This window comes from Mytilus trossulus, chromosome 7, assembly GCF_036588685.1.
Source record: "Mytilus trossulus isolate FHL-02 chromosome 7, PNRI_Mtr1.1.1.hap1, whole genome shotgun sequence".
Taxonomy (NCBI): Eukaryota; Metazoa; Mollusca; class Bivalvia; order Mytilida; family Mytilidae; genus Mytilus; species Mytilus trossulus.
In genome coordinates, this window is record NC_086379.1 from 17510553 (window position 1) to 17582641 (window position 72089).

Here is a 72089-nt window from a genome sequence, read left to right on the forward strand (position 1 = left end):
TCCTTATCAAAATAATTAAAATGAGAAGATAAATACCTTAATTATAGTTTCCGTTACCGTCGATGCTAAAATGTTTAATGTTATAAAATAATTTTAGCGTCTTTGACCTACTTTACCTTTTTATTCGGAGACTTGTGGTTATCTTCTGTTATGTTCAACGGGAACATTAGAATGATCTAGAATAGAACCCAGATGGAACCAAGAAGTTGGGTTGCCTTAACCAAACAACCCGGATGTTGAACCAGTTACCATGGTTTCGAACCAAAGAACCAAGGTTCAGAACCAGAAAACCCAGATGGAACCAAGGTTTAGAACAAGAGTGCCCGGATATAACCTAATTGCATTCGGAATTCTCATGACTTTTTATACCTTCAATGTATTTTCCAAATCATTTATTTATTTAGTATATTTATATATAATTGAACCATACAATTAATTTTTGACTCTTCACATTGAATTATCCTCGAAACGGATTATGTAAAATGCGAAGAGTCAAAAATTAATTTTATGGGTCAATAAATTCAAAATAAATTATTGCCATTCATTATGAATAAATTTCTATCAAAACCAAGGCTCAAAGAACTTTTTAAATTATTTATATTAACAATAACAACGTACATACACACATGTTGGCGTATGAATACACAACGTCAGAGTAGGCGGGTTGCCATACTGACAAATTGACAACATTGAAAATAAAACCAATACTTTTAACCAATCAGAAGACAGTAAATAAACCAAATTTATTTATAAGTCAATATTTGCCCCGTTTCGAAGCTTTGATTTTCAAGCTGTAATCAAATGACTTTATTCTCTTTCAGGATACATTATTGTTGCTTTCTTAAACTAGACGACGCTCACAGAGGGGCAATGGAGCAACACAGTGACCATCTGCATTTCATGCAAAATCTTAATTAATCATCCTAGTATGGAAGGCATCGTATTTATAGATGTGCCAGTTGTTTCATATTTGTCAGTTTTAAAGAAAACGTATGTACATAAACAATGTACCATTCTTGAGAAATTATTCCAGCACTTAAACTCCTTATGTTGTGAATTTTCCAGCTCTTGACGACACATATAGCGTTGTCATTTGTCTGGCTATTATAACATAACATATGCTAGTAAAAGAAATTTGACGTTGCCAGTGATGTATTACTTTAGTCCTAGTTATAAATAAACAATGCTCGCTCGATCAGATTTTTTTACATACACATTCTTTAAAAACATTAGAAGCCTGTGCCAGTTACTTGACAAACTATTTGCTAATTGTTGTTTGAATTGTCTCAGCTTGTAAAGTCAAGGGATGTTCCCGTCACTGTCAAACAGAACATGTTAGAATTCTCAGCAAACTTTTCTTGGATGAAAAAATTGAAAATGGAAATAGGGAATGTGTCAAAGAGAAAACCCGACCACGGAATATTTAACAGCCCATCGTCACCAATGGGCCTTCAACACAGCGAGAAAATACCGCACTCGGAGGCAGGATTCAGCTGGTCCTGAAATACAAATGTGTGCTTATTCAGTGGAAATAAATATCATACTTAACTCCGAAAAAAAAATCTAATATAAAAAAAATACAAGACTAACAGAGCCAAGCGACTCTTGACTTGGGACAGTCACAAAATGCGGTGGGGTTAAACATGTTTAGTAAGATCTCCACCCTCTCCCTAAAGCTTTAGCCAAAATGAATCAAACAAACATACAACACTATAAAGCTCGGTTTAAAAGAGGTCTGAGCGAGATGTCAGAAAAGGTAACAGAAGGAACTAAACAACCTGACAATGACACATAGATGAACTAAGGATTTTAAGCATTTTATCACATATCAGTTCCAGACGTCAATTAAACTGGTTGAAAGGTTTTGTCTTCAATATATGAAAACCAGGTTTTTTATCTCAAGTATTCATGGTAATGGGTTTTGTATAATACCACCATAAATAAAGGCAACAGTAGTTAACTGCTGTTAAATAGTCATAAATCGATAAAAAGAGAACAAATCTAGGTCGCAAAACAACCCGTATTATGCAAACAACTGGATTTAGAATAAATGTGTTTATTACCGATGCAAAGGCCCTCATTCAAAAATATGCCATCTTTAATGATTTCACAATAATTCCGTTAATATATCCCTTCTTATATTCCCTTACCGTGCTCGCTATCCTTTTCCTGAAGCTCATACAAATACAATTTACATATTTCCGACCAATAACATATATTGTATATTGTTATGATATTGTAATTATCATATTTATTTATGTTAGTCTAATTTGTGTTGTATGACCTGATAGTTGTTTACAAAAAAATCTTAAACTGTGCAAATTGGAAACTACTGGAACAATCACAGAATAATTGGAACTTTCCATTTGACTTACATAATGATTCCGGAATGATCCTAATCTAAAAAAGATGCGTTATATTAACTTCTACATTTTACTAGAAACTTCCGTTGTAACTTTCTAGGACGTTCCATTCTAGAGTGATTTTGAATTTTCCATGACAACTATATATACAGACACTAAAGTTAAGGACTCAGACTTAGACATTGATAGACATTAGCATTCACAGCATTTGGATTGACACTTTAATTCTCAAATAACGTCATACTGGATTGTGACCTTAGTAGTGAAAGTAATATTCAGATTGGATTCCGAGAAGATTTCCGGATACAGATAAAGATAAAGATTGGACTCATATTTTGACAGTTAAGTTGACAGTAATATTTGTGTAATACTTTTTGTAAACTTTTGTGTAGTAAATCTTCTTAAATTCAATTATTGATTTGTGCCTTTTGTTGGCTACAATTTAAAGGCGATTTCTGGTCGTAACAGAATGTAACTTGGATATACCTTGGAAATCATCTTTGTTCCATATATTTTTTAGTATATTATTTAACATCCGGTATTTATCGAACGCAAAGACAAATTGTCTATGAATCTGTATGCATTATTGTTTTTTCTTATTTCTGAAACACTACTTCCATTCCAACTCAATTTAACACTTGCTTTCTGAAAACTCAAATACAAAACAAAATCTGGATAAATGTTTTAAAGATTATTTAGAACATGTCATAGTGAAAATACGATTCATAGGTTTTGGTGAAGTTTCTGTTGCCTAGTTTTGAGTTGTCTATGTTGTGTTTTGTGTACTATTATTTATCTGTTTGCCTTTTTTTTTGCCATGGCTTTGTCAATTAATTTTCGATTAATGAGTTTTAATATACCTCTTGTTTCTTGCGTCCCGTCTTTAACTGTTTGTATTATTCCATTTCATAAAAAAATGTATAAAAAGATACTTCAAGGCAATTTTAAAAAGAGGTAGTCCATAACTAACAAAAGCAAATGTCGCCAAGCAAAGGAACAAGTCAAAAGCAACTACCAGTTCAGCGACTTCATATAAGCATTTTCCGACTTAAATGGTGGGTAACACCTGGTTTTATAGCTAGCTAATTTAAAATTCCCTCTTGTATGAACGTTGTTAATATGGAAAAATTGGGTTAGCAACCCAAACAGACATAGAAGGTCAACTTTATCTTATACTTTTGCCGGTGAATAATTGGGTACAACACGGGAACACGAAAACAAAGCCATAACAAATACAAATACATTTTCATTGCAAAAAAAATAAATAACCGTCAGTTCAATAAGCTTCTGTCTCAGTATTTATAATGAACTTAAAAACTTGAGGATGAATTATTGATATAAATTATAAACGAAAATGAGTAATTGATAGATTAAAGCCAATACGCTTTGCTTTTGCACCAATTGCCATTTCATTTGCGCCAAAAAATCATTCATTTGCGCCACAAACAATATTTCATTTGCGTTATTTTAAAATGAAACATTTCAATTGCGCCAATATTACAGGTAAATACAGGTAAAAAGTATAAAACATATTTAAAAAAAAAACTTTTGATAATAAAAGTTTTTGTTTTCAAAATTAAATATATTCCTTAGAAATCAGTCGACATTAAACCACACAAGTAAGGTTAAAACCGTAATGAAACACAGTTTTGTTGTAAATAAATGTGATTATACAACCCATGCAATATGAAACATGAAAGAAAACAGTTTACACAGGAATTAAGCAGGATACACTATTGTTAAGTTATACGTCTACGCTGGCACCAAACTTTTAGTCGACGGCCCTAATGTATTGATGTCTGGAAAATTCCTCATCTCAAGCATATCAAGTGCATACCATATTGAAAAAGAAAAAAGGCCGTTTTATCATGAACTGCGGTCCATTTCAGTTGTTATACTTGCCTTGCAGGGTTTTATTTATTTGGGGTACTAATAAACGACTTGGTCTCTATTTTTCAAAACGTATAATCTGCTAATAAACTAAAAGTGTGGTAATCAAATATTACTCACTCAATTCCCCTGTTTTATGTCTAAATTGAAAATGTCCATCTTGACACCTCGAACATATGAACACTTTATTATATATTTATAAACCTTAGTGACTCTCAGCTTCAGAAATGAGTGTGGCAACAGGAGTCTACACATCACAACATAGAAAACTAACGAGTGAGCAAAATCAAAAACCAGCGGTGACCTCAGATGTTCCAAATGTGACATATGTCGTGTGGCAGTACAAACCCAGTGACAAAGTTAGCTCGGTAGGTCACAATCAAGAAAATCGACAAACACATGTTACAAATGATGTGTACTTTGCAATATATACTTTTATCAACATATCTTCATCAATGATATCAGTGTATTTATTTATTTGTGTCAGGATCAAAGCGTCGTTTTAGTTTAATAAAAGTGATCGAGTCTAAAAACATTCTTTAGTAAATAAATGAAAGAGAAAACAGAAATATATGTCTTATTGTTTCAGTTTTTACATGCTATATGTATACCATTACACAACATTATTCATATCTGTCAATTTTTGTGATTCTCTTATTCCTTCTTGGTCCGTTATATTTGGTATTAAATCATTTACACTAGACCTGTTCGGCGTCATCTCTTCTGAGGAAAAATTTGATAAAATTGTATCCTGTGGCACAACAGTCAATGTATTTTGAATTACAACATTTTCATCAACTGGTATTAGTTCAAGGGGACTCGTTAACGGCATCTCGTCAAAAGGTTCCAAAGATTGGAGCATTTGTTTTTTGCCTGAAATATAGCAAGATAGATATACCCTCCATGTAAAAAATACTATTTCAACTCGTACTCGATAAAAGTTCTTAAGGCATTTAGCTTTTCTCTTTTATAATATATAAAAAAGGAGATATGGTATGATTGCCAATGGGACAACTGTCCACAAGAGACCAACATGACACAGACATTAACTACTATATGTCACCTTACGGCCTTCAACAATAAGCAAAGCCCATTACGCATAGTCAGCTATAAAAGGCCCCGATAAGACAATGTAAAACAATTCAAACGAGAAAACTAACAGCCTTATTTATATAAAAAAAATGAAAGAAAGACAAATATGTAACACATAAACAAACGACAACCACTGAATTACAGGCTCCTGACTTGGGACAGGCACATACGTAAATAATGTTGCGAGGTTAGACATGTTAGCAGGATCTCAACCATCCCCCTAACCTAGGACAGTGGTAAAAACAGTACATTTGCTGTTTTATTGAAATATGTTAAAATCGTCATGATCACTAATTTTGTATTCGTAGGTACACGAAGTGAAACTATGATTAAGGTTGTAATACATCAGGTTTCTATAGTTGACTTTTACAACTGATGTAAGTGCTGGTTCTGTATCTTTATTTATAAAAAGTAAAAATTTAAAAATTATAATTCAAGAATATAAAAAATGTTAAGGCTTCCTCGGAACCCGGTGTTTCGCCTTATTTTGAAGTTTATCGCAGGCTAAGCAAAAACAGGCAAAATGATTAATATAAATATTCCTATGATACCACCTTTTGATTGTATGAAGCTTCTGTCCAAGTTTGGTAAAAATCTAAAATAGTTTATGAATCTAATAAATGTGTTAAAAACTTTAACTGCAGACTGTATGTAACGATGTCCACTATAAAGTAAAATATAAAAAAAAAAACAGGAACGTAGTTTTCACAAAATTTACTTCTGAATACTATCTTATGATAACAAACAAGCTTCTGGCTCAAGCGAGAAAATCATATCGTTGAGATGATCAACGATAATCTATAATTATCGTCCTTAACGACAGACAAAAGACAGTTGATTTTAACGATACACCATCAAAGTGCCACTATACATTATGAACGAACTATGTAACAACCTTATGTAAGGAAGACTATTTGTGACTTTGTAGAAGAAATACGAATCTCAAAATGCTTCTCATATGACAATCGTCAACGTAAAAGTACTGAAGGGGGATTGCGGGTCTAAATCATAAAATTCATGAACTTTTTCTTATACTTAATAAAAAAATGAAATAAAAAAAATGGGGTCACAGTTTATTTACGCCAATAATCTGCCTTCGAAAGAAGCATACAATTTTGTACAGGTACTTTTTTCTGTTGATTTAAAAGGAGAAATAGAGATAAAATCGAAATAAGAAAAGAACGTAATTACAGAAATTGATAAAATTTTACAAAAGTTTATTTAAGTACACCTTAATTGAAAATTATAATAAGAAATATGGGTCACCGATGAGTCAAAAAAGTAATTTCAATTTAAATGCCAAAAAATGTCATTTTTGCACCGCAGGGAAATAATTTGGAGCAATTTCAATGATATCTACATTTTTAAAGTCATTTGAGGCCGACACTAATGGATTGTTTTAATGATTTTTGAACCATATGAAAAAGTAACAACTACTTAAGGATGTACACCTCTGAGAAGCCAAAAATTTCCAGAATTAAACTTTTTTTCTAAACCTGATTTTTGGGTTTATAAGAATGAAACAAAATAATTGGTGAAGGAAAAATCATATGGTGGTGCACTTCTTTTTTTGCTACGGCCCTTTGAAAATTTTGATGATTGTCTCATTTTACATCGATTTTTACCTATTTTGGGGCTATTATCATGAAAAAAATCCCAGTTCCACAATTAAACTTTTTTCCATAGTTTCTATAAAGATGAAGTGGACCAATCTGAATAAATTTTATTTAAAAAAGCTATAGGTAGGTGTTGATATAAGAAAGTTTTATCATATTTTGACGCTTTTTTGTGTCAAATTTACCATGTTGTCAATTATCTATTTTTATGATTTTTCTCAGTTTTAGGGACAATATGCATAATATTTCAACTTTTTTGTTTTAAATGATTGACAAAATACATATCCAAGAAATTTGAAAAGACCAAAAAGTTTTATAATGTACATGATTCTTGTAAATCATTTTTTTTGTATCATTCACCCATTTTCTTAAAATTTTGGCTTAAAATATGTACTTGATTGGTCGCAAAATTAGAAAACTCGATTACTCAGAAACCGTTCATTGTAAATACACAATTTTTTCACAGAGTTATGTTTGATTATGATATTTTTAAAATTCATTGATATTTTCCACTTGTATCACATGTTTTGGAAATAATTCGAGAACGAGATTTCAACGAGACTAAACGAGACTCAAAAGTCAGAAGAATACATCCTTAAGATAATAAATCAAATTTGAAGAGAAAAATAAAAATAAAAATTTGATCTAAAAATTTTATACCCTCGAGCCTCTTTAACGTTGTGGAAGTCATTCCATTTTCCAAGCTTATTATATATCTTTTTATGTTTCGGAATCTGGAAGAGATTTTCAAATCTAGCACCTATATTTTAAGTCAGATGTCAGTTACACATGATTAATACTAACTCGTCCTATCGTACATTTTAATGAAATATTAATAAACAAGCTTTTGGAGAAAGAAATTATGTTTTTATATGTTTTTTTACAAACTATGTATGTTTTCAAATGCTAAGCTATTTTCAGGTCTATTGAGTAGATGAGTTATTAAAACTCCAACAGGAAATCGGTTTAAAACATATTTCAAATGCAGATAAAATGCAAAACAATAGTTCGTAATAAATCAAACTGAGCTGCCTGTTTTTCTAGCCTGAATATACATGTATTTCAAGACTGACGGCAAAAAATAAAAATGAAAAAAAGGTTTCTTAACTACAGTTTTATATATGTAAATGCTTTTGGTTTAATCGAGTGAAGAACTGAAATGAAGAACGAAACCTGGACGAGATGTTCATTTAATACATTAGGATGAATATAATAACATTAACTGTATAAATTGTTTCATTAACTTTTACAATACAATATGCGTAATGTGATATGAGAGACGTCGTTTGAGAGACGTCCGAGGAAAAGACAGAACTTATATGTTTGACATACATGCAATGAGTATTTGACATATTATACCGTTTTTAAGGACGATTAACTTTTTTCACATCTTATTCTACGTGGTGCCAAGAAAAAATAAATCTATAGATAATTATGTTCTCATTTAAACTAAAATTTAGATATTATCCAGACGACAACCACACATACATAATATGTATGTTTGATAGGTCCAATACTAAAGTAAAGCATTAGTTATGTCGCTTGTATGGAGATCTTTTAAGGAGAAAAACATATCTCAAATAATTTTACTTGAGGAAAACATGTGCTTTACATGGTTTTGTACAAACATGACGTGTATTAAAGAGTTTTTCTCTCGCTAACCTTAATTACATACGCCTTTTCATGTTCATTTTTGATATCAAAATAAAAAGGGTTAATTTTTTAGGTTTACGTTTTATCAGCACAGGTTTACGTTCTTGATAAAGTTTATGCAAAGAGAATATTTCGGATTGAAAAATCAAATGTATGTTGCAATAAAATGTCTAGATGATCCTATTAATGATGATATACATGAAAGTGAATTTCATTAAGGATTATCTACAATATAAAAGAAAAGATATATGATTGTTCAGTGATGCGTGTCAATACAAAGATAAACATGTGTCCTTTTAATGTTTCCCATGCCCGATGCGATTATTGTTCTTCATGTTTCCTATTATTTTGTGATTATAAATATGTGCTTTTTCTATATGTTGCTCTGTATTGCCTGTCAGTTTTTATAACATTTCATTTATTCAATTGTTCGAGTTCAAAAGAGTGAGTCCTTGGAACTTTTATAATTAGAATAAAATGGCATGAAGATTTTTGGTCTGGCATGAACATATGAATATTTTTTTTTATTTTAAGCTGTTTTGATAAAATATTTCTAAATGAATCCAGATTGAGAAATGTATAGACATGCCTCTGTGGCCGGTTTCGGTTTTATAATTAGCTCGTTTTAGGTTTATCAGCTTTTAAACGTTTGTAATAGACTTTAGACTCCGAAATCACCAAAGAGACATTAATGTTGAAATGCGCATGTGATTCAGTAAACTCATGAACTGTTTATGTTACTTATATCGTCACATTTCATATGATTGTCCTTAACCAAGAACCGCGTCAAATGCACGGTTTCATATGGTACTGAATGTGACCTACTTAATAAGACTTTTCACCAAATCTATATATAAATGAGCAATCCGATGGGGGTCAAATGTGTAACATTATTTGCTTACCCTTCCGGAGCTCATGCGATCATTCTCGGTTTATATGTGATTCGTGCTGTTAAGTCTATAGTTCTCTGTAGTATGTTTTGTAGCTATAGACTGTTGATTGTTTTTATCATTTAGTAATTGTTTTTTGTTTGTTTTTTACTATGCAATTGCCATTTTTTTGTGTTTTGTCTTTTAGTGTAACGTTTTTTTTCCCATTGCGTTGTTAGTTAATCATCGTCTTATGAGTTTTAACATGCCTATGGCATTCTCCTCCTCTGAATGCATTCAGTTTTTTCTGGGTTGCAGATCACTAATGATCTAAATTAAATATAATGTTAAGCTCGAGGTTATATTGAGCTTGACATATTGCTAAAAATTTAGATATTTTTAATAATTGTGTTGAATTCTAAGCGTCAATTTTTTGTATTTAAGTGGCGTTTGTTTCTTTTAACAATTAATCATTAAACATGTTTAATTACCTCCTAAATTGCGTATTCTTATCAAAATGTGGCACATAAGTCCAAGCACTATTCCGTCAGCAATAAAAATCTTTGAAGCTGAAAATTTGCAAATCAAATGCATTAAACTGTCGTTGTATAAATGATTTTGTGGTAAAATAAAATGATGAGTGTAGGTATTTAACCTATACTGTAAAATACACAGATTATTGAAATCGTGTTTAAAGATTTGTCATATATGTTTGACTTTTATTTATCAATGTTTTACAATTATGAGCTTTGACATCTTTTTTTATATTTAGTCATTAAAACATTGTGAAGGCATTTGTAATTCTGTTATGTTATCATAATTAGCTTGGTTTCAATTGTTTAACTTTTATCCTTGACTCAGTAATCCTAAAATAGTTAAATTAACTTTATAAAGAATAGTTCACGTGCTTTCCATTTCAGACTCAACATATTAGTTTTGAAGGCAAGGAACAGACACAATTATCGCGGGAAATTCAAGCTGTGACCACTAAGTATTGTATTTGAACAAACTTCCTGTTTTTGTCTCTAAAGTTGGTAATTACATAAATAAATGGAATTTGAAAGATGATTTCAGTAGTGACAATTTTAGTGGTCACGTCATATTTGGATATTTATTTTTATATATGCTTTTTTTTTTTATATTTCATAGAATAAGATTTACATAAAAGTCAATACAATTATTGTAAACCAATTGCTATGAAAATAATAAAAGTCAGATAATAAGAAATAATAAGATGAAATGTGTTAAAGTCATATGAAACCTCAAATTAAAAAAAATGATGCATATGATTTTATAACAAAATTGATAGTTGTCTTTATTAAACTTATGTACATTTACTTTTTTTTCGAAGACAATTCATTAATTATTCCACATTTAGAAGAAGTTAACTTTTATTGATTGATTGCTTCCGGGAAGCAATTCGCCGACATATTTTCCGTATTCAAAGTAACCTTAGCGTGCCCCTCTCGTAAAAACCGGTGATCGCAATACAAATGAATCTGTCACTGAAACATATTATTATCTGATTGTAAATGTAATACACGTACTCAATATCCATGCTTCTTTGTTTATTGTTTACTATAAGGTGACAATTGGTAAACTACGACTTCAAATCACGACAATTAATGAGCTGCCATATTTTCACTATAAAACAGACAGAGAAAAAAGAAATGACGATTATACTATATCATTTGCGTAAAAAAACTTGAAATTGTTGGCATTAAATTTATGTCAAGCGTTCATCAATAATTTCTTCGCCTGTGGAAACCTTTCAGATTTTCCCTTAATACCGTGTTGTTTTTATAAACCCACTACTTACCGTGAATTGAAATAAGTCCTGCTAACTAACCTAATATGGAATATGCACGGTCTCCAAGTGGTTTCAAATGTATGTTCTATTTTCGATTGTGTAAGGTAATTGTATATATGCATCGAGAATGTCATATATAGAATTTGCATACATATAATGACACATGATCATAATTGTAAATATTATAATTTGTTGTAGAGCATTTATTTCTTGACGCAAAATCTGTTAAAAGGAAAATGATTTTCAATATACTACTAAATATATAGTTGATATGAATGAACCCGATGAATTGTCTTACATTTCTTATAATACATAATGTAGAAGATACACGAATTTTCTTAAAAAAAAAACCCAAAACAAAACTGTACTTACAAATCGAAACGGCTGTATCTTTGAGTGTTATGTATATAGGTAATGCAGCCAGATATCCAATAATAAAAATGCATAAAGACATCTGCAGAGCTAAAAAAAAATCACGTTTAATTTCATGTTAATTATGATTTATAGGACTAAACACATTTGTACTACATTTTGGAAACTATTCCAATTTACTAACAATCTGAATAAAGTCCGACGGTACTTCTACTCTGTCAGTTCGTACTCGACTCGTCGACTTATTTTGATCTTATTAATTATTCCTTTGGTATCTTTCGCATCTCTATTTGATTTGTTCTAGACTCTGGATAACATATTTTACTGGCATTAATATTGTCAGTTTATTTTCGATTTATGCGTTGAACTGTCACTCTGGTATCTTTCGCCCCTCTTTTAGATTAACAAATTTTAAAACAGACATAGCACTATGAAAATAGAACCACAACGAGAAAACAATTTTAACAGTTACAAAGCACTCCACATAAAATTATAGATTTTTCAATAAAAACACCACCAAATTACTCGGGTATGAACGAACTAGTGTGAAATTCGTTATAAAATATGATTTTTGGATAAAGTATCATTGTTTATAAAATTTAGTTGTATACTAAAACCTGACAAAAGTTAAAATATGAAAATGAAAGTCTACTTGACGTACCTTTGACTTTTCCTGTTGTCTGTCCCTTCAAATAGCTAGAACATGTTGTAAAATCTGAGGAAAAAATAATCTTTGTTTACAATTTCAAATGATGTGGTGTTAATCATTTTGTAAAATATGCATTTCGGTTTTGGTAAAATGATCGAATGAATAAGAGAGAGAAGATATCAAGGCGAGAAATTGAAACCCATTAAGAATCAAAGAAGTTCAGTCATTTCCGATATCTATTTGCACACGACTTGTAGCTCAACATTAAAATAAAAGTCTGGTTTTGAGTTTATCATCACAACTATTGGTTAAAAAAGAGTTTGAATGATCTTTTTCGAATAAAAGTGTGTTCTATTCCGATAAATGTATGGAAAGAACATTAAGTAGATTGTAACTCACCATTTATATGGCAACAGCTTGACATTATCGTAAAAATGTGTACTATTAAGAAGGTAGAGAAATAACCTATCAAGGTCCATAATGAGAACGTTTGCAGGCAGGTCATAACTAAAAATAAATGTGTTCAAATTAGGCAAATACAAAGATAATAAGTAATCAGTACAAATTGTAAGAAGCATACGCTATGTAATACAAGGTCAACTCGCATATAATGCAAAAGAACTCGCAAGCCAAGTCAAACAAAACTAGCACAATACATTTTTTTCCACGCCTTAAATAAAGGCAACAATAGTATACCGCTGTTCAAAACTCATAAATCCGTGGACAAAAAAACAAAATCGGGTAACAAACCAAAACCGAGGTAAACGCATTAAATATAAGAGGATAACAACTACACAACACCGAAACGCAACACACACAGAAACGGACCAAGCATCAGACAAAACATCACGAGAATAACAAATATAACATGAAAACCAAATACATGAATTTGGGAGAGACAAGTACCGTGCCATGTCTTATCTCGATATCTCAAAAATAAGAGAAAACACAAACGACTCAACGTTAAAATGCAACACACACAGAAACGAACAATAATATAACAATGGCCATCTTCCTGACTTGGTACAGGACACTTTTAAAGGGGAATAAAAGTGGTGGGCTGAACCTGGTTGCCTGGACGACAATACAAATAAATAGAAGAACATATTATACAAAGAAAAACATGATTAATAGATAACAAAAAGCATCAGGTTAAAAATTCAATACGCCAAAAATGGGCCTTGTCCACACAAGATTCACCAGTGACGCCCAGATATAAAAGATCGAAAGTGAAAAAAGTACAAAATTGTACAGCACTGAAGATCAAAAGTTGAAAAGTTTTCGCCAAATACGGCATTGTTTTTTTGCCCGGGATTAGACTTGCTACAATTCCCTTTCTATTGTTTTTCTCTTACTAATTTATATGTTTACTGATAAGTGCCAGCCTACTGATTGCCCTTCCTCCTGCAGATGTCAGTATAATTGTAATCGCCTAGTTATAGCAGTAAAACTTTTAAAGGGGCAAAAATTGAAAAAAGAAGAAAAAACATAATTAGGAAGAGACATGTAGCAAGTCTAGCCCGGGATAAGAACACTCTTATTATATAGAACAATTCATGCTATTGCAAACAGTAAATTTTATCAAATGAATATGAAAGAAATATACATAAAGAAACTGAAGTATTAACTAATTACAGAAAACTAAACCCGAATACAAAACGCCCAGTATTAAAAGATCGAAGGTGAAAAAGGTACAAAGTTGTACAGCACTGAAGATCAAAAGTTGAAAAGGTTTTGCCAAATACGGCATTGTTTTTATGCACGGGATAAGAACATCCTTATTATATATAACTCCAACTAATTGCAACACAAGCTTTTTTTTAGTGAAAATTATAATATAGCCTTGTACTAACAACATACTAAAACTATACATTGATATTATTTGCGGAAAAGGTTATTTTGGGTGAAATATGTGGTTTTTAGAGAAAAAATGCTGAAAACTGGAAAATTCGAAAAAATATTATATATTGTTGCATTTTTAGACCTAAAGCTTGTGGAAGACAGGAAACCTTATCTTAATAGACTATTAAGTAGTCCATTAGCAATTATTATTCATATTGAAGTAATTTTGAGGTGAAATGAGGGATTTTTAGTGAAAAAACGTCGAAAACTGGAAACGCAGAAAATCTCCGTTGTTAATGGTTAATATTTTTGAAATTGATCTATATAAAAAAAAGAACATACTATTTTATGTTTATTTTGTGAAGTCCTTTAGTTATCAGTACTAATATTTGGGTAATTTAGTTGAATATTAGATTTGAGACAGAAAAACTAATAACTGGAATTGAAAAAAAAATCTTGGTTATTGGTGGTTGAAACTTTCGAATTGGGATATAAATAGTAAATACTTTCTGATGTTTATCTTAAGAAGTCCTATAGAAATTAGTATTAAAAAAAGTAATTCTTGTGTAAAATATGATGTGTACATTAAAATTGTGAAAATGGAAATAAAAAGCTCGGTTATTCATGGTTATTCATGGTCAAAACTTTTAACATAGGATCTTTATAGACAGACTTTATCATCTTATGATTACAAGCATATGTATTCCTCCTGTTATCGATATCAATAATGACCAATTTGTTGTGTAAAATATTTTGTTTTACAAACTAATTACAAAATAAGAATGTGTCCATTGTACATGGATGCCCCACCACACTATCATTTTCTTTGTCCAGTGGACCGTGAAATTGGGGTAAAAACTGTTATTTGGCAAAATTAGAAGGATTATATCACAGGGAGTATGTGCACTTAAAGTTTCAAGTTGAATTAACTGTTGATTGGACTTCAACTTCATCAAAAACTACCTTGACCAAAAACTTTAATAGAAGCAGGGCAGACAGACGAACGAATGAACGGACGCTCAGACGGAAAAAACATAGTACCCTATGTGTCAGAGTGGCATAACAAATGAAAATTTTAAAATCTTGGTTTATACTTCCAGCTTGATTTTTAAAAACGAAAAGTTGAGAATGGAAACAGGAAGCTCTATCAATGTCCAGGTTTAATTTATATAACAGATATGTAAGCTTTTTAATTTTTTGGAACATACACTAGTTCACTGAATTCGCATGAAATGTAGAAATTGTTTTAGGTAAATTCAAGAGAAGCTTTGTCAATATGATTATAATTTTACCTCAAGAGCTTAAATTCAAATAGAAATTGTACCAAAGTTGTCAAATTTTAGATGTTGAAAATGAGATAAGCCGACTGTTGCATGAATTGGTGGGATCACTTCCTGGAGTGTTTATAATAGTAACAGTGCATTGGCGTATCCAGGGGTTCCAGGGGTTGGAACCCCCCTTCAAGTTTTTTGGCCGATCAATGCATTTAAATGGGGATAAATAGTTGGACCCCGCCCCTAAGGTAATATTAGTTACTTCCCCTTATTTGCCAAATTTGAAAAAAAATAATTTATCCAAAAAATGTTCATTATTTTTTAAAACAGTTCAAGTAATACAATACAATGCATAAATATCTCAATTCAAAAGAATAATATTACAAGTGGATCTCTTTCCTGTCACAAAATTTGTACATCTAAATAAAGATATAGACCGAGATAGTGTTCTGCTATTTTACAATTCGAAGATCTAATTCCCCACAATAGTGATGGTATGTAACCTATAACAGAAGACTATTCTGAGTTTAGATTAACCAACATAGTCTCAATCTTACTAGGTTTTTGTAAGAAATTTACCCCTGTGTTTAAGTGAATTTTGATTGGGGGAGGTGTTCCTGAAACACATGTGTTCTGCCATTAAAAATTGATTTTTTTTGCAAGACTTATTTTTTGAAATTCAAAGTTTTTAATTTATTTTTTTTCCACAACTTTTAGATGTTTTAAAAGAAAACATTTTTTTTCAAATCTCTTCTCAACAAACACGTAAAGATTTAGAATCGAACAAGGTTTTTCAGAAGAAAAAAAATAATGAGTGTTAAATGATTGCATGTTAGAATGAAAATTCCAGGCTCCTGAAGCAAACAATAAACTACTCATGTAATTAGCGACGATCTCAATACTTACACACCATATGAATAGAGCTTTGGTTGTAACACTAAACCAACAAGGGCGCAAGTTGCATACCAGGAAAGTCGCCTCCCAAAACATCAATATAATATATAATTATAACACTGAACCCACTTTTCCCTGGTTTCTAATCGGATGTGTACTGATTTATATTTTAGTCGGTGCCAAGAGTATTTATTCATCAACTGTAATGAGCTTTGAAATAGCTATTGGAATTCGGCTTCATTTTGTTAATTGGTTTAGTATATACTCTGTGCTGACCTTTTTGAGTTGAGACCTTTCCAACTGTTGAGTTTTACAATTTGCACTTATGTTGTTTGCTATTTCACGACTGTTCCTTATTATGGGAGGGCTGAGTGCATGCTTGCAAACATGGTTGACCCTGCACACTATAATTATGATTATCACAAGTAAGTGGCCCTTGAGTACATGGTGGTCATTGTTTGCTGTCTCTCATATTTATTTTTCTATTCATTGTCTCAACAGTTTTATATTTTAACAATGAGCTATTTTAGTTGTTAACATCCACACCCTCATCATTGTTATCTTTTGTGGACATTTTTGTCATTGCCAATCATACAACATCTTGTGTTTTTAAAATGGGGAGATTTTACAATAAATCATGGTTTCAAACATACTACCAAGAAATTACTGACAAAGTTAAGTGGACCTTAAAAGCTAAACATTTCTATTCTTAAGGCATTAGGTGTAATTTATTTAAAACTTTTTTTAGTTTTGTTCAAATGATTAATATAGTACAACTATGAACATGATGAATAAAGAGAGATTTGAGGTTTTTAAAGTCAATAAGAAAGCAACCTTAAACAACTAACAAAAATTTCAGAATAGACAGGACTATCTTTGGCCATAAGTCGCCCACATGTTTACAGTTCTTATGCTACAGCTGATTTCCTTTTATTAAATTAATTCAATGAGATATCTTAAAGAAGGAACTAAGTAATGCTTTTCTGTATATACATATATATCTTTGGCCATAGACAGTAAATTATTTCAAACAGCAGACAATCCATGTTAGTTCTTTGTCATTATCCTTTGATTAATGTTTCAGACCACCACATACAGGTTTACAGGGTACACACAAAGGGCGCTGCAGGAGCGATCCAGTCATTAAAAAAAGGGGGTTTCCAACCCAGGACAAAAGGGGCGGGGTCCAACTATTTATCCCCATTTAAATGCATTGATCGGCCAAAAAACTTGAAGGGGGGTTCCAACCCCTGGAACCCCTGGATACGCCAATGCACTGTTACTATTATAAACACTCCAGGAAGTGATCCCACCAATTCATGCAACAGTCGGCTTATCTCATTTTCAACATCTAAAATTTGACAACTTTGGTACAATTTCTATTTGAATTTAAGCTCTTGAGGTAAAATTATAATCATATTGACAAAGCTTCTCTTGAATTTACCTAAAACAATTTCAACATTTCATGCGAATTCAGTGAACTAGTGTATGTTCCAAAAAATTAAAAAGCTTACATATCTGTTATATAAATTAAACCTGGACATTGATAGAGCTTCCTGTTTCCATTCTCAACTTTTCGTTTTTAAAAATCAAGCTGGAAGTATAAACCAAGATTTGAAAATTTTCATTTGTTATGCCACTCTGACACATAGGGGTACTATGTTTTTTCCGTCTGAGCGTCCGTTCATTCGTTCGTCTGTCTGCCCTGCTTCTATTAAAGTTTTTGGTCAAGGTAGTTTTTGATGAAGTTGAAGTCCAATCAACAGTTAATTCAACTTGAAACTTTAAGTGCACATACTCCCTGTGATATAATCCTTCTAATTTTGCCAAATAACAGTTTTTACCCCAATTTCACGGTCCACTGGACAAAGAAAATGATAGTGTGGTGGGGCATCCATGTACAATGGACACATTCTTATTTTGTAATTAGTTTGTAAAACAAAATATTTTACACAACAAATTGGTCATTATTGATATCGATAACAGGAGGAATACATATGCTTGTAATCATAAGATGATAAAGTCTGTCTATAAAGATCCTATGTTAAAAGTTTTGACCATGAATAACCATGAATAACCGAGCTTTTTATTTCCATTTTCACAATTTTAATGTACACATCATATTTAACACAAGAATTACTTTTTTTAATACTAATTTCTATAGGACTTCTTAAGATAAACATCAGAAAGTATTTACTATTTATATCCCAATTCGAAAGTTTCAACCACCAATAACCAAGATTTTTTTTTCAATTCCAGTTATTAGTTTTTCTGTCTCAAATCTAATATTCAACTAAATTACCCAAATATTAGTACTGATAACTAAAGGACTTCACAAAATAAACATAAAATAGTATGTTCTTTTTTTTATATAGATCAATTTCAAAAATATTAACCATTAACAACGGAGATTTTCTGCGTTTCCAGTTTTCGACGTTTTTTCACTAAAAATCCCTCATTTCACCTCAAAATTACTTCAATATGAATAATAATTGCTAATGGACTACTTAATAGTCTATTAAGATAAGGTTTCCTGTCTTCCACAAGCTTTAGGTCTAAAAATGCAACAATATATAATATTTTTTCGAATTTTCCAGTTTTCAGCATTTTTTCTCTAAAAACCACATATTTCACCCAAAATAACCTTTTCCGCAAATAATATCAATGTATAGTTTTAGTATGTTGTTAGTACAAGGCTATATTATAATTTTCACTAAAAAAGCTTGTGTTGCAATTAGTTGGAGGTTGAGTGATTTTAGAGCTAGATTGACTAGGCTAATTCACTAGATTTGAACATCAGAAAACTATTCAGAGGTCGAAATTAGCGCTGGTCCGGTGGTCTTAAAACAGTAGAATTTTGCGTCGGACCAGTAGATGTTGTCATCTGGTAGTCCTGCGGACCAGTAGACATTTATCCATAAAAATCCCTGATTGCATTGCAATCTCGGTTTGTTTACAACAAATTACCTGCGAAATCAACTACACGGCACTAGGAAATATTACAATTGATCAAGTTAATCAATATCTCGGGTGAGCGTCCTTCACAACAACGCAAAATGTATAATACTTTGGAAGGAGTTAAACCGCCGGACAAAAGTATTGAAAAAAGTGACATTCAATAAGAAGGTTGGAATAAGGTTAATAAAATTGACAAAAGGAAACGTAAATAAACAAATAAATAGTCGATCATAATGTAATAAATTGTATAACATGTGAAAAATTTGCAGTGACGGACCTAGAAAAGAAACGTATTTTTGTAACGGCATTTTCAAACTTTAAGTTAGGTACTGTACTTGCTCATGTACGATCAGAACAGTTACAAAAAATATACGGCAAAAAGGTGCGGAAAACACCAGAGGGATCAAAGGCAGGGAAAATCATTCAAACTTTAAATCAAAACATTTTCAGAAGGTTGGTGAACATATTAAGAAATGTACATGCTGATGTTAAGAACAGACGCCCATTCACAGATTTTCTTTTTGGTACTGACGAGATTAAAGGTGTATTGGACAGTCATAACTACTATCGTCTTAGTTTTGATTTTAAAATTTCAAATGAATGGTTCAAAGGAACACGAAAGTTTAGTGCTGAAAGGTAGAGAAGTACACAACAACCTTCATGTATTAGAAGTTTTACTGCGTCACTCAAGTGGACGCGAATGAAAATTAATACGATGCTCTATATTAGGTAGGCAAACAGTTATACGTTTTTTTATGTAATGCAAATTGACTTTGACTTTTTATTGACGAGTACTCAAATAATAATAATAATAATAATTAATTCTTTATTTATAGAGGGTGAACTCAGTTAGTTACAATAATCTAATCTTCCCTGAGGCCCAAATAGACTGTAACCGTTTGTCCATTGTACCAGCAAACAACATATGATTATGTGTTAAACAACACTCCATATGATACACCGGAACAGGAGTGGTACATTTGATCAATGGCATAAAAAGGAATGGACACTCAATGCACATGGACAAATGTTTAAACTGCTAAAACACCAGGTAAAAAAAAGCTGTGTAAGTAATAAATGAAAATTGGTGTAGATTACCATATGTATTTCGAAAAGATACTGCGATTTCAAATAACAATGTCAAACACTATGAATTCAAAGCGGGATTGCAAGCTTAAGAAAAAAGTAGGATTTTCAAATCTTTGCAATAAAGATGACTTAACTTTTCAACTATTAACATGATGTGAAAAAAACCCAATTTTTATAACAAAATAATGTACATGCATAAGCAATTTTGTGTTTGTCAAAATGTTACTAATAAATAAACAGGATACGATTTAAAAAAAGAAGAAGATGTGGTATGATTGTCAATGAGACAACTTTCCACAAAAGACAAAAATGACTCAGACATTAACAACTATAGGTCACCGTACGGCTTTCAACAACGAGGTTGACTTTTTATGCAAAAATGCCAATTACGATATCAAATTGATGTCATCAACATGTCAAAATTGACGTATACACACATTATTTATTGTAGTATTCTATATGAACATACTTTTGTTGGTTTTCTCAAAATCATTTTAACTTATTAACATTGTACCATACTTAAATCAACTAAAGATAATAGAAAAACCTAAACAAATGATTGAACACAAAACCGAAATTGTAATGCACAAAAAAGAAGATGTCAAAACATTAACTATAAAAGTTTGTTTTTGCCTAAATGTGTATGAATTTCATCATAAAACTATTAAACGTATGACTTCTGTTTGACTTTGTGTCAGCACATTTGTAATATTCTGAATTCTTATTTACGAAATCTTTACATTTTAAATCTGTTTCTATAGATTCCAAACGTTGTGAATTTGTCTTAAAACTCAGAAATTGTCGTACCATAATCTTAATATTTATTTGTCTAGATATGTCTAAAAATGTGTTATAGACGTTTTCTGATTATAGAATGTATCTTTTATTACTGTTTTTTGGCATCTTTCAACATGTAATGAAACCATGAGTGTATTGAAAATGAATAATGATGAATTTCTTCGACCATTTATCTTATTATTTGTCGTCTTTCGTTTTGGACATCTTTTTTCCTATAAAGTACTGGGTGAAATGTGCTTTTAACTCAACACTAAAATTCTATTCTGATCTATTATTTTTCGTTAGAAACACATTGTTTCACTCTCAATATTTTTTAAAGGACACAATGTATTAAATCTTTCTAGATCTTCTATATCATCTAATTGAGAGAAAAAAATTATTTATGTTAAAATATTTAAGATACTTTTACCAAAACATGCGTTTGATGGTCATGTTCATTTGGAATAAGATTAGATTATACTCATGATGTTAACATTGAAAGGGTTAAATCGGAGTGTACATTATAAGTAATAAACTAAGATTATTATGTCATACACTTAGGTGAAATAATAAACAAAAGACAGAGTTTGAATTATAAATTGTACAAAAATGTAGAGAGAACGGTTTATTTCTTCGAGGATTAGAAAAAAATTAAGATAAATTAATTCATTGAATTAAGCAAGTTAAGGTTGCTGGGGTGTCCTCGTCAATCTTGGATTTTGAAATAGCTGATAGCAATCGGTTTATATCTTCAAATGAAATGTGCAAGTTTTAAGAGTAGTAGGTAATTTAAGTATAACACTTGTCATGTTCATATATAAAATTATGTATTTTTTTTCATATTTCATAAAAAAAAACCAGAATCTGACAATTTTGCACAGACTGCAGTGCAAAAAATAGCGCGACCAATCTAACCTTTTAAAATGTATTACATTTTTGAAACAAAACATTACATTAACTACATTTTAACAAATTATAAAATGAATTTTTTTTTTTTGAGACAGTTAATACCTTTCACATTGTTTCTGGAAAATATATGCCTGTGATTAAACTGTTTGAAAAGCTACTAACGGAAAGGGGCTTCGATGGTAAAGTAGTCTAAGTAGTTGCTACTGTAATCACTACCCATCCAACACTGATGCTATGAGTTCGTAACCTGATCGGGCGGGTGCAATCGACTCAATTCTTAATTGACTATGTTACTCAATTTTCATATGGAAGGTCGGTGGTTTTCTCACAAAAAAACTGGCCGCCACGAAATAACATAAATGCGATGCGTAAATATTAAAGTAGAGTTAAAACACCAAAATTTAAAAAAACCAATCAAACTAATGTGTTGAGAGAAAATCAGACAGTTTTGTAAAGTATTAAAAAGTAAAATCACAAAGATACTGACCTCTAAGGAAAATTCAATCGGAAAGTCCCTAATCACATGGCAATTTCAAATGACAAAACACATCAAACGAATGAATTACAACTATCACAATCCTGACTTGATACAGTCATCTTCAAAATGTAGAAAATGGTTGATTGAACCTCGTGTTATAGCGCTAACCCTCTCACTTGTACGACAGTCTCACCAAATTCTGTTATATTTACAGTGATGCGTGAACAAAATAGACATAATAAATAACTAAGTCAAAACATTGGTACAGCTGAACTGTCTTGAGATGAATAATGTTTAGCCTGTTAAAAATGTGTCGAGACAAAAAGACAGTGTGCAGATTTTTAAGACAAAAAGAACAGAAAGATCAGAATAATTTAATATAAATTTTAAGTCAGTGTTGAGAAAAAATATCGAACACATAAAATTAACACAATGTTGATACAAATTCAGACAATAAATTTGTAATTGAAGAATCTAGTGTGTCAACTGTGAATAACATTTAATGCCATGTAATTGCTAAAAAAGTAGTATACGGCGTTTCAAAAGTCATAAATCCATTGAGAGAAAACAATCCGGGTTATAAACTTAAACTGAGGGTAACACATCAAGGATAAGAGGAAAACAACGAAACAACAGAAACTAAGAAGTGCAACAAAACAATCGACACTGTAACACACACATAAACGAACTATAAGATAACAGTAATTTTCCTGACTTGATACAGAACATTTGACATTTTAAGAAAACAACGGTGGGTTTTTGTTGAAAGCCATAACTCGCGTTTTAATGGCAATGTTAAATGCAACACTAAAATGTCAATTATACATGACAGGAATATAGTACAAATAAATGCAAAAACATTCCGGACAAAGAAATACACAAAAATACAATAAAATAGTACACTTCGACATAATAACAACAGGATCAAAACGAACACGAAAAACAACCTAGAACTGTACACAAAACGGCATAACAGAAACCCGAACTGTCCGTCATACGAATGGATCAACGTCACAAAAATGACGTCATAGGTAAATTTTAAAAGATGAATATTAATCAAGATTAGGTTTGTAGTTATTTTATTTGATGTATTTTTATTACAATTACAAGAATGTTTATACAATATTGTGTACTTAATATGTGCTATAAAAAGATACACCGGTGACCTGTGAAGGATAATAAATGTCGATCTCCCAAATATCAGTATGGTTTGTCAAATAAATCATGGTATCAATCGAAAGTATGCTTAAGTACATAACAAAATAATTCTCAACACTGGCTATTATTTTTTCTATCAATTCCCGTTTTTAATCTTAACTCTATGTAAAATAAGGTTTGATTCGTGCAACATTTTGGATACACATTAACTGTTGCTATGCCACAAGGGACATTTGTTCCTCATTTTGTATTTATGATTGCAAAATTATGGATTTGTCGGTGATGTGTTTCTTTGATTTTTTTTTATCCTGATCGGAATGGAAAATAACAAATATTTCCTACCACTTGAAACACGTTTCATATTTTAAGAGTGAGTTTCTGTGATCGAGAAAATTTCGGGGTTATTAGGCTGAGGGTTTTGATGGACTGCTACACAGCTACTTCTGTATAGGTACTATTTCTGTACTTAAAAAAATGTATTACTGGACATTTACTTTAAATAGTTAGTTCTATTTCTTTAGCTTAAAATTATTGTAATATTTAGGTGCATTTATTTTACAGTACTTAATTTGTACTAAATATTTTGGTACAGAAATAATACAATGCAATATTTAATGTTTGAAAATCATAATTTAAAGAGATGTGAAAATAGAAAAACTTTTAAAATGCTAAAAATGTAACGGTAGTAACCAAAAATCTGTAGTACATGAATTTCAAGTACAAATAAAGTACTGTAAAATACAGGTACCTAAATTTTACAATAATTTTAAAGTAACAAAATAGTACTGAATATCAATAGTAAATTTCCAGTACTACATGATTTTAGTACAGGAATAGCACCTATACATAAGTAGCTGTGTAGGTATTTGACATGAACAATACTTGGGAACTAAATTGTCATAATATTTGTGCTTTCGATCTAAATGTTTTTTTTTCACACATACATGTGTCTGCGGTAATCTTTGATAGTGTAATCATGTAGAAGACAATGACCCAACTTCACCCTTCATTTTGTAAGACAATAAGAATGATGTGCATATCGGTCAACAGTCACCAAGAATACATTGGCTTCTTTGTGCAAAAACTTTCGTAAATTTGGGTCATCAATGTTCTTCAAGTTCGAATTTCATCTAGTCTTTTTATTCTTTTTATTCGAGAGTCACTTATGAGTCTCATGTAGATGAAACTGGCATCTGGCGTTAAATAATGTTTAATACCTCTTTGTACATTAATATCATAGCTACGTCATCCTACGATACTTTATTTCAACAATGGTTTGGAATTCTATACTTGAGAACAGTCTACGTATCGGAGTATTCTTATAACATGCAATTAAGTTAAAATTATGTCAGATATTCCCAAATACATACATTAAGCATAATTATTATCAAGAGATATAAGCCAGAAGTGCCATGAGTGCCTATGGGACAACTCTACATCCATGTCACAAATTATAAAAGTAAACTATTACAAGTCAACGTACGGTCTTCGACAAAATTCTATTTTTTCGAAGTGCTTTGTACAACAACTGATTGATTGATTTATACAGTAGAGTTTATGGATACGTCGGAAGAAAATCCCATTAGTGATGCTGCTATTTCAACGGACAGAATCTTCTGGGAGAACTTGTGTGGCATTGGTGATTGAATCAGCTATATGCATAGCCGTTAAAATAGTCTGGAATATTTTATTTCAAAACTCCAACCTGTCCATGGAGTAATATTCACATATTTTGTTTTAAGTTACTCTTGACACATTTATGACTTTTTTAAATGTAATAACCTTTTAAATTCGGATACAAAATGTTACATTAACAGTATATCAAACAGTTTATGTGTGTGATTGCATGCTCAAACACGGACTATTTGAAAAGGTAGTACAGTCGAGTACACCATTTTACATTAGTTGTGCTTAATTTAATGCTTTGTCTTGAAAATATGTCAAAAGAAATTAATCACAATTCGTGTTTTGAAATTTTTATATTTAAGCGCTAATTTTGATTTGACTTTATTTGCGGCGAGTAACAGTACATTTAGTATATACTATTTCATAAATGACTGCAACATATAGGTGGGTTTTAGGATACACAGGAACCACTCCATGGTACTAGGTTTGAATAGATTTGTAAATTTAAAACTAATGTCCGCACCACTTACAAAATGTTACAAGTGAAAGAAAACTAACTTATGTTTTTTTTTCTCTCTTATATTTTAGTGTGAATTCACATTACTATAAGACGTGTCACGGTACTTTTATATCACAAATTTATGTATTTAATTTTGTTGTTATATTTTTACTTCTCGTCGGATTTTGTCTCTGTGTGTGTTATATTTTAATGTTCTTTCGTTGATCTCCTAAATTTGATACGGTTCCCTCAGTTTTAGTTTGTAACCCGGGTTTGTTTTGTTATTTTTCTATTGATTTATGAATTTCAAAAAGCGGTATACTACTGTTGCCTTTATTTAAATCATCTGAAATGTCTTGTATTTCACTTGCAGAAAAATATATTTTATTTACCAAACAAAATAGTTGTCATAGTCTTTTTCCATTTGCGTCATATACGGATACGTTAATTTATCAGCTCATCCGATGTGTAAACTTTTGGAATTCATCCCGTGGGATTTTTCCTTTGAATTTAAAAATGCATTTATAATTGACAATTTAGACACTATCAGCTTATTGTGTTCTATATGAATTGGGATGACATATATTAATATGTTCTGTACTTTTTTACAAAAGTACTGGTTTTGGTTTCTTGAAATTTAGTAATAAATTTCCTGTTTACAAAACTTTGATTTTCGAAAAAATAAGGATTTTCTTATCCCAGGTATAGATTATCTTAGCCGTATTTGGCCCAACTTTTAGGAATTTTGGATCCTCAATGCTCTTCAACTTTGTACTAGTTTGGCTTTATAAATATTTTGATATGAGCGTCACTAATGAGTCTTATGTAGACGGAACGCGCGTCTGGCGTACTAAATTATAATCCTGGTACCTTTGATAACTATTTACACCACTGGGTCGATGCCACTGCTGGTGGACGTTTCGTCCCCGAGGGTATCACCAGCCCAGTAGTTAACACTTCGGTGTTGACCTGAATATCAATAATGTGGTCATTTTGATAAAATTTCCTGTTTACAAAACTTTGAATTTTCGAAAAACTAAGGATTTTCTTATCTCAGGCATAGATTACCTTAACCGTATTTGGAATTTTTTATCCTCAATGCTCTTCAACTTTGTACTGATTTGGCTTTATAAATATTTTGATATGAGCGTCACTGGTGAATCTTATGTAGACGAAACGCGCGGCGTACTTAATTATAATGATCCTGGTACCTTTGATAACTAATTAGTCACATTTCATTTCAGTTGAGGTTTATTGGTCTAAGACTATTAAAACAATCCATGATTACCACCCCACCTTTTTTGCCCTTACTCAAATTCAAACACGTTTGATCATATTATTCAATATTAAAAATGAGAGAGCCTTTATCATTTAATTCCTGTTTAACGGTTGGTACATTTTTTTAAAGAGCTATAGCTCACTTAAAATACAAAATTTTAATACTGGCATCTATAGTAAGTTTGAGTAATTAACAGTAATACAAAGAAGGCAGAAGTATAACGCGATTTTTGTCTAAAAACATATATGTATACGTATGTTTGCGTTATGAATTAGATTGAATCTTATCGAACATTTTGAGAATATGCAAATGGGAACACGAGAAGTAAAATAAGACATAGTTTGAATATTTTGCAATACAAATATCGGAAAAGATTGGTCTTTATAGTTGTAGTATCCTTATGTTATTTAAAATTATAACCTACCTGTTGTAGACAACATGCTCACTTCCGCATTGGCTTTGTCTTGTTTTCCATGAAGACATGTCCAATTACCATTCAAAGATCTTTCCATATGATCTATTGGTATCGTTAATGTCGTAGTATTTGTTTTTAAATTTTGTTCAGTGTGAGCTTTCTGAAGAAATGTAAAGCATTTTTGCTCAGATGATGGTATCAAGCATGCCGCTTGTTCTTTGCCGTTGTCATCACATATTATGACACCGTACTGCAGTTGATCAACTTTACAAGATAATATCAGCATGTTATTATTTACTTTCCATGTGAGGTACAGTCTTATTTTACTTTGTATCTCTAAAAAAGAATATATATTATAGTAATCTACTATGCACTAGACTAAACTAAAAGATAATTATGAAAATCGAAAGTATTTTGTTTGGTATCGTAGCAAAAACGTAGTGTAGTTTATGTTGTATTGGATCGCTATCTTTTAATTGTTAGTTTTATAGTTCTGACATATCATATTTGAGTTGAGATACATAATCTTAATTATCCCCATTCTATCCTTTCGGAATCAAATCTACTTAGTATTCATCTAATAACTTGATATCACAGATATCACTGTTTGTTCATTCATCAAATTTTAACATTATTAAAAAAATAATCATAATGTTTTATCTGAAAATTGAATATTTATAGTTACTTTCAAACATAAAATAACACATGTTTAAATGCATATGAATTGATTGTGCATATTCATTTCTCAAAGGTGCATATATGCAGATAATTATAATAAATATTTGACTGTATGGTATACATCGCAGCACTGATATTCTTTTTTTTCGGCGGATATTATGTTTGATATATAATGTTGACATTTGTAAAGGTTTGGTTACTCCCCCGGTTGATTTTATCTTATAATTGCATAGTTAAGACTTAAACAAATCCAATTCAAATAGTTCGTATGTAAAAATATCACATTAAATGGGAGCGACATATTGCCATGACACATTTTGTAAAGTATAGCATCTTATTGGTCAGAGTAAAAAAAATCGTAATAAAATAGTACAATAGATTAGCAACTCTGGTAAAAAGAGATAAGTATGGGTCAAGAAATTCACTTAAATTCAGCCAACTTTAATTTTTATTAATATTCGTTATTACATCTATGGAGAAGTTGTGAGACCTTCGTTGATTTCATCCTATTAGACGTATTTGTTAAATTTGAACTTTTAAAAAAAAATTGTAAAATTAATCGTTGTTTCAAATTATGAAATACTTGGCATGAGTTATGTTATATCCTGCCAGTACTATAGACACCATTTCACATAACATTGCAATGCATAAAAGAAATGACCATCACTGGAAACAAAGCAATCAAATTGTCATCACTTTTTTTTAGTTTCAGTAGCAATGTAAAAAGTAAAATCACAAAATAACTGAACTCAGAGAAAAATCCAATCGGAAAGTCCATAATTGCATGACAAAATCAATTGACAAAAATCATCAAAAACGAATGGACAAGAACCATCATAATCCTGACTTGATACAGGCATTTTCAAATGTAGAATATGTTGGATTAAACCTGTTGTTTTAGCGCTAAACCTGTCCCTTTGATGAACGTCTCTTCAAATTCCGTTATATTTACACTGATGCGTGGACTAAACAGACATAATAAATAAAACAGTCAAAATACGGGTAGAGCAGTCATCATCGTGTTACAATTTTAAAAGGAACAATTTAACAGAACACAAACATCTCAAGTTTCTATAATATTCTATGGAAACACTAAATGAATGATAAATGGTGTTTTGAAACACCCTATATATATGTGAAGGACTCAGAATTTTGTTACTGCTGTGAAATGTAGGATTATATTCCTAGAACTGAAAAAATTCATGAAATATTTAGTTTTGACTCTTTTTTGTATAAAACAGGATGTGATGTTATATGCGTTGGTTTATTAAACCTGTAACCAAAGTGATTTCCTGCCAAATTTACTTCTTAAAAACATACTTTAAACTTTTACGTGTACAACAGAAACAACGTGCGATATGTATTTTTGGCACATATAAGTATTATAGTATGCTGTAGAGATAGCAACTTTATATTTGCAGTGTAAGGCATAGTGACATCTGGTTTGAGGGAAAGTGAGAGTTGGACAAAGATATTGAATGAGTGTCCCTTTATTCAAATTCGTCATTGATTGGGCAATGCGAAAACAACAGAAGATGTTTTGCAAGGTTTATGGTGGAACTTTTCATTAAAATGTTATATTGATTTTGTGACGACCTTGCTCTGTAATTACATATCCATCGCCCATCTTGTAGCCTGGCGTCTGGCGTAAATAAAAAAATTAAATTATGTCATCTATGATGAGTTTATTTAGAAGAGAAGACGAAATAACAACCTTTTTTATTAGCCAGTTAAGCTGAACTTAACACCAGCCACATAAAACAGATCTCAAGACACTTAACATCAACCAACCCCTATACAAGTTGATGGATCTACAAATCACAAAATAGTTTATATACCTTACAAGTACAGTATGAAACAATAAAGACGCAGAAAATGAAATTTTGAACCGGTTCAAAGACAAATATGTTTTCAGACTATTTAACGACATTTGGAAATAAACACACTACAATGTTCAAAACCAACAAAAAGTTTACATTTGCGTAGTATTTACTCTTTTATAGGGATCAGCATGCTTGAGGATTTCAGAATTCGATCTATATATAAAAAGTAAAATCACAAAAATACTGAACTCAGAGAGGAAAATCAATTAGGAAAGTCCATAATCACATGGCAAAATCAAATAACAAAAAGCATAAAAACGAATGGACAAAAACTGTCATATTCCTGACTTGGTACAGGCATTTTCAAATGTAGAAATGTTATTTTCATGTTATTCCAAAAGCTTTAGAATCCTGAACATTTTTCTTACCAAACAAAAAATCTAAAAAAGACCCTCTTAGATAGTGTTATCTAGAATGTATGCCTAATTTTAGCAAATAGCGCTGGAAATGGATTGGACTTTTGATTAGAATCAGTTCTATCGTTAGAACAGCATTACATTAGACTCTAAAAGGAATACACCAAACTCATGGACACGTGCGGTTTAAGTAGAACTGACGCCCCTAAAGAACTCATTGGGATCAAAATAAAACATAACCAAAAAAGACGAAAGAAATGGAGAACAGTTGTTGCTGCTCAATATAGTGCAGTAAATAAGTAAGTATTCTGTATGTGCTCTAAGATTTATGAAACATATCTTCAGTGTTTGACGTTAGTTTATGTTTGTTATTCGTTCATTGCAATGTTATATTTCATGACTAACGATTAATTTTAGTCTCAAGTTTCTTTGTGAACAGATATTTGACTTACCAAAAAGTACGATCACCAAACGATTCAATAAGTTATTACTGTTTAATAAGCTCTATTCATATACGAGATACTGGATTTAACAAGGAAAAAAACTAACAATTATTGTTTCACACTTCTCATATAAAAATGTAACAAGGCTTAAATACTGTAATACCATTTCAAATGAGAATGAGTAGTGCATTGTGGATGTCTACACAGCTTATACTATTAGGTTAAATTAATTCAATTATGACATTTCGTTGCAAAGAAAGCATTGTTATATTGAAATAAGAGGAAACATGCGTACAAATATAAATTTGTTATTTCAAAATGTTAAAGGATGATGACAAACATACTTTTACTACTTTCATGAGTTCGAGGCACTTTACTGGATTAACCTGAATCGGAAATGTTCAATGCCAAACATATAACAACCTTATGATAAGAACTGAAGCAGTTGAAGAGCTGTTGACCAAAAGGGAGTTGCCTGTCGAAGTTGAAACTGTATTTATTTTTAAATTTCAAAATTCATAAATGGACAATTTCAGAAAAGTTTTTTTATACATAAATTCAGTACCGACGTACCAACTGAGCTGATGATAATCTCAGCAATTGTTAATCTACCAGGAGAACGACAAATGCTGTAGAAAATTAAAAAAAACCAACATGTTATAAATTCTATACATCCGAAGCATTTTATTGGATTTATCTATAACGGGAACGCTCAAAGCCGAATATTTGAAAGCCAAAGATTTTGAGTAATATGCATGTGAGGACAACCACTAAATTGACACACAACAAAATCTAGGCTCATAATTTGGTACGCCAGGTTCTCTTTTCATTTACATAAAACATATTAGTGGCACTCATATGAAAATAATAAGTAAGTTCAGTGATATATACTGCAGGTCAGTAAACTTATGGATGTTGAACAACAGCTTTGCTGTTTGATTTAATATGAGGTGTTAAGTTAAGTACCTTGCATGATACACGCATGTATCAGAATGAATAATTTAAACTTCATGAGGAAAATCTCTTAATCTGTTTTCCAGTTTTACCACTCAATCACTCTGAAAAATAAAAGTGTAAGTACAAAAGAAGCTGTTAGTGCAAAATACATCCAAAATATATCTAAAATTATATGCATTAGCTGTTATGCGACACACATATTCTGTACTATTCAGCAAGGATACAATGCCTATTGTTGAATGAGTAGAGTCGCGTGAAGTGGACAACATCTTAAGAATAAAACAATGATAGGTAGAACATATAAACATAAAAAGTCCACTACTGTCATATAATTATTCACTGCAGGGACAAATATGTCGATGTAAGTACGTACTAGTGTGCAGATGTCATAAATGAGAGAAAACAAATTAAGGCTAAAAACTAAAACCGAGGGAAATACATCAACTAAAAGAGGAAAACAAAACAACAACAGGAACACTGAGGTGCAACAAATACAAACGAAAACTTACATAGAAACGAACTATTATATAACAACTGCCATACTGACTTGCTTCATGACATTTTAAGAAATAATGGTAGGATGAAACTGATTTCATGACTAGTCTTACCTTCCTCTTGATGACAATATTAAAAATATTGCTAAAAGGATAACACTGCATGTCAGAAAAAGAAAACAACTCACGAAAAAAACATTCATCACAGAGAAATGCACAACCAAATAATATAATGGTTGACACAACATGCTATTTGCAAAACATTTACAAACATATTCCTCCATCGACAAACACCACAGGTTATCCAAAACAGGGACGCACTTACGTTACTTACCAGTATCGAACTTTATTCAATTCTTTTCACAATCCATGTCCAAACCAATTTTACGACAATTAGGTGAGAGACACGGTTCTTCCTTTGAACATATGGGTTTTAGATATAATTGCAACTTCGCAGCCGAGCACTGCGTTGGTCACTAAATATGCCACCTTCTTAAGTTATAGATCTGTGCATATGCAATAGATTAAAAATAATAATAATAATAATAATAATAATCTGACATTTTTCTTTTATTAAGGCCAGGAGTAATATTTAATGTCAACAATATTTTTGCGGGTGTTATAATAGGGTTTTTATTTATAGTAAGCATTAACATCAAATATAAAATATGATGGCGTGTGGATACCAACTCAATGAAACAATGAACAGCCGATCACAAAATGAGATAGACATCATCAGAACAAATTGACCACATTATCTTTAAAAGGCTGAATTATTTGATCAATAAAGTACCAACAAATATTTAATTAGCAATAAGACTTCATACACAATAATGGTTCTCAGCCAAAACATATCAACAAGTATGCATACACTGGATTGAGTGACAATACGTCAAACGCCATCAAACAGTACCTTGTACAATATCAAAATACAAATATCAACAAGAATGTAGTATTGAAAGTGTTCCTAACGCATAGAAAACATATCTTTAGCAACTTAACAAAATCAATGTTAGCATCATTTGCAACGATATTCACAGATAGTATCAAAGTGTAAAATTGATAAATGTTCTCTTGAATATATTAAAAAAAATCAATAAATGAATTTGGATAAACAGTATTGTACAATTGCGGGTGTAGTCTTTCGTTTGTATATGTTTTAAATATATTCATTCAAACGTTTAAGTCAAATCTTTGGAACAATAAAAAATAGGATTTTGATGTAGCAGATAATTATTGGTCTAGAACTTTAATCAAATGTGCAAAATTTGAAAGTAGTATGGAATTCGTATGTAAGACGTTTAATGTTCATACAGAAAATCATTTGTTTAATCATATTTACAGCTGTTCTTCCTAAATAACACAATAGTTTTGTTTTAATTTTTTTTTTCAACTTTGCCAAACAAACAAACAAACACCCCTTTTAATAAGGATTATTCTGTCGGTCAGACCACATTGCTATAGCCGGTCATCCTATGTGGTCGTTTATTTGAGAAAAAAGAAGAATATTTGGACTAAACGTTGTAGTATGATCTACGATTAACAATGTCTAATCACCATTTCATCGTTTATTCCTGCTTATCTTGGCATAAACAAAGGTTTATTCTGTTCAGTACTACAGATAAAATTTCACGTAAAGTTATATTGCTATAAGATAATTACCATCACTGAAAGTTAATCAATTTTCAACCCTTTGTTTTGTGTTAAAAAGCTTTAAGAACAATGTTACCTGTACTTTGCCAAAATATTTTATAGAAAGAAACAGATAAAAAAGGATGGTCCTTTAAAAGACACAAGACATTTGTTTATGACTCAGAAATGTTTTTCTATAATTTAACGCAGGTTTTTTTCCTTCACCATCCGAACGAAATCGTATGTGACATACCATGTTCTGTTGGAATTACACATGTTAACATATCAACTTTACTGTATTCACAAGAAGAAGTGAATATAATTGAAATAGTTACACAAAATAGCAATGACAGTATACTTTCTGGATAGAATCATGTTAAAGACTTCTATTTTCGTTTTCGTTTAGTTGGAATACACCGAAGACAACGAAATACACTATCTTTAGTTTTTTTCGCAGAAGAGCTTATCTGTCTTACTAAGAAATCTCCAATGAAAAGTTGAACTCAAATTAACTGATAAGACTTTTGAAAACATTTGAAATTTCATGACCCCTATATTTTATTATTTTTACACGGAAACATGTCATTTTAAGACAAATTTTCCCTGGTTGTACATCTTTTTAAATCTACCGAAGGTGTGAAATTAAAGTGTACTTTAGTGAAAAACAATTCAATCCGATATAAACATATTTAAAATGCAGTTTGGATAATTTAAAAGTAGTGTTGTAAAACTCACCATCGGCCATTGAATTTGTAAAAATAGTATATCATGTACACACAGGTAAAATTCAATAATACACATAAAATAAGGTCTTTTAACAATACATGTATTATCATTTAAACTTATTTCAAAGATTACCTGTTTAATGCACATTGCAAATGGGAATTTCCAACGTAAATGTGACCTTCATTTATATTTTTCCTTAGAATTTATCAGCCCTAACAGAGAACGTGAGTTGTTTTTTTTAAACTTTTTCTCATTAAACAATGAAAATATGAAATGATGATGCATAACTATGATACTGCATAATGTTAAAGTTTAAATTAGAATACATCTTTCTTATCTTAAAAAAATAAAGTTTTTTTTCCCTTTTTTTAATGACGTAAGAGGAAGGTTAATGAATTCTAGTGAAACATACATATCAAATAAGATAGCCTACTGGTGACAATTTAACCGAAAATGTAATTTTTCTTAAATGTTTCGTTTATCACCTTAAAAATTTGAATGTGTTTCAATTGTATTTGTTTTATTGACTTTATTGTCTACTTTTTCTTCTACATTTGAACATTTTTTTATTAGTAAAAATGGTCAGTGCTCCATTTTTGTTTACTGTGTTATCAGGCAAACCCTTTCAATTGTTCAACTATTCGTTGGACAGTTTTATGAATAGTTTCACAATAATGGTATTGAAAACTTACAAGGCACTTAAGATTTTGATGTAGCAGATAATTTATGGTCTAGAACTTTAATCAAATGTGCAAAATTTGAAAGTAGTATGGAATTCGTATGTAAGACGTTTAATGTTCATATAGAAAATCATTTGTTTAATCATATTTACAGCTGTTCTTCCTAAATAACACAATAGTTTTGTTTAATTTTTTTTTCAACTTTGCCAAACAAGCTAACAAACACCCTTTTTAATAAGTATGATCCTGTCGGTCAGACCGCATTGCTTTAACCGGTCATCCTATGTGGTCGTTTATTTGAAGAAAAAAAAAGAATATTTGGACTAAACGTTGTAGTATGATCTACGATTAACAATGTCTAATCACCATTTCATCGTTTATTCCTGTTTATCTTGGCATGAACAAAGGTTTATTCTCTTCAGTACTACAGATAAAATTTCACCTAAATTTATATTGGTATAAGATAATTACCATCACTGAAAGTTAATCAATTTTCAACCCTTTGTTTTGTGTTAAAAAGCTATATGAACAATGTTACCTGTACTTTGCCAAAATATTTTATAGAAAGAAACAGATAAAAAAGGATGGTCCTTTAAAAGACACAAGACATTTGTTTATGACTCAGAAATGTTTTTCTATAATTTAACGCAGGGTTTTTTCCTTCACCATCCGAACGAAACCGTATGTGACATACCATGTTTTGTTGGAATTACACATGTAAACATATCAAGTCTACTGTATTCACAAGAAGAATTGAATATAATTGAAATAGGTACACAAAATAGCACTGACAGTATATTTTCTTGATAGAATCATGTTAAAGACTTATATTTTCGTTTTAGTTTAGTTGGAATACACCGAAAACAACGAAATACACTATCTTTAGTTTTTTTTCGCAGAAGAGCTTATCTGTCTTACTAAGAAATCTCCAATGAAAAGTTGACCTCAAGTTTACTGATAGACTTTTAAAAACATTTGAAATTGCATGACCCCTATATTTTATTATTTTTACACGGAAACATGTCATTTGAAGACAAGTTTTCCCTGATTGTACATCTTTTTAAATCTACCGAAGGTGTGAAATTGAAGTATACTTTAGTGAAAAACAATTCAATCCGATATAAACATATTTAAAATGCAGTTTGGATAATTTAAAAAGTAGTTTTTTAAAACTCACCATCGGCCATTGAATTGGTAAAAATAGTATATCATGTACACACAGGTAAAATTCAATAATACACATAAAATAAGGTCAATAAACAATACATGTATTATCATTTAAACTTATTTTAAAGATAACCTGTTTAATGCACATTACAAATGGGAATTTCCAACGTAAATGTGACCTTCGTTTATATTTTTCCTTAGAATTTATCAGCCCTAACAGAGAACGTGAGTTTTTTTTTTTTAAACTTTTTCTCATTAAACAATGAAAATATGAAATGATGATGCATAAATATGAAAATGCATAATGTTAAAGTTTAAATTAGAATACATCTTTCTTATCTTAAAAAAATAAAGAATTTTTTTCCTTTTTTTAATGACGTAAGGGGAAGGTTAATGATTTCTATTGATACATGTATATCAAATAAGATAACCTACTGGTGACAATTTAACAGAAAATGTATTTTTTCTTAAATGTTTCGTTTATCACCTGAAAAATATGAATGTGTTTCAATTGTATTTGTTTTATTGACTTTATTGTCTACTTTTCTTCTACATTTGAACATTTTTTTATAAGAAAAAATGGTCAGTGCTCCATTTTTGTTTACTGTGTTTTCAGGCAAACCCTTTCAATTGTTCAACTATTCGTTGGACAGTTTTATGAATAGTTTCACAATAATGGTATTGAAAACTTACAAGGCACTTAGTGTAAAACAAAAACTTGAAGACTCATCTCCAGTTTATAAGAACTAATCAAAGATATCTGGTGTGTAATTTGGTCCGATAGATTGTCTTTCGTTTGCAAAATCCAGTATGTTTTAAATACTAATATAGTGTGTTATTACGTTGTGCTGTTACAAATTGTCAAAGATTTTGGAGAAGGTTGGTGTGTTCCCGAATATGTAAAAGCCCGTAGTATTATATACGTGCATGTCCCACGTCCGGACCATGTAATTCAGGAGTTGTCATTTGAAAAGTTCATCAGATTTGACGTTCGTTTATTGTTTTTTACATATTTGTTTTAAATCACTCAACGATAAAACATTAGCATTCCAAAACAAAGAGCAGCGAACATAATTATGGTTATATTAAAAGTCTAAGCATAAATCGATCAGTCATGTTCAGTGTTCCAGCAAATTTTCTGACTGGTCTGCTGCAGTTAATGAAGTGCTGTTCAGGAAATTTACTTTCAACAGTAGTCTTTGCAGTACGGTTCATTTCCTTTTCAAAATTTAATTTGACAATGAAGGTTTAAATTTACTGTATATTTTGATCGGAATATATTTTGTTGTTGAATATAATGAGAGCAGAGTTGGTTTACAGGCAAAAACGTGTGTTGGTATTTATTTAAAAGAAGGAATTTGATATTACATTTGTTATCGAAAAAGACATATTAATAGTGCATTCCTCAATTTTGAAATCAATAAATAAACTCATCATAGATACCAAGATTAATCTCTCATTCGTACACATATACATATGCAAAAAGGTTTACAATTTATTTATAGCTATTTTATAGTACTACTTTCCAAAGATATACAGACCTAGTTTGTCAGCACTTTTGATTGCATTATTTCTTGGTAAACATTTCTAAAAAAAGTATGTAACTTCAAAAAGGTTGCTTGTATCTATCGCATCATTAAATTGATTTCTAAGGGTTTGGATAAGCCTTATAAATAGATATAAGAAACTTTGTGGATAAAACAAGATGTGTTATGAGTACATATGAAGCAGCTCTCCATCCAAGTCACAATTCGTAAAAGTAAAAAGTATAGATAAAAGTACGGTCTTCGACATTAAGCCTTGGCTCCCACAGAACAGTAAGATATAAAGGGCCTCAAAAATGACACATGTAAACCATTCCAACGTAGAACGAAAGGTATAATCTGTATAAAAAACAAGAAACGAGAAGCACGTATGGTCCAAGGATGCTTTTCGTTTTCTACGAATATTGTCCCTAGTGTGAACAGTGTATAACATGCATACTTTATTTATACACATTCCCAATTATTTTTTTCATATTTAATGCATGCAATATTTAAAAGTGGGGGAATAAAACTACATGTTCAAAACATTTTGGTGTAGAATCTATATGTTAAAAAGGGATTTGGTTCAGTTGAAAAAAGGCAAAAATTATTACGGCTAAAGCTGTCAAACTGAATATTTTAGACCCCCTTAAATCAGAATTGTCAATATTTTGAGTTAGAGCTGGTAGAAGTTTCTATAATTTTGATATTATTTGTCCTAATAATAGTACACTACACTGTAAAAATCTTTTTCTAGATAAAGCAGGTGCGATTTTGTTAATTTGAATACATTGTTTAAAAGAAATGCACTACGAATAACTGTGTTCTCGGGCCTTATGAACCACATCAACAAACGACAACTACAAAACATCAGATTCCTTACTTAGAACATGTCCAAGCAAATACCTATATTTGAGTTTATCATAGTTTTTGTCATGTCTTTTCATACATGTTGATCATGCATATATGACTGTACAACCTATCAATAATACTAAAAAACCAAGACTTTGTTAAGAAAGCATGACAGGACACAGTCACCTTATTCCATCGGATATCGACTATAGTTTGATATTCAAGGTTCTCACTTCATTGTATAATTATGATAGAATCAACATAATTATTTTTAAAACTGTCATGGAATAAATAAAAAAGAATAAAAAGCTATAAGAAAATTTTGTATGAGTTCCAATGAGACAACACCCCATCCAAGTCAAAATTTATTAACGTAAACCATTATAGGCATTGTTTTAAAGACTCTTAACATGGTGACATTAGAAAAACAGGCTTGCTCGGATTAGACTTATAAAGGTAAAAAGGATATGTTTGGACTTAACATCTTGTATAAAGCAGAAAAGTCCACTTTACTATATGCAAAATGGGCCTTTTTTTACCACCGATAAAAGTTAAATCTTGTTACTAAAAAAATACATCAACTACACCTTCACTCAATAAATGATCTGCATAGAGTAATAAGAAGGTAAATGGAACTGACCAGATATTTGTTTTTAGTTTTTAATGGTTCACGAGTTTCAATTGATTACATTAAGGATGTACTCTTCTGAGGAGACACAAATTTCTATAATCAAACTTTTTTTTCTTAACCTGATTTTTGAGTTTCTATGATTGTTAGAATATAATGAGTGAAGTAAAAAATCATATGGTGGTGCACTTCTATTTTTGCTACGGCCCCTTAAAAGTACCCAATACTATGATTTTTCCATTTATCATAAATTTTTACCAATTTTTTTACTATTATCGTGAAAAAATCACAGTTCCATAATTTTTTCATACTTTTAATAATGATGAAGCGGACCAATCTGAATGAATTCAACTTATGAAACACCTAGTAGGTAGTTGTTAATATAAGAAAGTGTTATCATATTTTGATGCTTTTTCGTGTCAAATTTACCATCCGGTTAATTTTGTAAATTTGAATTTTTCTCTGTTTTAAGAACAAAATGCATATTATTTTAACTTTTTTGTTTTAATAATAAGTGATTGAAAAAATACATATCTAAGAAATTTGAAGTGATATGGGATGTACATGTTCCTGATAAAATGATTTGTTGTACCTCTTACTCATATTCAAAAAATTTTGACAATAAAGACTGAATTCTGATTGGTGAAAAAAAATAGAAAAAATAATTACTCAAAACTGTTAAGGGTAAATACACATTTTTTTTCGCATAGTTTTGTTTGACTATAACATTTAAAAAATTACACTTGTATCATATGTTTTCGAAATAATTCTAGAACGTGATTTCAACGAGACTGAAACGTCAGAAGAATACATCCTTAAATGATGAGGTATAAAAAAGTCTCAATTTTGCCCCTGAATTTGCATAATATGTAAAGCATTCATGACTTTCAAAATAAGTCTTACACGTGATTATAATGTTGAAATTGATATTGTGAAGAGATGTTAGGCTTGGAGTTAAAATCATCGAAAACTCGTGACGTAAGTTTAAACTGTAAAATCATTTTAATAGGGAGACTGGGTTATTAAGAAAGAATTGTATAAAAGAGAGACAAAACATACCAAAGGGATGTTCAAATTCATGAAAAGAAAACCAATTAAAAATGCAATGGCAAAACAAGAAAAGACAAAAATAGTTCATAACAAACATTTTTACCAGGCATTACTTTTGACACTTGTTACGCTTGGTGTGTACTCATAATATATTTCAATTTGTACTTCATTATTCATTAAACTGGTCTAGTGGTTTAACAGATGTATCATTATATAGTACGATAATCACACTTTAACTCAGAATTAAATTAATGAATATTACATACTGGATTTGGCGTTTTTATCACAATATATTTTTATTGTTTTTACTGCAAATAAGATATTTTCTAAATCCAACTGTAATACTTGAGAGATCATGGCTTTCAATTTCATGTGTTTTAAGTGAATAGATATGGTCAATAAGTTTAAAATGTCATTGAAATACGTTCACAGAGTCATAGAAACACATTTTTCTGTTTGAATCTAACTCACATTTCTAAACACAAATAATACCAAGCTTTTTTATAAGAATAAAAGCATGAAAAATGTCGAATAACTAGCAATAGAACATGTAGAACAAACCATTTTTTAAAAGTTAATAAATTTTTTTAAATATATATTTATGGTTAGTTAATTTACGGTATAGAGATTACCTTAGCTGTATTCGAGAAAACTTTTAGGAATTTTGGTCATCGATGCTCTTCAACTTCGTACTTTATTTGGCCTTTTTAACTTTTTTGGATTCGAGCGTCAAGGATGGGTCTTTTGTAGACGAAACGCGCGTCTGGCGTATATATAAAAATTAGTCCTGGTATCTAAGATGAGTTTATTTACTGAATTTCCCTAATTTTTAAAATACTATTGTAATGTACAGCAATAAGTAAGGACAAATGTCAAAATCAAAACTCAAATACATCAGACAAATAGAGAACAATGTCATATTCGTAACTTGGTACAGACATTTTCTTATTCAGAAAATGGTGAATTTAACCTGGTTATATAGTCAACTAAAGCTCTAACATTACATCACATAATATTGACAACGATGTGTGAACAAAGCAAACAGGCGTAAAGGATAAAGTTGTCAAAAAGGGGTATAGCAGTCAACATAGTGTACTCACAAAAAACAAGCAAAGGTGTTAACAGAGACAAACAAACAGACTAAGCTAATAAAAAAACAACTAAAGACAAGAATAGCAATACTTTTAAATAGCACAATAACATAATAATTTGTTAACGACCGGTTTCTAGTCCGTTTTTTCTGATAAAGACCGATGATTTTTTTTTTTACTAGAATAAAATGTCATGTGGCCCCTTGGTATCCAGTAATATAAGCCTATTCTTAACAGATACGAAATAAATGATATTATTTATTCATTTACTTTTGTTTAACATATTAGGGGAATTAATTTTATTAATGTATAGTCAAGACATGATATGCGGTATCAATTCATGAAATAAAAGGAGTATATGCACAGAAAAAGCACAATGTAAGAGAACAGCGGTTTCATAGCTGTTCTCCATCTCACCCAGCCCCTACTACGGGTTTAAATAGAACTTACACCCTGACGATTCAGCAAACTTTGAATTAAAAAAACAAATGCCGAAAAAAAGTGACCGAACGACGCATGGATTAAACGTGTACGCATTGACATTTTTTTTTTATCCGACGTTATCGACGTCTTGACAACGCATATTGTTGTATGACGGCAGAGAGTGAAATAACCACGTTTATTTCACATGTGAAATTATCGGTTTTTATTTAACTGGGAAATCAATGTAATTCATTGCAACCAATGTAATAAATGACATTAGCATTCGAAGGACGAATACATTTTAATGGCTTTTTAGTTATAACAAACGTTCTAACATATTTGTGTTAGACAAATCAGTAGTTTCTATTTATTAGTATTACAATAAATAAAGGTATGTCAAGACAACGTTAAAATAGTATCATCATGGCACCTTACTTATCACTTGACTAACTATCAATACCAGCTCATAAACCGATTCAGTAAATTCAAATAGTCATGTCTTTATTATAATATATGACATCGGATATACATATTTACAAACATTACACTAAACATGCTTTATGTAATTGGTGAATCGAATAAAGTAAAACGTATGATATACAATTTGTTTCTATGTCGAAACCAAAATTTTATCAAGAACAAAAGCGGCAAAAATTCATAAATTCATAAGATTAAATTTCATTAAATTCGTCGTGTGTAGTAAATATTTTGTATTTAGTCATAAAGTCCCATGTATTGTTGTGATTCATTTCGTTTACACGTTAACCATCATAACTACAGGTTTTTACGAATCGATTTGTTTGATATTCAATGTTATTTGTCACCACCGTTGCACGTATCTACATGAACTAAATTGAATAGTACCTTGGCCGATACACAAATTAATACACCATGAATGCAAATAAAAAGATAAAACGTACACACATTATTATGTAATTTTAGTGTTAACAAGTTAAAGTGTTATCGAGACAGATAATTTGTACATTCTGATACATTCAAGATTTATTCAAATTTAAAATGAAATATGCTTCCTGATCCAGCTGACTTTTTTGTTTGTGGGTAGTTAAAAATCGATACGAAATTCTACGTATCTTTATTTATTTTGGTTATGTATTTGCCTTTAATTTTAGAGTAATATCAAGAAATATATTTCAGTCTAGAGTTTTGAAATTTAAAACACTGTTCTGTTTAAATTTCATTTAAAAAAAGAATTAAAGTGTATTTTAACGAGATAGATAAGATAAAATTGGCTATGTATGCCAAAAACTAAGTAATGAAAATAATCAATTACTGATAGCGAAATGATAAATTATTAATAACATGTTTCATAATGCTAATCAACAGTTGAAGGGACACTAGCTGTCAAATTCATGCTCACCGATTTGATTGAATTCTCATTATTGATTTATAACCATGTAAAACATTTATTCAAATTATAACAAGTCTAAAACAATCAGTTTATAGGCCATGACCTCGAAAATATGTAGCTTCGTTTGTTTCGTGTGATTTCAGTCATGACGCCATCTAATTAACTATTGAGTTTACTCCGAAGACTTCCGATGGTCATACAAGCAGTATAAACATACATATAGATAGAAATAGAAAGCAAATAGCTTTTATCATTATCTGACCTTAATACGAAAACGTAGTATGAGTTTCAATGAGACAATGCTACATTGAAGTCACAAATTGTGACAATGTATAAAAAGTAAACAATTTCAGTATTCTTTATTTGCTATTTTAGTATTTTAATGTAATTATAATCAACTTGCTCCGGAAAATAATATAGTTCACAAAAGTCACAGTCATTAAACACAGATTTGACATAGTTAAACCACTAACATGTTTCTATTTCGCTTGCTTGATTATTGTGCTGAAATAAATATAGAATGTATAATCTGAAAAACTGAAAATTCATGAAGAAAATCCAAATGAAAATAATGAAAAAAAGTTTTTAAAAAAATCTCGATTTTACTCGTTCCTCCTCATGACACATTTGGAGCTGTATATTGTGAAAGAATCATGCCCTATTGATGAAGTTCTGAAAGTCCGATTAAAACAAGTAATGCATGATCTTGACATAAAATTTCTATATCATGGAGCAGATGATATGTTACTGCGAAAAATAATTGGTTTACAATATATAGGAAAGATAAAATCGTTACGTTTTTCAGTATCGAATGATATGAAACCGACCAATTAGGTGTAGTAGTAATCTAAACTTTAAGGTCACTAAGATTGAAGTTCACTGAAATAGGTTGTTGGATGAGATTTTCTATATCTTTAATTTATTCTTATTTTTCATAAATTTCTATCAATTTATGATTACTGCTTTATAAAAGTTACTCCTCATCATTTTCTTCTGTTTCTTCTGCTTATTCTGAGTATATTATTTTATTTGTTTTCAATTATCTTAAAAAGAAAATTAGAAGTATATCCCCCCTAAATACAATTGGCACTTGTCTAAACTGCTTTATAATTATGTGATATATTTGTGTGCATTCGTTATTTTTCTCTCTATATTTATTTTGCTTTTAGTTTATTGGAGATGGTGTAATGTACAAAAGACTCGATAGACTCCTATTTATGGGTATATTTTACAGATATTCAAATCAAGTTGTTCTTGTCTTCTTGATGTGTTTATCAATGAGTACTGGAAAACCAACGGTAAATTTAGATGTAGATATAAAAAAATTTGAATCAAAACATAACATACAACTTAATTGCACCACAAGTGAAATACCGATACCGATAGCCGACTTTCTTTTAAATGATGCATCACTCGCAACCACTGCTCTGTCAAAAACAACATGTCTAATTGGCCAGAAAGAATGCAACAAGGACGAGTGTGAATGTGGACCAAACTTTTTCTTTTACAACGTTACCACTTATTTAAAGCAACCAGAGAATACTTTTACATGCGAACTGAGATTCAACAAAAGAAAAAAAGATAAAAATGTTCATGTTTCTGTGAGGGCATCCATTCTACATAACGAATCAGGTAACTATAAAAATGAATAATTAAGATGTTTTACATTTTCATTATGATATTTTGATTTATCGGAATAACCAATTCCATTGAAAAAAAAGGAAAATTTATCCTAACCATTTTGATACACGTTAACAATTACAAAATTCAGTTTGAATAAAGATTCAGATGGACATAGTTTGCTTACTTATTTATTGCCAAGTTTAAATTATTTCAAAATTCTAAAACTAACACTGTTGATATATCAAAATGACATTGACGTTACATTCATGCAGCTGGTTGCCGTTGATTAAGAAATTTTGGTCTAAAGACCAACTAAACGCAAGATGTAAGATTTTATAATTCTTTTTTTTCTGGTTCTTAAACAATGGAAAAAAGTGGAATGCAACATGTATAATACGTAAATAACTGGCTGATTCGTAGTCAAAGAACAAAACGAAAATATTACTCTCACTCGTGTTCATAAATTGGAAAGGCATAATACATCCGTAACATTTTGTTTTCGAATGTTCATTTATTTGCTTATTGCCATACCCAGTGTTTCGATCTTGTATATCTGGGCGTTATGTATTCGGGTTTAGTTTTCTGTAATTAGTTTTTACTTCAGTTTCATTATGTATATCTCTTTCATATTCATTTGTTAAAATTAACTGTTTGCAATAGTGTGAATTGTTTTATATAATATGAATGTTCTTATCCTGGGCATACAAACAATGCCGTATTTGGCAAAACCTTTTCAACTTTTGATCTTCAGTGCTGTACAATTTTGTATTTTTTTCGTCACTGGTGAGTCTCGTGTGGACTAGACGCGTTTTTGGCGTATTGAATTTTAAACCTGATGCTTTTTGTTATCTATTGATCATGCTTTTCTTTGTCTAATATGTTCTGCTTTTTATTTGTATTGTAGTCCTGTAATTTTTTGTTTTCATTTTAATGTTATATTTAACTGTGCCATTAAAGTGCGAGGTTTGGCATGCCTTAAAACCAGGTTTAACCCACCACTTTTATTTCCCTTTAAAAGTGTCCTGTACCAAGTCAGGAAGATGGCCATTGTTATAATATTGTTCGTTTCTGTGTGTGTGTTGCATTTTAACGTTGAGTCGTTTCTGTTTTCTCTTATTTTTGAGATAAGACGTGGCACGGTACTTGTCTATCCCATATTCTTGTATTTGGTTTTGATGTTATATTTGTTATTCTCGTGGTGTATTGTCTGTTGCTTGGTCCGTTTCTGTGTGCTGTTGCGTTTCGGTGTTGTGTCGTTGTTCTCCTCTTATATTTAATGCGTTTCCCTCGGTTTTGGTTTGTTGCCCCGATTTTGTTTTTTGTCCATGGATTTATGAGTTTTGAACAGCGGTATACTACTGTTGCCTTTATTTGATGATAAGGTTTCAAATGGGTACTTTTATATAACTGATTATATCATATGTTTCATAAACAGTAATGATTTTTCTGAAAGTAATCAATGTGTTTATAATTGAATGCAGACACATTTCAAACCCAATCAAGTATCTAGTTAAACATTCTTTGCAATTATCATTTTGTCAGGAAAAAAAACCCATAATATTAAAACCTATAATAAACGAATGATAATATAATTGCTGTTAGAATTGGAAAAAGCAATGTTATCTGATGCGATCAGACATAATAACTTGTTAAAGTTATGCTGCAAACCAGGACTGAATCTAAAAAGTTTTTACTGCTTCTTTTTTTCATGCAATATATGAGTTGTCATCTTTATGGTCGATTAATAAGATAATTTGTTTTCTGATTTCCCATTCTTCATAAAAATGACGTATAAAATAAGGCAACTTAAACAAAAACCAACCGACATCAATGTAAAACGCATGAACTCCAGTGTGAGTGATACCAGGTCGGCTGATATTATTATTAAATCCTATGTATGAATACTAGTTGGTTGGGAGATAAACAGTCTTAAGATATCATAGTCAAATAGTCTGATTGTTAAACATATTTCACTTTTGTGATGAAAAAAAAAGTGAAAAGAACCCAACCATACCGTACTCTGAGGAAATTTCTAAACGGAAAGTCTGTAAGCAAATGACAAAAAACAAAACTGAATCACATTAAGCAAATGGATAACTTTTGCTGCCTTTGTACAGACTTTCTTAAAATACAAATTAGGGGTTATTGAGGTTCTGATTTTGCCATTTGATGAGGGACTTTCCGTTTTGAGTTTTCCTCGGAATTCAGTATTTTTGTGATTTTACTTTTTCAACTTGGTTTATAGCTAGAAAAACCTTTCACTTTTATGACACTTACATTAAATTCCATTATATTGACAAATTTGTATGTTTACTTTTATAATAAAGGTTAGTGTTTTGTCCATCTGATGAGTAAAGCCTTTTTTCAACTGAATTTTTATAGTTCGTTAGAGCAGGGTTGGGATCCCGTTAGCATGTTTAACCCCGCAAAATTAGGTGTGTTCTACGACAAGAAAAACCTTAAAATATGCATTATCTGACTTATATACCGTAAAAAAAAAATTATTTTTTATAAAGATTTGCAAAATTTAGTATCCTATATTACCGACAACACTAAAGTGGGATATTCCTTTCTAATGCGTTCAGGTTTTAATACGCCCTATGGCTCATTTAGAATGTGAAATAAAACTCACTAATAAATCTAGATATAAACCTTTTAAAAAATATTATCCATACACAATAGAAATATTATTGTAACTGCATGAAGTAAGACACAAATGTACTGTTACCATCCGATAACGGTGTATGATAAATACAAAGACACTTGTTAAGTAATTTATTGTACCACTTAGTTTTTGGAAAAGGGGAGGGGTATGTTTTTTTTTCTATTTGTTATGTCATTTCTATTTCGGAAAAGCGGTTATTTTTTTAACAATTTTAATTGAATCGAATGAAAAATTCAGAAAGATTGTCTTTTGAATAGCAATACATTTTATTAAAAGATAATCATGATATAATTAGATACCCTCCGCACCCGACCCTTATCTGAGTTACGTTAATGTTATTCAATAGAATATAAGATTATCTTATTAGTTGATCATTTGATAGAGTAAACGGTATACATAAATTTAAAAAAGTTAAGAACTGACACAAAGACGAATATAAATACATGTAGTTCACAGTATGATTTCCTATTCAGCGTTTATCGTCCTGAACATGCATGCAATATTTGTCACTGGACGTTAAGCAAGCAACCTAAAATTAACCAACCTATTCAGTGTGACTCAATAAGATTTGCAAAAATCTAACACACGAATATGTTAAATTTGGCTTTTTCTTTATGAAAGTCTATATTAAAATTCATCTCACATATATGATAATGTTTCTTTATTGTAGCGATAAATTAACAAAACTTCACGCGTTATTTGTTTCTAAAATTAAAATGCGGGCAATGAAGGTCTTTTTTACATCTATCATCGATTGAACTTTAAAATATAAATTTATGTATACCTCATACAGGTCATTATTTTATGTCTTTGAGCATATTTCATTGAAACATGGTATCGTCCGGGTTGATTCTGAAAAAGAATGACCTGTCGTTCTGAAAGAAAAAAAATCCTTATAGGTATATAATACTGGATAAACAACTTTGGATTTCACGTATTTTGGCCACGAGCATCACTGAAGAGACATGTATGGTTCGAGACCATAATTGTCGTCCTTGATTTTCGTTGTTCACGAATATAGTCCCTAGTGTTGACAGTGGGTTACTTGCCATTAATTTGTATACCCCTTTCAAATTTATTTCGCCATGTTTGAAGCGTCAAATGGCAAGTAAAGGGGGGGGAGGGGTGGGGTGGGGGGGGGTCTGAAATTACACTGAAAACAAATTTTGGTCCAGAATTTTAAAGGAAAGTAGTAATTTTGTCCAGCTGAAAAAGGTGAAAATATTAGCACTTCGGAAGCTGTCAAAAGCTTTCAAGACGTCCCAAACATAAAACTGTCCAAATTTTGAGTTGGAGCCAATGAAGTTTTCTATAATTTTGATATGATTTGTCCCAAAAATAGTACAACACACTGTAAAAATTGTCTTGGAGAAAGCGCAGGTGGGATTTTTTTATTTTCATTTATGTTCTAAAAGAAATGCACTACGAAATAATTGTTGTCTCGGACCCTATTGTCGAAATGCGCATCTGGTGCAGAAAAATTGATACCGTTAATGTTTTTACTACCACTAGGTCGATGCCTCTGCTGGTGGACTGTTAGTCCCCGAGGGTATCACCAGCCCAGTAGCCAGTACTCCGGTACTGGCATGAACATACGGATTTTAAATTTGCTGTTACAAAATATTAAAAAATATTATAAATTAAGGGATGTATCTCCCTCATGCAAAGCTCTGATTCCTTTAACAGATTTGGCTATACTTTTTGGAACTTTTGGATTACAGCTCTTCATCTTTTATATAAGCTTTGGATTTTACATATTTTCTCCACGAGCATCACTGAAGAGACATGTATTGTCGAAATGCGCATCTGGTGCAGAAAAAAATTGATACCGTTAATGTTATTATTTAACAAACCTAAATTATTTGTTTTATCCCATTTCTTAATGACTAATTATAGTTCCAAACGTTTGAATTATGCGGAAAGCAATGAAATCAATTGATAAATTAAAAAAAAACATTCTTCATTTTATATAGTTCTTGTCCTATACTTAGTTGAAGTATTTTACACAATTTATTGTGTATCATTATACAAAAAAACATAACTTAGAGGGGAAAAGAGCAGATTGTTGCTCTAAGAAAACATTTCCACTGAGCGAAGCCAAGGTTGACAAAATTTTCTTCGAGGGGTGCCAATTTGCTTTATCACCCTCTCAACTATATGTTATTTTATTTATTATACTGATTGTCATATCACTATTGTATTTCACTGTTAAGCTTTAAATAGTTTACCTTGGCAACGCATACATTACAACGTTACAGATTAACAAACCACCAGAGGTTAAGCTATGCGTTTTTTCTTCAATATTTTGACAATGGCATGGTCTATGGAAAAGCTTTGAGACAAAACGTAAAAATTGAGCATTATCTTTAAATAGTTGATATAAAATCAACTTATTTTCCTAAAGACTATTGATTTAAGATCTGTCTCCAGCATAGTGAAATTGAAAAAATATTTCCCGCTCAGCCATGGGAGAGAATAAATTGTCTCTCTCATGACAGCTCTTAAAAATCAGGCATTTTAACGTGAAGTATGATAATGTGCATTGTTTAAGGTTCATTAACCGAGAAATGTAAGAAAATAAGAGTAATTTGAAATGTCTAATATCAAATAAAGGCAACAGTAGTATACCGCTGTTCAAAACTCATAAATCCATGGACAAAAACCAAATCGGGGTAACAAACTAAACCCGAGGGAAACGCATTAAATATAAGAGGAGAACAACGACACAACACCGAAACGCAACACACACAGAAACGGACAAATTAAAGCAACAGACAAAACACCACGACAATAACAAAGATAAGATCAAAACCAAATGCGTGAATTTGGGATAGACAAGTACCGTGCCACGTCTTATCTCAATATCTCAAAAATAAGAGAAAACACAAACGACTCAACGTTAAAATGCAACACACACAGAAACGAACAATATTAAAACAATGGCCATCTTCCTGTCTTGGTACAGGACACTTTTAAAGGGGAATAAAAGTGGTGGGTTGAACCTGGTTTTATGGCATGCCAAACCTCGCACTTTAATGGCAAAGTTAAATATAACATTGAAATGACAACATACTATTACAGGACTACAATACAAATAAATAGGAGAACACATTAGACAAATAAAAACATGATTATTAGATAACAACAGGCATCAGGTTTAAAATTCAATACGCCAAAAACGCGTCTTGTCCACACAAGACTCACCAGTGACGTCCAGATATAAAAGATCGAAAGTGAAAAAAGTACAAAGTTGTACAGTACTGAAGATCAAAAGTTGAAAAAGTTTTGCCAAATACGGCATTGTTTGTATGCCCGGAATAAGAACATTCTTATTATATAGAACAATTCATGCTATTGCAAACAGTAAATTTTATCAAATGAATATGAAAGAGATCTACATAATGGAACTGAAGTATTAACTTATTACAGAAAACTAAACCCGAATACATAAATATATATAAAAGATCGAAAATGAAAAAAGTACAAAGTTGTACAGCACTGAAGATCAAAAGTTGAAAAGGTTTTGCCAAATACGGCATTTTAATGCCCGGGATAAAATATATTATTTATAAACTACTTTTTTTTTATATCAAAACTGTCAGTTAAATGATTAAATAACAGTCAACATAGACATGTTTTTATTCAGGCATATTTATATTGGAAGAAACTAAAGAGGAAAAGGGTCAAGTTATTTCAAAATCAGAAAATGGTACTGCCGACAGTGAGGAAAGGGAAGGTATGTTTATGACGTCATATCATCACAAATCTGGCGTGATTCATTTTAATTTCTTGAACATAAAAAAATTAAACTGTATCATGCAAATTTAAGATATTTCACAAATACGTATTTTGGACCTCAAATGGACTTAAATCATTTGGTTTAATCTGCTACTGACAATGCATATGAAAATGAATAGCTTGTATAATTGAAATTCAATTACAAAGTCAATAATTGAATAGAAAAATATACCATTTATGAATAAAACAAAAATATAGTACCTACCTCAACATCATTGCACGATCAATGCGAAATATTTTGATTTGATATAGTCATGTGGAAATATCTGTATACAATGCATAAGACTATACACAGCTTTCATTTATTCTGATTCATAGATGTTTGAACATATATGTAAACGTCATGGTTGTATGATAAATGTAAAAGTATTTATATTTAACTTAGAGGTAGTTTCAGATACTTGTGTAGTTATCATTTAAAGTTGTTGTGTTTTTCTGTATATGACCTTTCTCTATTTTTTGTTGTTGGTAATAAACGTAAATCAGGTATACTACATTGTAATGTAAGTCTATAGCTTTCATTTTGATCATTACAAAACTTAAAAAACTGAAAAGGAAAATTTTCAGACTTGTCTTCTGTAATAAATTCAGTACAATGTATACGAATAACTTACAGTTAATTAAGACCAGTTCAGTCTTTGTTCATACCTCTCAGTAGTTTACCTGAAAATGTCAGCAAAATACTGAATTGTAAAGAAAGCTACTGAACTGAACTGAATTGACCATAAAAAGTTGTCTGAACAACATATAAAGGCGGTTAACAAATATGAGAAATATGAGAAACAAACAAATGAAAGACTGAAAGTAATTGTTTTAAAGACCTTTGAAACGATCTGTAGATCAAGATTACCATTTCAAAATACAATTTTTTTAAATCTCATATAAACAATAGTTGTGTTTTCCTGTTTTGATCATATTGGTAATTTCATAAAGAATATTATATATCATGTCGTTTTTTTTAGTTGTGTAAATTATTGCCTTAATACTGGTTTTTCCTGGTCGCTATTGCTATTATTGTTTTATATTTATATTCACAATGATCTTTATATTGAGCTGTATCCTTTTTTTTAGATGAAGGCTTAGCCTCGAGTACGATTGCCTTAGCAGTTTGTGTACCAGTTATTGTATCGATTGTTTTACTTATTACGACTTTCTATTGTAAAAGTAAGAATTGTAATACTAGTCAATTAGCAACCATTGTTATATCTATAAAACAACCCATTACAGACAGCTTTGCTTTACAATTTTACCAGTAAACTTTAAATATTTAAGGTAGATTCATGCTATACCGCCATCAGTACAAAATCGGTCTAGTTATTTGGCTAAATCTGCAAATTTGGAGAAAGGTTTGCAATTCAACATGTTCAATGGTTAGACTGTTTTTGTATATAATGATAACTTGTTAATAAATTGTATTATACAAAATATTTTAAAAAATATCATTTTTTGGGGGTTCTAAAATCATTTGTATCAAATGAGCCATTGAAGGGAAGATAACTCTTTTAGTACAAAATTTATACTGGGCTAATAGGGATTTATTTTTATTTTTACATGTAGCAAGAAAGCAAGTTCGATGACACCATGTTTTATTTTTATTTTTTTTAAACATATTATAAAATCTATCTTCTCACAATTTATTTTAAAATTCTATCACATAGAACTTTTTTATGCAAACTAATGTGTTTTTCAAAACTTACCAAATTTTGGGCAATTGTCAACGACTCATAGCTTGAAAAATAGCACGGTGATCCATACTTTTTATAAAAATTTTGGAAAAGCATAGTAAAATCTTTATTTTGGCAAATCATAAGAAAATTCTGTCTCAAAAAATATAAAATATGACTCGTTACGAAAAGTCATATGTAACAAATGAAAGCACTGAAAACTTAGTGAATTGTTTGAACACATTGATCAATACCGTTTCGAGAATAAAATAAGCTTCCCCTTTAGTGAATGCATCATATTTATAGGTACCAGGATTATAATTTAGTACGCCAGACGCGCGTCTTCATAAAACTCATCAGTGACGCTCAAATCAAAATATTTATAAAGCCAAACAAGTACAAAGTTGAAGAGCATTGAGGATCCAAAATTCCAAAACGTTGTGCCAAATGCGGCTAATTAGGTAATCTATACCTGGGATAAGAAAATACTTAGTTTTTCGAAAATTCAAAGTTTTGTAAACAGGAAATTAAAAAAAAATACCACATTATTGATATTCATGTCAACACAGAAGTTTTGACTACTTGGCTGGTGATACCCTCGGGGACGAAACGTCCACCAGCAGTGGCATCGTTATAAACACCAAGAGGCGGGAATTATAGAAAAAACATAGGGAGGGATAAATCCAACTTTTTTAAGGATCACTCTGATTCAAAGAAAAATTCTCTGAAACTGATATTATCCAGATGCTTGATTTCTTGATTGACAACATATTTGTTACGTTCGGAGGACTTGTTTTTCAAAAGACTGTCGGCATTCCAATGGGAACAAACTGTGCCCCTCTACTTGCCGACTTGTTTATTTATTATTATGAGGCTGACTTTGTACAGGAACTTCTTAGGAAGAAAGATTAGAAGTTAGCAATATCCTTTAACTCTACTTTCCGCTATATAAATGATGTTTTTTCACTAAATAATTCAAAATTTGGTGACTATGTGGAACGCATCTATCCCATCGAACTAGAGATAAAGGATACTACAGATACAGATAAGTCTGTCTCATATCTTGACTTACAACTAGAAATTGACAATGAAAGTCGGTTGAAAACAAAACTTTACGACAAAAGAGATGCTTTCAGCTTTCCAATTTCGAACGTTCTTTTTCTAAGCAACATTCCAGCAGCACCTGCATACGGAGTATATATCTCCCAATTTTGATACAATATTCCCGTGCTTGCATTACCTATCATGAGTTTTTTTGAGGAGTTCAAAATGGTGAAGTTGAATTCATCCCTTCGTAAATTTTACGGACGCCATCAGGAGATGGTTGACCGTTATGGAATAACCATTTCACAAATGATATCGAATATGTCCCGTACGTCATAACTTCAATCCCTTCCCTTTTATGAATGTGACCTTCCGAATTAGACTATTTACCGGATTTGTAATCACATAAGCAACACGACGGGTGCCACATGTGGACCATGTTCTGTTTACCCTTCCAGAGCACCTATGATCACCCCTAGTTTTTGGTGGAGTTCGTGTTGTTTATTCTTTAGTTTTCTATGTTGTGTCATGTAAAGTAATATTTGTCTGTTTGTCTGTTTCATTTTTGGCCATGGCGTTGTCAGTTTATTTCAGATTTATCAGTTTGACTGTCCCTTTTGTATCTTTCGTCCCTCCTTTGGTAAATGTTTAGATGATTGAAAATCTTACGTTCTTAACACAAGTCTTCAACAAAATCAATTCAATTCCAACAAATTGCTATTGTCTGTCTTAAGTCTTAAACCTACATTCATTTACAAACAGTTGCAATTCAGAAACATTTACAGATCGTCACACAGTGTACTTAATGCGATATACTGTGTTTTGTACCCTTATAAATAACAAATATTCAATTAATTGTGACATCAGTATCTTGTATATATAATTTGATAAATCATATAATACATAGAATTTCAAATAACCTGATGCAATATTATTTGTGTTTTTAATCAAAGGAAAATTATTTCAGACAAAAAACACGTTTTGCCAGACAAGGAACTGACAACTATGTTAAAAGATGACAAGAAGTCTGACGGTACTATATTTTTGCAAAGTTTAAACACAATAATTGTGAATTACACGAAGTGCTCCATGTGTTAACATTTTTAGATAATCAAACATGATTCATGTCGATGTACACACAATACAATAATATATATGAGCTATAAATACATCAGTTTTGTACGGATCATTATACCTTCGAATGACATTTATGCAATGAAATATCTGAACGATATAACGATTCAAAACCTCATTAACCGGCGATAAGGGATGCTGACAACTATACCCCTTGGATGTAATATACACGATAAAGAAAAAACCTAAACAAAATAAACGCTAACTTATTTTTTGTCAAATTAATCAGTTACCAGGTTACAAAAAACTTTTTTTTTAAGACAATAAACTTTCAAAGCACTGGATTAAAAATAGAATTAACAAGCGCAAAAACTAACAGATCACGTTTAAGGGTTTATGTGCGCATTTGCTGTTCCTAGTTGGCAAATGTTTAACATGTTTGATTTGTATACTACCTTGACATCTATTCCAAATTTTCCCATAGCCGTATCAATGCCTGTACCAAGTCAGGTAAATGACAGTTGTTATTTTTCGATTTATTCGATGAGTTTGACTGTCCCTTTTGTATCTTTCGTCCCTCTTTTGGTAAATGTTTAGATGATTGCAAATCTTACGTTCTGAACACAAGTCTTTGACAAAATCAATTCAATTCCAACACATTGCTATTGTCTGTCTTAAGTCTTAAACCTACATTCATTTACAAACAGTTGCAATTCAGAAACATTTACAGATCGTCACACAGTGTACTTAATGCGATATACTGTGTTTTGTACCCTTATAAATAACAAATATTCAATTAATTGTGACATCAGTATCTTGTATATATAATTTGATAAATCATATAATACATAGAATTTCAAATAACCTGATGCAATATCATTTGTGTTTTTAATCAAAGGAAAATTATTTCAGACAAAAAACACGTTTTGCCAGACAACAAGGAACTGACAACTATGTTAAAAGATGACAAGAAGTCTGACGGTACTATATTTTTGCAAAGTTTAAACACAATAATTGTGAATTACACGAAGTGCTCCATGTGTTAACATTTTTAGATAATCAAACATGATTCATGTCGATGTACACACAATACAATAATATATATGAGCTATAAATACATCAGTTTTGTACGGATCATTATACCTTCGAATGACATTTATGCAATGAAATATCTGAACGATATAACGATTCAAAACCTCATTAACCGGCGATAAGGGATGCTGACAACTATACCCCTTGGGTGTAATATACACGATAAAGAAAAAACCTAAACAAAATAAACGCTTACTTATTTTTTTTGTCAAATTAATCAGTTACCAAGTTACAAAAAAAATAAAAAATTAAGACAATAAACTTTTAAAGCACTGGATTATAAATAGGATTAACAAGCGCAAAAACTAACAGATTACGTTTCAGCATAGGTTTATGTGCGCATTTGCTGTTCCTAGTTAGCAAATGTTTAACATGTTTGATTTGGATACTACCTTGATATCTATTCCAAAATTTCCCATAGCCGTTTCAATGTCTGTACCAAGTCAGGTATGTTACAGTTGTTATTTATTCAATTTTTTTGTTTGTGCTTTTGATTTTGTCATTTTTTTACGGACTTTCCGTTTTGAATTTTCCTCGGAGTTTGGTATTATGGTTATTTTTGTTATTTTTTTTCTCTTAGTTTCCAACTCTGTCAAACGAGACTTAAATTGACAACATATTTATAATTTGGTTCATCACATGCACAATTTGTTTACAAAAGCCTGATCAGTAACGTTCTGTTCATAAAAGTAAAAAAATCAAATCAATTATGTAGATTGAATGTCCCTCTTGGTATCTTTAGTCTCTCTTTTATTCACATTTTAAACCAACAGTTATAAAATGTTGTTCAAAATATAGTTTAGAAAACTACGATTGTGGTTGACCAAAAGCAGTATTTTGATTACGAATAGCATTTCATGAACAGTATTTTTTTTTATAGGAAATAATATTGTAGAAGATTCCCCGTGTCAGCACAGAGGATTGTCTACCTCTAACCTTACATCGACTAATAAGGATGATAAAGAGTCTGAAGGTATTTATTGGAAAAACGATATATTAAAAAAAAAAAAAAAAAAAAAAAATTTCATCACTATTATGAACGACGCGATTGATAGTCAACATATGTACATAATAGTTGAACATGACATATTAAATATTGTATCCTTACGTAGTATAATTAAACTATTTGTTAACCAGATGAATAGAAACATTTTTGAGATGATAAATGTTCAACTTCAGTGGTAACGTAGTGTTATATTGATTATTGAATGTGCAAAGGACAAAAACGTTAAGAATATCTGAAAATATAGTTTTATTTGTCCTATGCTTTCAGAGGATTTCAAGTATACCACCCTTGTGTTTGCCTGCAGCAATAAGTAATTGATAAAGAAGTCTTTTTTAATATGAATATAGAATTGAAAATATGGAAATCATTACTTAAAAAATGCATTGTAAAAAGTAAAATCACAAAAATACTGAAAGCGCACTTAAAATCAAAGCACGTATTGGCATGGAACATACTTTGATTAGTAATTTCCATGTGAAATTATTAGCAATGACATTATTAAAAATACTGCATGTGTTGTACTTTATAATTAAAATTGATACATTTTACAATAAAATAACTGTAGTTATTTAAAAGTTTACAAATGGATGTTATCATTGTTTAGATTTGATATGTTATTCAATTTAAATCGTGATGTAGTATTTTATTGCTCACTGTATGAGTGAATATCACTTATGATTTGTAATATCTGAACTATATAACGGTTCTTAAACTTATCTACCTTACTAAAACACCCCGCGATATCGCGGGTCCGTGACTGAATAAAAATATTTATTCATGTGTAAACCTTATTTAAGTCTGGATTTTCAGTATTGGTATTGTCATCTTATATAAAAGTCATGCTGATTATAAGATGCACATTTTTCTCTGCTTTCAAAATCTTTCTTTTTGAACCCGTCGACCTTGAACTTATCAATTATCGGTAATATAAGTTATTTGAAAGACAAACAGGCCTGGGGTGGAGTCATTTTTAATCAACAGCTATATAAGTTATGAATGAAGTTGAGTTATTTGATTCGCCTTTTTTAAGTCACGATGGCTAACAAATTGGAAACTGTACCTACGCCTTTTTCATGTTATTCTAAGTCAAAACATTTAGTATTCGTATTGTCATTTTATTATGTCATGCTGATTAAATTACTACAATAGGAAACAATGTGACAATGAGTGGATTTAGTAGTGTCAATCCGGTGATTATGACCTATGTATATAGCAAATCATAAATACACCTGACAAATGCGGAACGTACAGATAAGGCAATAGGTAACATGTGACATATAGTGACATGACTAAAAGGAAATCGCATCGGAACTTCTTGATATGTGTAATTGCTTATTGTTTGAAAGAGTAACCGATGTAAAAGGGTAAAGTTTCCAGGATACCCTATCAAGTATATATACCCATATATAAATTTGTAGTTTTCTTCGGTTATAAGTTTATCAGGTGAACAAAATAGGTCTTCAGATTTAGTAGTATAGATTTGGAGATGGAAAACAATTGTATTCCCTTACCTGCAACATACATGTCAACAAAAATTTAAACAAAAAATGCTTTCATATTTTTTTCCAAATTATTCCTTAAAAGTTGGTCAAATGTGAAAAAATATTTGACCAAAATATACTTCGTAAAAATGAAAACTTGATCAATCAAGTGTATTGTAAAGCAATGTTTTAAACCAATTACAGTTCCACATACGTATAATATGCGCCTTCAGTGTTCAGAGGCAAAATCATGACCATGTTTTATCTATATATTTTTTGACGTCTTTAAGATATTTGCTCGAGATAATCGTTTCTTGTCATCGCAGTCTACTGAGACTTAAGATGGTACTGAACACTACAGGGATATTACTCTGTAAAATCAGCTAAAAACTTTAATCATGTTGTATTGTTAAGGAAACATTAAGCTTCCCAATGTCAAACGGCATATATTCAATATATTTTTCCGAGAAGGTGTGCGGTTCATGTTTTTTGAAATTTTTATAATGTTGTCAAAGTGTCAAAGTAAATATTTTGTAAAAATTTTATGAAAATTAAACGAGCCAAAGAAATTTAGTCAAGGTGTTAGGAACCACATTTAACGGCATTATATAAATGATATAGTTAACAAGACAACGATTTAGTCGCTGAAGACTAATCAGAAGTGTTCAATTTATAACAGTTGAAAAATCATATCAGTTCTGAAGGTTACGAACATTGTAAACCAAAAATGACAAAATGTTGTTCATATAAACAAAAATAGAGATGTGGTATGATTACTCAATGAGTAAACTCTTCATAAGAGACCAAATGACACACTAATGAGTTACTAAAATTCACCGTTCTGCCCTCAATAATAAGCAAAACCCATACTGCTTAACCAGCTCTAAAAGGCCCCAAGATGACTCAACATTTCGAACGAAAAAAACAAACGGCCTAATGTATGTTAAAAAACAGCAATCTACGTAATCTTCATAATCTTGTTTGGGATTCTATACTCGTGGTAGAACAAATGCAGTGTTTTGATAACGTTTAGCCTTTTATAAAATGTCTATAATACTATGTGCCGGCACAGATATAGGTATTAACCTTGAGGATGTCTCGCCAACTACAAATGTCGATTTTAAAACAATTTCAATAATTGACATGATTCACTGAATTGAGTTAATACTCTTTTCATATAATTTTTTATAATGGAAAGGAAAAACTATTTCAGACAACAAACATGGATTCCCCCAATCTGTAGTGGTAACAATTGAAAAGGAAGACAAGAAGTATGAAGGTATTTATTTTAGGCACTACATATTTGTATATAATAATAATTCAAAAAGTGTTATCTAAATCACTGAATATAAGTATTAACCTTGAGGATGTCTCGCCATCTACAAATGTCGATTTTAAAACAATTTCAATAATTGACATGATTCACTGAATTGAGTTAAGGCGAAGTGTACGTAATTAAACTACACAATGGATTTTTTTTAAATTTCACATACGAATTCTGCTTGTAAAATTACACCAGAAAATAAAATAAAAAAAGGGGGTAACCGTTCTCGTTTTTGAGATACGAGCCGTTGAAATTAACTACATGATACACCAAAATTACAAAGGATATATAGGGAAAATCATCAAAACTAGCAGATATTTTTACATTATCAAGATTTTCTATTTTGTTGGACAATGGATTTTTTTCTAAAATTGATACACGATTTAAAAATGAAAGACGAATCCATCGGTGCACAGAAAGTCCTTAGCAACCGTATTAGTTTTTACGCTACTCTCTGTTGAAGTTTAGTTTTTTGGCCGGAACATTAAAATTATCTGGCGACGTCATTGTCTGCAGTAACGTCGCAACAACTTCTACGTCAAAACTCCATTATACCGTACAATGTCGTAGCAATGGCGTGCGTGTGTATTACCCATCTTCTAATGTTTTACAAATGATCTAAGGCTATAAATTGATAAAAAGGAAATAAACTAACTAATTTTAAAGAATAATTCTGTCGCAAAAGAAAATGCAAGTTTGTAAATTAATTTACCGCAAATGAAAGAAATTTACCGTAGACTCTAATTTCATCTTTTCTATATTAGAGTGATTTCCGAACCTTTTTCAATGCTGGCATGGCTTGTTTAATTCTTTTATGAATCGAATATTGAGTTTTAATTTGTCCCGGTTAACACAGTGTTGTCAGAATGAATTGAACGGCTTTAATACTAAGATCGGGTATACACCGCGTTTTCAATCTTATTTCTGCATGTTTGTATTTAAAAAAGGAGACCTATTTTGATCTATTTTCTGTATATTTTCATGTTCGTCATTTCTGCATGTTGTAAATCTGAGGATTTGCACACAATATAGTCTACATTATAAACCTATTTCATTAGTCATGTTTACACACATGCTCAAGACGCATCTCTGCCAAAACATATTTTATTTTACAAAATTTCCAATCTCGATCACTTTCCCTTTTCTTTAACTAAATGACAAAGAATGATGTAATGTTTGCTGAATGAAGTTTCAGTAACATAAGAAAATAGTTGTTTGTTCCATGCATTATTTGTTAAAATTCCACATTTAAGGATTTAAATTGATTAATTGATTGTTGGTTGCTTAACGTCCAGTGGCAAACATGTCATGCATGTTCAGGACGAGTACAAGTTAATAATAAATACAATAGGAAGTTTTGTTCATAACTTAGGCCATCCGGGATGATGGTCTGTGAAATTAGGAGTGCCACTAGAAAATGAGGGTATATTGGATAGGGACAGACATTTTGCCGCGTGCAACAGTCCACAAACTCAACCCTTAAATTATAGTTGTTGCAACGGTTTTTAACGGGCAATGAGTGTGGCACTCTCTTTACACGAGGCATCGGATTTAACGTTCTCATGCTGACCGGACGTGACTGCGAGGGCAAATGTTTTACTGCCGGTCGGGAGAAGACCAAGCGACCATGTTTCGTTTCCCCAGTCACCCTTTGTGTAACACGGATTTAAACAATAAGCATAATGCATATTATGGCTTTTCAACTATTTTAGTTCTTAGACATCCGTGGCTTTAAAATGTTCTGCCTTTAGTCTCCCTTATCTAGGCGCTTCATTTCATTCAATCTTCAGAATTTTTTAGACCGCAATGAGGTTAAAAAGAAGGACTCGCTTATGTATACATTTAAAAAAAAATAGAAATGATCGGAGTATTTGGTCGCAGATATTTCATACTTGCATTGAAAATCAAAACCTTACACCTTATATAATCCTTTTAAGATCGACGTACCTAGTCAGTATAATAACGACCGTAACATACCCATGCAGTGTTATGCAATAAAATTTGTGTAGGGGAATGCTTTGAATAGCGAGGAATATAGAGTAATGCTTTAAATTTACTGGTGTAAAATTAATTATATAAGAATGCGACCTTATGAGAATTATCAGTTTCGATGCCTTTTACTTTTCTACACTGGTTAGAGGTATAGGGGGAGGGTTGAGATCTCACAAACATGTTTAACCCCGCCGCATTTTTGCGCCTGTCCCAAGTCAGGAGCCTCTGGCCTTTGTTAGTCTTGTATTATTTAAATTTTAGTTTCTTGTGTACAATTTGGAAATTAGTATGGCGTTCATTATCACTGAACTAGTATATATTTGTTTAGGGGCCAGCTGAAGGACGCCTCCGGGTGCGGGAATTTCTCGCTACATTGACGACCTGTTGGTGACCTTCTGCTGTTGTGTTTTTTTATTTTGGTCGGGTTGTTGTCTCTTTGACACATTCCCAATTCCATTCTCAATTTTATTTAAAAATTTACCTAATAAAATGTTACAAAAATTTACTCATTGTAATGCACGGAGATTATTCATAATGTATTGCTACACGGGTTAACCTTGCAAAGTGCCGTACGAATATAGCCTCTGCATAATGCAAATGCATAGCTTTCCTATTTATATCATATAAAACAATAAGGAGATGTGGTATGACATCCAATGAGTCAACTACCCGCCACTGGTTAAATGAAGTCGATGTAAGCAATAACTATTAACAACCAAACTCTTTTCAACAATTAAAGGGACAAAAACATAATGTGTAGGCCACAAAAACCCCGATATGAAAAATGCCAAAAATTTCCAACGAGAAAATCAACAGCCTTATTATTCATGAAAAAAATAGTTACGAAAAACAAATACCATGTTGTGAAGCGACAGACTTGAACCAAAGTAAATAACAACCAGTAAACGATTAGTTCAATAATACCAAACTTTAGAGTTTAAAATGATTTACATTCAACGATTTTTATCGGATACATTATTTTTTTTTTGAGGGGGGGGGGTCAACGTTGATAATAAAAAAAAGTAATATCCTATAAAAAACGTTGAATGTAAATAATATGAAACTCCAAATTCATACATTATTGGACAAGTAATTGGCAGATCCTTACGCGAGTTGGACCCCCCTTTTTGGGCCGATCAATCCATTTGAATGGGGACATATAGTTGAAACCTCCCTTTTTTAAAAGGCTGGATCCGCCCCTGCTAGCGCACCACAGGCTTCTCAATACTCGTATTATGATCTATTATCATGAACTAAGTGAAAACATAAGGCTGACCGAGTGCGAGATCTTCCTGGATAACCATTGGGGTCGTTTAACCATCCCTTGCAGTAGACTTCCGTTAAATTAAAAAAAAATCTTTAAAATGCTATCGAAATGTATGAAAAGTCTGAACACATTTCACCTCTCATTCCACTAAACATTTAATTACAGTTACAAGTGCCACAAAACTTTCCTGACCTCTTTTCTTTAATCGTAATGATATATTCTACTCATTCATAATCTTGAATTGAGACTTGGGAATAAAACGTTACTTCAAAATTACATTTTGTTTTCTAATTTAAAATGATGCACACAGGCACAATAAAAGAAAACAAATTTTGCTATCTCTTCGAAATTGGAATTTGAAAAAGAAGAAATCACGTGTTATATTTTTATCATACATGAAGCATGTGTATTTGTACTTTCAATTTCAATTTGGTTCTAAATTTCGATTCACTTTTCCCATAAATTTCGGACGGAATAGAAGACAACTGTTTATTTTCTGCACATGTAGAAAAAGTTGAAAACTGGAAGTTGAATGACATAGTTTTTACTTATTCTAAGATAAATGTTGAGAGTGATCACTTTTTAGTTTACTATGAGTATTTTTGGGGGGCCTAATTTGTTATTTTTTGTCTTTGTTCTTCAGACTTGTAAGTGTTGCCCTAGACTAGTGGTCAGATTATATTCTCTTGGTAAAGTCTTATTTTCTAAATGGATATAAATCATGTCCTAAAATTTTCATTTGCACAAAATACGAACATGTCAAAGTTTTTTTAATCTAATATTACTAATATCACATGTCATTCATTAATTGTTCGGTAACCTAAAACTTTATGTTGAGTACTGTGTGTTTTCGTTCAAAACTACAGCGTTTAAAACGATATTGTTTGGTCAATTCAAGTTTCATTTTAATTAATTTGATATCAATAGAAGTAGAATCTTCACATGTTTATTTGTTTATAATTCTGTTGTAAGGCGTTTTTACAATCTGTTGATATCATAAGTTTTACACGAAATGCCTTTCATGACCCATGCGTCTAAAAAAAAAAATCAACTGGTATTAAGGTCAGGCTGCACGAAACAATAGAATGCTTTGATTTCTAACTGGGGTCATTCAGATGATTTCTTATGATTACGTTTTTTTAAGACAGCACGGGCGTGCTTGTTGGATTTATGATAGACCGCACGAAGTATTTTCTCTTTCGTGTTTCCTTTCTTGGAGTAAGGGAGATAACTTGCGTAACTAACGTCGAACGTTATTAATCCCGTATACCGCTAGGGGCGTGCAACTACGTACACTTCGCCTTAATACTCTTTTCGTATAATTTTTTTATAATGGAAAGGAAAAAACTATTTCAGACAACAAACATGGATTCCCCCAATCTGTAGTGGTAACAATTGAAAAGGAAGACAAGAAGTATGAAGGTATTTATTTTAGGCACTACATATTTGTATATAATAATAATTCAAAAAGTGTTATTTAAATCACTGAATATAGTTATCAAAAGTACCAGGATTATAATATAGAACGCCAGATGCGCGTTTCGTCTACATGTGACTCATTTGTGACGCTCATATCAAAATAGTAATAAAGCCAAACAAGTACAAAGTTCAAGAGTGTTTTGGTTAAAAAAATCCCAAAAGGTGCGAATATCTTGAATATACAATGTATCCGCATACGTCATCTATGCATATTTACCTATAAATAATGCAACCTTGAACCATATGAGTTATTTTTGTTACCTTGACAATAATTTTAAATTTACTCACAGTTGGTTATGTCTGTGCACTTACACTTACAATAATTCCATAGCTCATAACAAAGTATGTTAAAAGGGCATTTCGTCCAAACGACACTTGTCAGTAGTATTCAAATAATAGCAATTGAAAGTTAATTTAGTAACGACAGTTATTGTAAACCAAAATTGATCATAATCAAACTAAAGTAATATAGTGTTATTCTGTACCTAATCTGTAGTTGCTGTACATCATACTACAACATTACTGTTTGTGTAATATGATTTTTTTTGGTGTTTTATGCAAATACTTACGTCTGGTATATTTAGTTTCAAGTTGTGCATATCCAATAAAATACAGGTTGTCATATATGCATACCATAAAGACAATTATTCATGAGAAAGACTACACGTTGCGCCTTAAAAGATAATTCATGTCCTGTCGATTTTAACCGCTCTTTTAAAAAAAAAAGGCAAAAGATAACAGAGGGACATACAAACTCCTAATTGAAGAAATAAAAAGACACCGCTAAAATAAAAAGACTCACAATAGTTCACAAACCACAACATAGAAAATTAAAGACCGAGCAATACTTACCCAATCAAAACCGTTGGAATCAAATGTGTTCAGTAAGGGTAAGCAAATCCTGCTCATGTTGCACATGTAGTGTTGGTCATGTTAGTTCAACGCCGGTAATTAGTCTTTTTTTGTAAGTCACACTTGAGAAAAAAAGACGGAATTGAAGTTACGACATTAGGAACACAAACGCTAGCATCTATCAACGGATATTCAATAACGTTCAACTGAATTGTGATAGCATCAGTAAAAATTAAAACGGCATAATTTCAACTGCTTCACTTTGAACTCTTGGTTAATAGCTTTCATGTGAGCAGAAAACCTCCAACAATGAAATCATAATAGGCAATACAAGCCCTGGAAAAACAGTCGTTTCGAATAAATCAATTGATAAACCAAACTTACAATTACCAACTTCATTATTTTTAGTTATTTTGATCAAGTTAAAACCATTTCAGATATAAGAAATGAATCGCCAGCCTCGGAACTCATATCGACTCAAAATGATGATGTAAAGTCGGAAGGTATTAATCTATTTTTACTCTTATATATTTGAAAAAAATCAATTTGATAATATTAGTATCAACAACACTATTTAAAGGCAACATATGCACGATAGGTATAGTGTCCGGCTAGAATCGTGGTTTTTCGAATGAATCTGTCTTTTTTCTCGAGTGTAGATCGGGTTGTTTTCAGTGATAAAACATGTGATAAGGTCAATTTACTGCTATTTTGTAATCATCATATATTTATAAAAATACTACCCATCTAATTTTGAATACTATACATGTTTTGAGCAACAACGACGCACAATTTACTTTTTTTAAACAAAAAATAAATGTTTTTTAACAAATAGTCCGGGATTTTTTAAAGAACATTTGGTTTTCTTGACTATATTAATGACTTTTTTAGCTAATAATTGTAAATAAGTAAATGAAAATAAATCACCAAAAACACATGTATAGTTATACACTGAGGGGTACAAAATGTAGGTGTGTCAGAAACAGAACCCCGACGGCCGGAGGCATGATAGGTTTCTCAACTATAAACACCGTACCCTAAAGTGTATAACTAACTTACACTTTATTTGCTTACATTCACTACGAAATGAAAAACAAAAGGATAACATTTTCATTGACAGTTTCAAGCCATGATAAAAAAAAAATCAAATGAAGCCCCACTAGTTACCTTCCGTTGACATCTTCATTCAAGCTTTGACAAGTGAGTAGATTTTACAAATGTCAAAGTTGCCGTTTTACTTATTTCCGTTGACCCCATGTGCTCATATTGATCAACAGATAAAGGTTGGCCGTATTATGCATTCTTATTACCAAAACAAAAATATAGCTCATGGTATGCAGTTGTTAACATGGCCGGGTATAAGACGGGCGACATTTTGAGTCATTCGTCAGATTTGACAGAACTGACTGAAGATAACGCAATATGTATAACCAAACTTACCTACATGTATCAGTTTAATAAAGGTAATCATAAATTTGTTACGGTTTTATCGAACCCCCCCCCCCCCCACTCCTCCACCTTCTAAACATTTAACAAACATTCATATTCGAACATACTGAAACATTGGTGTGTCTGGTTTGGAAAATCAGCAACCGGACACGTTTAACATAAACACATATATATTGCAGGAACCCTTTTTTGGGGGGGAGGGGGACCCAAGGGGATGGGGGTCTTGAAGCTGAAACGCCCATTTATATTCGGTCGATGCTTTTTAATGGAGACATGTGACTGGAACCCTCATTTTAGCTTAGGTTAGCTATCCCTTTTTACAATAGTTGGGTCCGCCACTGGGTGTCATTATTATCCATGTAAGCTCAAAAATCCAAACTTTATATTCATTTTATGATTAAGACTTAGTCCGAATAGAACTATGTGTTTTGAATGTATAATTCAAATGAAAATTCTTCACATGTATGTTCTTACAGACATTATCATTTGGGATTACAATTATAGCTTCAAACAAAGGATTATTTGAATGTCTTTTATTTGATTAAAAATAGAAGGTAAATATTTTTTTTCGCTTTTGGAATTTCCTGAAATATGTTTTTTTTTTAATATGTTCTGATTAAAATTGCAAAAAATACTATTCGTTATCTCTTATGTTCATGCTTTAAAAAAAAAAAAAATTTTATGAATAACAGTGGACTATGTTGATGGCATGTAGAAGTAAGGGATACAAGAAACCCTGCTCGTCCCATTTTTTGGTCAAAATTGTTATTCCAATAGATCTATTCAATCTAAACTTAATTCAGAAATAGAAACTATGAAGTATAACAAAAGAAACTGGGGTGTAATACTATATAGATCAAAATTAACCTTTTTCAATTAATTCATATTTTGTGTTCAGAAAACGAACGGCAACTTGCCAGTGTTAAATTAGAAATTATTGGATCATTCATAAAATGGTCTTTAGAACATAGTGAAGGGGAATCATAATCTTTTCAACTTCAGTTCATGCTAATTTGCTTTTAAAAGTAAGAAATCTATTGGACCGCGGTGAAGAATCACAAAAATGCTATGTTATAAAAGATATTCTACTAAAGGAGGTCTGTCCCTCACCCTATAAAAAAAGTCCATGAATGAAAAAAAAAAGAAACCCAACACACATGCATATTTAATGCAATCCAATTGTATTCCAATTGACAATAACAATTGAATTAAATTTCAAACATAATTTACAACGGCATGAATAGTTAACCAGCTTATCACACTATATGTATGTACGTCTCATTTCAAAATGTCTATGCTTACATTTAATTGTTGAAATCAGGAACAAATATTGTACATGTGATTTATAAGATCGACAAACAACAATATATACAAATGCACGATACTTTTTATAATATGTAAGTGTTAGACTGATAAATGCATTGGTTTCATGCCTTGTAAAGTACTTAACTTGAACCTGTTTTTGGTTTGTAAACCTAAAGCTATTGACACATAAAATTTGAAGTTATAGGAAATTGGTATAAACATTCGACAAAACACGAACGCACTCGAAAAAAAACAGACATCTCTCGAAAAAACGTCAAACATTTAGAAAGGAATTTAGTCTCAAATTGTCGTTTTCAATATGCAAGAAAATTCTTTTATTTTAAAGTGTCTGTATATCCAATGACCTTTAGATTATATACATGCTTTTTCCTTCCATATATGCATTGGTATGTGTATGCAAATGGCTGTATTCTGTATTTTGGATTAAAAGCATTTAAAGGCTAAATTGGACCTTTTTCACGAAAATTAAGTCGGATTCATTATATCTTTTATTTCAAATACTAAAAATTGTATATCAAACTCAAGCGTCTTTATCACGTCTTGTCCTGTCAGGAGAAAGTCTGTTTGTTTATATATTTGTTCTTATTCACTTGAAATAAAAAACGATTAAATCACTCTAAAAAACACATTCCTAGCCGGTCACTTTACCTAGTACTGTGATGTGTATAGAATTGATAATTGAACTGTTATTGCATATTACAGGATAACTGTAGTATATCTATTAGTTAATCGTTAGATTTTGTCGTTTGCTATGTATATTCAACGTCGATAGTAATATTCTGTTTAATTTGACCTCATTTTCTATGTGAAATAAGTACACCATATTTTCACTGTATTGCAATTTGCAAGCGTTGAACTATTGGACCTGGATGACAATATTTGACCGCAAGCGTCATCATCCTTCGCGGAATTTCAAATGTAGCTACGGGATTGAACGATTTTTAAAAATCCGCGAAAGTTTCGACGTCACGTTTGACCTATAGGACCAGTATAGGACATAACCTTAGGATTTAAGAATATTTACGATGATTTAAACGTCAATCAATATGGATGGTTTATATGGACAATATAATAACCGAAAAATTTAACAGCAACAAGCGACAACCACCGTTCTACAGGTTGATATAAGACTTATCAGTAAAGTTTCAATCATGGCAGGCAAAAAGTGATGTTTTGAAGTATATAAAGGATATAACGGTACTTAGTTTTGTTTTTTCGTGATTTGGGGAAATGGAGTTGCGCACGAAACACGATAGCTGGATTGTCAAATAAAACTAACCTTGATAATCATCGCAAAAAAAAAATCAGTCTAACAGCTAATACAAAATTAGGAAGATGTGGTGGCCAATGAGACAAAACAGAATGTTCAGAACTTTAGGTCACTATAAGGCTATCTTTACCTTGGGGTAGAAAACCCTTTGTGTTTGGAATAATTCAAATGTTATACTCGTTCATTTTATTAACAATACACTTACAAAAAAAATAAAGAAAAACAAATAAACGATAAAGTCTGCACTGAACATGCAATAGTTCTCAATTGTAGTATAAATACAAGATGTTCAGAGTAGCGTTTGGTTGATTGAACTAGGTTGGGGAATTTGAATTTGTACGTATTGTAAAAATATAATATTTGTGCACAGAACATATTCAAAGAATTGAAAACAGACATGTATATTATACACCTTGGATAGAACACACTCAAATCTAATAATAAGTAAATATAGACTCAAATTCTGGTATCCAACAAAAAATATAATTGAAAGAATCATTTTTATCTGCAAAATTCTGAATTCATAACCGTTCACGCAACTCCCTTGCAGTTACTAAAGATGTATTCAGCCAAAGTTCAAATTGTTCAGATTTTAACAATTTAATTAACCTGTACACATTAACAGCATACTGAATTGTCCGAAATGTTATTGAACATTTCTGAATTGACTAAAATAGAATTGGCTGAGTAGCACAACATTCACCACGGCGAATAAGTAGGAAAATAACCGAGCAACGTGTTGTTAGATTTGTTGATTTCAAGAGACAGTGTCAATAATTATCAGGCATTGTCCTTATTATGACCGGAAATAAAAAAAAACAATTATTTTATTGTTTTTGGGATTATACCTGATGGGTAAAATTGAAAATTTGATGATCTGTAATTCAGAAAATTTTAGAAGTTAAACCAAAAATATAAAGGAATAAATGAAACTACTAATAACTTGATTCAGGTTAATGCTGGAGGTTGTAATTTTACGAATACAGTCGATTACCGTCCTTCCCTACGCCTATATCACTCTGCTCTGTCGCTCAGTAATTCTCGTATCAAGACTTCAAAACGAGACCAGGCATTATCAGCGACGTCACAATGTGAGAGGAGAAGTTATCAGCGACGTCACAATGCGAGAGGAAACGTTATCAAGCTTGCTTTCGTCAAGCGTAAAACTGTCTAAGGTAGAGGAAAAATACCATAAATAGAACGATAAACAGATAATCGGGTTTTCTACGTATAGATATATTGTAAAATATCAGCTGCTCGACACAATGTGTAACTTTTTAGCTCGTTCGCAATGCTCACTCGCCAAAAAGGTTCACATTGAGGCTCGCGGCTGATATTTTACGATAACAATGCGTAGAAAACCCGATAATCTATACCTATCAAGCATGAATAGATTTTGTTTCAAATGAATGTTATATAATGCCAAGAATTTCTAAGAACCTGTTTTCAACTTTTTCATAATTTTATCAATTAATAGATGAAACTCATCCTCTTCTGAATTGTAACGATGAGTCAGAAAATTCAAAAGAAATTGCTGGTGTTGTTCAAAAACAGATGTATGCTGAAGAGATCAGGGAAATTGACGGTTAGTATTACTCGATTTATTTCACTTGACTGGGCGGAGTTTAACCGGTTCGCTCATAATAAACCAGTCCATCTATAGATAGGTGTATTAGGATAAACTCATCAATGAAGTGTCCAGTAATTCTATGTAAATTCCTTTAATGGCACTGATAGGTGTAACAACTCTAGATTCTACTGACGAGGAAATGTTACCTTAGTCCCCGAAACCGAATTATTATAGTTAAGTCTAGGTGGTCGAGAGGTATAAAGGGCTAGACACAGTGATGGCGATGATGTTATCTCGATATCCAAATGGCATGGGTTCGAATGCCGGCAACAGTTGCAGATTTAACATTGGTGTGCTGTTATTTAGAGTTTTTATATAGCATAAACTCGAATACCGGATACCGGCGAGGGAAGAACAAAGATTTGCTTCCGCAAATTTGCAGAATTAACTTTTGGAGCTAATATATAGAGTAATTATGCATATGATATGTGTTTTCACCCGTGTATTACATTAACTGGTGATCAATTAAAGAATCTATTGTAGAGTTGCCTGATGTTCTTATCAAACTAATTATATTTGTGACTGTTTCTTACACCCCTTTACGATAGATAGTGTAGCTTATTTGTAATAAATTTTATCTCAAGGCCTT

The 72089-nt window shown here is 31.1% G+C and overlaps 1 protein-coding gene across 1 annotated transcript; it reads right to left on the reverse strand.

Annotated features, from left to right (window-relative positions):
* Positions 1–4804: 4804 nt before the first annotated feature.
* On the reverse strand, positions 4805–31931 carry LOC134726867 (uncharacterized). The gene is made up of 7 exons (XM_063591270.1): positions 31839–31931; positions 27522–27848; positions 12714–12821; positions 12327–12380; positions 11666–11755; positions 9975–10052; positions 4805–5126 (listed from the first exon to the last, which is right to left on the reverse strand). The coding sequence occupies exons 1-7, from the start codon at positions 31882–31884 to the stop codon at positions 4867–4869; spliced, it is 963 nt and encodes a 320-aa protein (XP_063447340.1). The 5' UTR covers positions 31885–31931; the 3' UTR covers positions 4805–4866.
* Between the last annotated feature and the right edge of the window lie 40158 nt (positions 31932–72089).

Bases quoted from the DNA above. Each gene is read 5' to 3' on its own strand.
- LOC134726867 (XM_063591270.1), bottom strand. From the start codon at position 31,884: ATGAAGTTTAAATTATTCATTCTGATACATGCGTGTATCATGCAAG. The intron at 12,381-12,713 runs GTGAGTTACAAT...TTTTTTCCTCAG, and splicing joins AAGCTGTTGCCATATAAATG to ATTTTACAACATGTTCTAGC. The intron at 10,053-11,665 runs GTAAGTACAGTT...GCAAATTTTCAG, and splicing joins AGATACAGCCGTTTCGATTT to CTTCAAAGATTTTTATTGCT.